The sequence below is a fragment of the Schistocerca americana genome, chromosome 6 (genome assembly GCF_021461395.2).
Source record: "Schistocerca americana isolate TAMUIC-IGC-003095 chromosome 6, iqSchAmer2.1, whole genome shotgun sequence".
In the NCBI taxonomy this organism is placed as follows: Eukaryota; Metazoa; Arthropoda; class Insecta; order Orthoptera; family Acrididae; genus Schistocerca; species Schistocerca americana.
Window position 1 is genome coordinate 258,453,335 of NC_060124.1, and position 72,089 is coordinate 258,525,423.

Sequence of the window (72,089 nt, forward strand, 5' to 3'; positions counted from 1 at the left end):
CGGAGGCGGTGGTGTTATGGTGTGGTCGTGCTTTTCATGGAGGGAACTTGCACCCCTCGTTGTTTTGTGTGACACTATCACAACACAGGCCTACAATGATGTTTTAGGAACCTTCTTGCCTCCCACTGTCAGAGAGCTATTCGGGGATGACGATTAAATCTTTCAACACGATCGAGCACCTGTTTCTAAAGCACGGCCTGTGGCGGAGTGGCTACACGGCAATAACATCCCTGTAATGGATTTGCCTGCAAATAGTCCTGACCTGAATCCTATAGAACAACTTTGTGATGTTTTGGAACGCCGACTTCGTGCCAGGCCTCACCGACCGACATCGATACCTCTCCTCAGCGCAGCACTTCGTGAATAATAGGCTGCCAAACCTCAAGACACCTTCCGCATCTGACTGAACGTTTGCCTGCAAGAGTGGAAGCTGCCATCAAGGCTAAGGGTGGGCCAACAACATACTGAATTCCAGCGTTACTGATGGAGGGCGCCACGAACTTGTAAGTAATTTTCAGCCAGGTGTCCGGATACTTTTGATCACAGAGTGTAGCATCAGGTCGCTGTTCTCCGTAGACCATGTTGTCTAAATTTGTGAGAAGAAGTGTCAATATTTTTGGTATTTTCAGAACGATGGAGTGCGTGAGGGCGAAGTTCAGGCTGAAGATAGTTCTGTGACGTTTTGGAGATGCATTTAGTACCATAACTTCAACCCTCACTTTCAGACTACTGTAAAACTGAACCAGGATTTTCATTTCAAAACTTTAGAAGTGTTGCTCTTTCTTCTATATCTTTATAATGACTGTGCTACGGACATTCTCATCTTCTAAGACAACAGCCGTATTCACGGGGCTTCAAACACACGTTCCTGGCCAGGGATCCTATCGCACTTCAAATGGCCTGATAAGTCATATTTTAATCCCACTGAAAGTTTGAATTGATAGTTAGAACTTGCAATAAATATCCACACGATGTAGCTGTCCAACGGGGTATAATAACTAATGAGTTGCTTCAGTTCGATATGGCATACTTAAAGAAACTTTGCACTTTCTTCTTCACCTAACTGCGGCTACCAGCCAGTATGGCAAGGTCGGTAACATTAAGAGTGCAATGGGAATTACATTGGTAAACGCAGAGGAGTGAGTCATAAGTCGAAAGAGTACACTGAAGGCCTCTATGAGTGGGAGAACTTGTCCGATGACGTGAAAGGAAAAGAAACAGGAGTCGATAGGGAAGACATAGGGCATCCAGTATTAGAATCACAATTTGAAAGAGCGTCAGAAGACTTGAGATCAAATGAGGATAATTAATTCCTATCGACTGACCCAGGCATAATGCGAAGTGCAAGAAGAATTCCCCAATATACGGCCCATGAAATCCAAGTTCAAACTTAGAAACTTTGCCGACATGATCCAACAAATGAACATGGCCTAATTCAAGCTGGAACGGGGGCAATATCACCGAATTCAGCGTGGTGGAGCGGCGTCGTTGTGAGGACGTCGGCCAGCCTCGTGGTGCTGCAAGGCAGTGCTCGTCTATTCACTCCTAGCTATCTTGCTCAGTACATAGCTGAACCAAAACTGTCTATCTCCAAGCTCAATCGTTCCATTTGCTAAGTCCTAAACTGCAGAGATGCTCACTCTTTCTCAGGCAACCTGAGTCAAGAACGCCATGTCCGCACTCTAGGCAAGCTGGGAATGAAAGACCACTACGGGGACTTTTCCCAGTCCACTCTTCGCCTCGGTTTCCCTTCCAGCAAAATCACTTACGCCAATTGCAGTGAAAGTCGCGTTAATTATGTGTCGCTTCCCAGTGCTGACCAATGCTTGCTCTCTGAAGTGAACAAATTCCCACAAAATTTCCCTTCCTCTCAACTTCCGCTATTTAGCTCCTCCCAGGCCACCCATCAAGTTTAGCGTCTGCACAAATCACCAATTTTTCCTGCATTCTGACTCCCAGGAGAGTACTTCAAATTCCTTGGTCCTATGTTCCCATTGGAGGTCGCATATTTCATTCTGTCGCTCTTCACCTCATTTACTTCAGACTCTGTGAATTGTGAATACATATTTTGGTCTCTGTTGACCATTCCACCGTAGCTTTGCGTGGCTTACTTGCATGTTTCACTGAAAACGGGACAACGGACATTAATCAACAGGCGTACAAGTTATCCGTGTGCTTCCTGGTACAGCAGCATGGGGTCAACCACCTACCCACTGTCACTCATCTTAAAGCAGCTGGAGGCCGCACCTTGTTACGGCTTTCTCAGAGCTTTGAGCCACCCTAAGCTGCCTATTGTCGCTTCCCTTCGCCGCTCCCCTGCCGGCCACAGTCAACTCTGTATACTTCCCTGGGATAAACTAGCCTCCAGTTAATCTCTGCCGATTCCTGAGACAATTAGTGGTCAGAGTAAACAAAAGAAAACTACAATTATATTACAAGGACACACGTCGAAAAGGGCAAATACACATGTTTAAGCACCTCTGTGCTTGTCATTTGAATGGCAAAACCCTAAATTATAACTTAAGGTCCATTCACTCTCAGTTATCCATCCCTACTCGACTTAAATTACTAAAAACATACATCAACAATATTCGTGTACCATTTTGTGAAGTTGATAGTGGTTGCTCTCACTCAATTATACATGAACCCTCGTTTGACATTTTATAAATAAAGGGTTTTTGTCTCACTGTCTTTGGACGTTTATGTTGTGCGTGGTGTGAGTGTCATCTTTACACAATTCAACAAGGTCTAGCCCAGTCCAGTGTCTGTGATTGTGTACACACATGTACGTTTTTTTTATATATACATATCTATAAAACAACCAAAATAACAAGAATCATTGCGTATTGAGCAACCACTGTTGTGTATTTGTAACAAGCTTTAAGTATGAAATCTTATTCTAACACAAAGAGACGTGGCATGATCGCTATACAGGGTGAGTCACCTAACGTTATCGCTGGATATATTTCGTAAACCACATCAAATACTGACAAACCGATTCCACAGACCGACCGTGAGGAGAGGGGCTAGTGTAATTGGTTAATACAAACCATACAAGTATGTTTTTAACACAAACCTACGTTTTTTTAAAAGGAACCACGTTAGTTTTGTCAGCACATCTCAACATATAAACAAATACGTAATCAGTGCCGTTTGTTGCATTGTAAAATGTTAATTACATCTGGAGATATTGTAACCTAAAGTTGACGCTTGAAAACTCCGACGTTCAGTTGCATGTTGTAACAAACACGGGCCACGCTCGGCGAGCAGCATCTGCAGGGAAATGTTTACGATGACGACCGTGTTTACGAGTGTGGCTGTAGTGCACTGTTGTGGTTTGGTCTAGCTACCGCAGTGTCCGCATGTAGCGCTAGCTGCTATTGTTATTCTGCATTCGTCTCCGCACGCAGACCAACTGTAGTACACCGTGTTATCAGACGTCTGTGATAGTGTAGTGTTGTAGGAACTGTGACCATGGTGTATTCAACTCTGAAAAGGCGGAGATGATACTCATCTATGGCGAGTGTCGACGAAATGCAGCTGAAGCCTGCAGGGTGTATGCAGAACGGTACCCGGACAGAGAGCATCCAACGTGCCGCACATTGCAAAACATCTACCGCGAACTGAATGCAACAGGTATGGTCATAGCACGCAAACGGGTCCGTAACAGGCCTGTCACAGGAGAAGCGGGTGCAGTTGGTGTGTTAGCTGCTGTTGCCATGAACCCACACATGAGTACACGGGACATTGCGAGAGCCGGTGGACTGAGTCAAAGTAGTGTCATGCGCATACTGCATCGTCACCGCTTTCACCCGTTTCTCGTGTCCTTACATCAGCAATTACATGGTGATGACTTTAATCATCGAGTGCAATTCTGTCAATGGGCATTAACAGAGAATGCGTTGCAGTTCTACCTGTTTAACGATGAAGCGGGTTTCATAAACCACGGTGCAGTGAATCTACGGAACATGCATTACTGGTCCGTGGACAATACTCGCTGACTCAGACAAGTAGAGCGACAGCGACTGTGGACTGTAAATGTGTGGTGCGGAATCATTGGCGACCACCTCATTGGTCCTCACTTCGTTGCAGGGGCCCAAACAGCTGCAACATACATCGCTTTTCTACAGAATTATCTGCCAACGTTGCTCGAAAATGTCCCACTGGAAACGCGTCGACGTATGTGGTATCAGCATGATGGCGCACCTGCACATTCCGCAATTAACACTAGGCTGACCCTTGACAGGACGGGCGTTTCATAGGACGTGGAGGACGCATAAATTGGCCAGCCCGTTCTCCTGATCTTACACCTCTGGACTTCTTTCTGTGGGGTACGTTAAAGGAGAATGTGTACCGTGTTGTGCCTACAACCCCAGTGGATATGAAACAACGTATTGTGGCAGCCTGCGGCGACATTACACCAGATGTACTGCGGCGTGTACGACATTCATAGCGCCAGAGATTGCAATTGTGTGCAGCAAATGATGGCCACCATCTATTGGCCTGACATGTCGGGACACACTCTATTCCACTCCGTAATTGAAAACGGAAACCACGTGTGTACGTGTACCTCACCCCTCATGGTAATGTACATGTGCGTCAGTGAAAAAGACCAATAAAAATGTGTTAGCATGTGGACATAATGTGCTGTTCCAGTCTCTTCTGTACCTAAGGTCCATCACCATTCCCTTTGGATCCCTACGTAATTCGGTGCTCTCCGATACACACGATCGAACAGCGGAGGAGTGGTACTCACGCGTCAACTTTAGGATACAATATCTCCGGATGTAATTAACATTTTACAATGCAACAAACGGCACTGATTACGTATTCGTTTATATGTTCAGATGTACTAACAAAACTAACGGGGTTCCATTTAAACAAACGTAGGTTTGTGTTAAAAAACATACTTCCGTGCATTTTTTATGGTTTGTATTAACCAATTACACTAGCCCCTCTCCTCACGTTCGGTCTGTGGAATCGATTCGTCAGTATTTGATGTAGTTTACGAAATATATCCAGCGGTAATGTTAGGTGACTCACCCTGTATGACGTTCTAACAAATGGCACATTTATAAAATCATAACCTTCTTATAACATAATTCATAAACAGAACAAACGAGTACTTTACCTTCGTTGAGGTGCATGTTATTCATTTGAATCCACACTGACACACTCACACACACGGCACAAGTTTCTTGCAGGAACGGAAGTGACATTAGTTCTGACTAGCAAGTTGAGGGATGGCTAACAGCTGAGAAGAGAGCAACGTCGATTACGGAGATGGCGCCACAGGCACCCGCATCTTCTTGAGGCAGGATGGCTCTCACCTAAGAGCTCGTTGTTGACATCTTTTCTGACAGGCACAAGACCCCATCGGTGCATCTATGATCGGTTACCTCTCGCAGCTCAGCCACAGGTCATTGCTCCTTCTATAGACGTTTTAGCTCAGGTCCTCAAAGTTGGTGTCAATAGGCTCAAAACGTCAGCTGGGCTATCGCTCCACCTGACGTGGCGAGCAACAAATATAGCTTGGTTGCTGAGTTGACCACCGTCCCCGTCGATTCAGGGCGTGGTCTGCATGCCATCACCATCGTCAGCTGTGTGCTCCCCTCATTGCTGTCGTCCTCGTTCCTTGTCAGCTCGTGTGTGGTGTGCCAGGTGTCATAGCTTCAACTCCCTCTTGCTCAATTACGCCACCTTAACACACTAAGACAACTAATTTTAGTAGATGGAAAGTGCTCATGTTTAACCATCAGTACCATACTTTGTTTTTACATTTGATTGAAGACAATGAACTTATATCATTACAAAAGGAATAATTTTACTTGTTTGTAAATCAACTTCAGGATCAATTAAAATAGAAATGTAATAGAACTTTTTTTGTACATAAACATAAAAATCTACAAGACAATTTTCTTCACAGTCGTTCATACACACACACACAAAATCATGGGATAGGGAATCAAGATTATCTGGACAGGATCCCATCACCATGTCTAACTACCAGTTCCGACGACTAACACGGTGTTGGCCAACCCGACTACCTACCTACTATTTACTACATTTTATCTCTAATCTTGTTTTTTCTTCTGAATTCCCTATGTGCCACACGTCCCTCTTATTGTGCCTGCGAAGATGTATAAAAGACAACAAACTTAGACATGTGTCAGTCTTACCAAGATTTTTGTTGGAAGTTTGGATAGCGTCCTTCATCGTGTTCTGTTGCGACACCTCTTCTCTCCTCCGTTCTCTTCCCGTTTTCTCCTTTTGTCGCGAGTGGTTTTATAAGGCCTGTGAACATGTTTCGTATTAGCAATGTCACAATGGCACAACTCAAATATAGCTCACTGCTCACACTCGCAGTTGTTACACTATCTTGGTATCAACAAGTATTTCTGGCGTATTAATTACATCCGGTTCATTTTAACATGCACTGGGTGCGCTAATTCACGCAACTGCGCATAGTTGTCCACCTCTTACGTCTTCAGGGGCATACGAGATGCATCGGTGCGTCCTCGTAACGACCTACGGGACTGGCCACCTTAAATATGTTCTCCAATGATGGAGATACAATTACGGTGAATCTTCCTGTAATTTACAGAGTTCCTAATCTATCTTTTTCTAGGGGTACGCCCAGAAATACTTGTTTTAGATTTTTTAATCATGTGTTTTTACAAAATAATCTAGTGCACTTTACTTTCTCAACATCGAGACGCGAGATATCATTATATCATCATCATATCATTTACCTCCTCTTTTATTAATAATAAAAACACAAAATATAGGCACATATAAACGAGACATTCTACAAATAAGATCAGTACATACACAAACAAACAAGACTTTAGAAAAAATCCTTATTCTAAGCCTATATTTACTACGTCCGCGCTCTGGTCTAGTCATTCGTAATCCTGCCCGTTAAGGTGGGATGGACCAGGCTTCGGAGGGCGGACTTCGACCTCCTCCTGGTTGTTATTTTGGTAACCATTATTCCTGTTCCTTCCCGATTGCTGATTACCGCCCCAAGTCCTTTGTGATTTACTATGTTCCACCGGAGAGTGTCGCTGTTTTCCGTGTACCTTCTTTTCGAATTACAATTACTATTATCTTGATTGTGGCCATTGTAGTTCGGTACTGGCCTACCATCCCACTGGGGTCCGTTATTGCGACGGTTGTTATTTTGTTCACGCTGTCGGCGTTTCTCCCGCGCCTGTTCCTCTTGAAATGCGAATTCTAGTTCGCGCAGAATGCCCTTAAATACCTCAGTATCGCTACCACAACGACTGGCGAGTGATTGTTGATACGAGATGGGAAGTTTCATGTAGCATAATCTGATGATTTCCGCACCGCTACATGGGTTGTATAGGTACTGGTTCCTTTTTGTCATATTTTCGAAAAATTTGTCCGGACTCCGGTACCCTGCCCCTTCCATATCACTGGACATCATAATTTTTTGTTTGATCCTTTCTTAAGTTTCTTTAGACCAATACTTGCCCAAGAAGGCATTTTTGAATTCTTCGAACGAGACGCTCGTTTTCGCTACATTTCTCATGTACTCAGTGGTCGCGCCCTCCATATGGGAGCACACAAAATCCAGCTGGTACATCAATGGCCAGTGTGGGGGCAAAGATAACTCCAATTGTCCCATAAAAGTTTTTGGATGCAACCTATTACCTTCGTATTTGTAGTGATGCAACTTACTGAGTGATACAAAATGCTTGTAGTCAAACCGGTCATCATTCCAGTTATCATTTCGCCCGTTCTTACGATTCGTTTGAACTTCGGGACGTGGATTAATTCGTTCCGACACGCTAACGTCATCTCTCCCCATCTGTATGTTCGACGGTTGTTCGGTATATCTAATGAGCCGACAGCAATTGTGCTCACTGGACTGCTGCGCGCCTTCCGTGTTTACCTCGGTCGTTGACTCAGAGCTGTGAATCAAGGCCTGGCTCCCGTTGCTTGTAGTGTCAGCTTTGTCACACTGTGAAGCGGCTATCTGTGTTCCGACAAGTGACGGTTCAGTCGACGCAGTAATTACACCCTTCTCCTTTCCTGATGTCTCTGAAATGAGACGTTTTACCTCGTCCTCTAAATTTCTTTTTAATATCGCCACCTTCTCTTTCAACATCTCGCTAGGCCCTATGTCTGGTTGCTCTTGTTGCTTTTATTCGATACGTTTTATCCGGCTTTGTAGCCTTGATAATATAACCCTTCCTACTTTTGCCGTGCTTTGCGTGGAGTCCCGAGTTTCTCTCGCTATTTTCCTTGCACCTTTCGCAATTACTTTGGCTTCAATTGCCGTTCGTTTGATGATGGCAATCTCTTTCTCTATTTTGACGACGAGATTCTTTACCTCCTCTTTTTACTTGCCGTTTCAACTCCAAATTCACATTTTTAATTTCGGCATTAAGGTTGGCGCTCTGCTCTAAGTTCACCGTTTGCATCTGTTGTAACAGGTAGGTAATATTTTTGAGAGTGGCCGCATTTTGATCCTCGTTCTTTTGTGGTTAAAAATGCGACTCTTCTCCTCTGTTCTGAGGAACCCTTCCATATCTAGACAAGTACCGTCTCCGCACCCCCGTCGATTCACTTGTGAATGAATACTTTGATTATGGTCGGACACCGTTTTGTTCCAACACACTCTGGCTTCTTAGGCTGGATCTTCCATACTTATGAATTAATCCTGTACTCCCGCGTCCCCCGAGCCCTCAGTATCACTGCCTGAATCAACGTCCTTGCTATTCAGCGGACTAAACCATCGTGAGACCCAGTTTCACGAAGTTGCAGCTCGCGTTCGTCACGCTCATCGGTAGAGCTTTCTCTACGAGGTGCATACAAGTTCTAAGGCCTCCGATTTCTTTTCTAATCAACGACTCACCCGAAATCGATGAAACTGGCGTTACTTCTCGACGTAATCGCCCTGCAGACGTACACATTTTTCACAACGCTGACGCCATGATTCCATGGCAGCGGCGAAGGCTTTTTTAGGAGTCTATTTTGACCACTGGAAAATCGCTGAGGCAATAGCAGCACGGCTGGTGAATGTGCGGCCACAGAGAGTGTCTTTCATTGTTGTAAAAAGCCAAAAGTCACTAGGAGCCAGGTCAGGTGAGTAGGGAGCATGAGGAATCACTTCAAAGCTGTTATCACGAAGAAGCTGTTGCGTAACGTTAGCTCGATGTGCGGGTGCGTTGTCTTGGTGAAACAGCACACGCGCAGCCCTTCCCGGACGGTTTTGTTGCAGTGCAGGAAGGAATTTGTTCTTCAAAACATTTTCTTAGGATGCACCTGTTACCGTAGTGCCCTTTGGAACGCAATGGCTAAGGATTACGCCCTCTCTGTCCCAGAACATGGACACCATCATTTTTTCAGCACTGGCGGTTACCCGAAATTTTTTTGGTGGCGGTGAATCTGTGTGCTTCCATTGAGCTGACTGGCGCTTTGTGTCTGGATTGAAAAATGGCATCCACGTCTCATCCATTGCCACAACCGACGAAAAGAAAGTCCCATTCATGCTGTCGTTGCGCGTCAACATTGCTTGGCAACATGCTACACGGGCAGCCACGTGGTCATACGTCAGCATTCGTGGCACCCACCTGGATGACACTTTTCGCATTTTCAGGTCGTCATGCAGGATTGTGTGCACAGAACCCACAGAAACGCCAAGTCTGGGGGCTATCTGTTCAACAGTCATTCGGTGATCCCCCAAAACAATTCTCTCCACTTTCTCGATCATGTCGTCAGACCGGCTTGTGCGAGCCCGAGGTTGTTTCGGTTTGTTGTCACACTATGTTCTGCCTTCATTAAACAGTCGCACCCACGAACGCACTTTCGACACATCCATAACTCCATCACCACATGTCTCCTTCAACTGTCGATGGATTTCAATTGGTTTCACACCACGCAAATTCAGAAAACGAATGATTGCACGCTGTTCAAGTAAGGAAAACGTCGTCATTTAAAGTATTTAAAACAGTTCTCATTCTCGCCACTGGCGGTAAAATTCCATCTGCCCTACGGTGCTGCCATCTATGGGACGTATTGACAATGAACGTGGCCTCATTTTAAAACAATGCATATGTTTCTATCTCTTTCCAGTCCGGAGAAAAAAAATCGGAGATCTTAGAACTTGAATGCACCTCGTACTATTACCCATGTTCTCCCGAGTAACAATCCGATTATATTCTGCCGTTGTCTTGGCTTTTCCCCTCGTTATCATTTGCACTTTTATGTTACACGAAAACTCAAAACCCAGGTACCCCTTACTGTCAATAATTAGATAACGCAAAACATATATCAGGACATAAATTGATACACTGGGTATGAGCAGTGACCCGACAAACAGTTCGTAAAACATTCCCCCAAAAAGGCTAGTACCAATGATTGTGTTCTGTGTGCTCAGCATCAGCTGATTACGGCACTGCACATCATAAGTACTCCAACAAATCACCAATACAATGCACAGGCACCTATAAATGTCAATTTGAAAGGACAGCACATGAAGAAAATGTAACTTATTGTAACTAATACTACCCGGTTTTTTTTCAATTAAAAATGGCTAAGCAATGGATCACGTGGAAAAATTTACTTTTTCAAGACTACTTCCTAGCAAATCCCGAATTATCGTATCCTGGCATGGGTCAGCCATATGTAACACCCCACCCGTCACTTATCTGGTTTTGGCGTGTGTTCACCCCAGCTAATTGACTAATAGATCAACATTGAGTGCGAAACTGCCGCAATATCGGATAACGCAAAGAAAGTATTAAGGTCCTGTGACTCCTGATTGAACTGCGGTGGCAGTGTTGACATTAATTGATTCAGAATTGATCACTTTTAATTAAAAAGGGGTGCACATTGATGTTAAATTCAGCTATTGAACACTAGATACAAATGTTGAACATAAAATTAAGAAAATGACTTGGGATTTCAACTACTTCATTGAAAACAGATGCAGTCGATTAGCACAAATTTATTTTAACTGCCGACCTTCCATCATCACACTACATGACTATCCTATCAGGCAGTGGTAATAAATTGCATTTACGTGGAGTAAAGTGCTATAAATCAAAATTAATTCCTATCGACACACCCAGGTGTAATGCGAGGTGCAAGAAGAATTCCCCAATATACGGCCCATGAAATCCAAGATCAAACTTGGAAACTTTACCAACGTGATCCAACAAATTAATTTGGCCTAATTCAAGCTGGAGCGGGGGCAATATCACCGAATTCAGCGTGGCGGAGCGGCGTTGTTGTGAGGACGTCGGCCGGCCTCGTGGTGCTGCAAGGCTGCACTCGTCTATTCAATCCTAGTTATCTTGCTCAGTACATAGCTGAACCAAAACTGTCTATCTCCAAGCTCAATCGTTCCATTTGCTAAGTCCTAAACTGCAGAGATGCTCACTCTTTCTCAGGCAATCTAAGTCAAGAACGCCATGTCCGCACTCTAGGCAAGCTGGGAATGAAAGACCACTACGGAGACTTCTCCCAGTCCGGTCTTCGCCTCGGTTTCCCTTCCAGCAAAATCACTTACGCCAATTACAGCTCAAGTCGCGTTAATTATGTGTCGCTTCCCAGCGCCGACCAATGCCTGCTCTCTGAAGTGAACAAATTCCCACAAAATTTCCCTTCCTCTCAACTTCCGCTATTTAGCTCCTCCCAGGCCACCCATCAAGTTTAGCGACTACACAAAACGCCAATTTTTCCTGCATTCTGACTCCCAGGAGAGTACTTCAAATTCCTTGGTCCTAGGTTCCCATCGGAGGCCGCCGTATTTCATTCTGTTGCTCTTCACCCCATTTACTTTAGACTCCGCGGACTGTGAATTCAGCGTGAAGTTGCTATAGTCACGAACACGCATATTTTCGCCTCTGTTGACCACTCCACTGTAGCTTTGCGCGGCTTACTCGCATGTTTCACTGAAAACGGGACAACGGACGTTAATCAACAGGCATACAAGTTATCCGTGTACTTCCTGGTACAGCAGCATGGGGTCAACCACCCACTCACTGTCACTCATCTTAAGGCAACTGGAGGCCGCGCCCTGTTACCGTTTTCTCAGAGCTTTGAGCCACTCTAAGCTGCCTATTCTCGCTTCCCTTCGCTGCTCCCCAGCCAGCCAGGGTCAACTCTGTATACTTCCCTGGGATAAACTAGCCTCCAGTAAATCGACGCGTTTCCACAAAGTTTTCATGTCAGTCATTTTTGTTCAGCCCTTCTGTTCGCTCAACGTGAGTTAGGTGATCTTTAATGACTTCATGTAAGGGGCATAGTTCTTGCCATCTTACAAAACAAATCCACCACAGTCGTAAACGCTTTTATTGATGGAAGTCTTACGCTGCAAAAATTGATATATGCTACCACGGTCTCGGAGTAGATGGCCTATCATCAGGTGCATCTGAAATCTAAAGCAAAACAATAGTTTTAAACAATTAAAACATTTAAAAAATTAAATTTTAGAAAGTAAAAAGATGCAATGATTAAAAAATAGCTTACAGAGTAGCATATGGGCGTCATGTACACGCCCAAACAACAAGTATACAAACATTTCCGTAGGTGGTCCGTCACAGTAGCATCCCATCGGAATTTCTAGAATCATTGGGGGAAGTGGCAACAAAATGACTACTCACGTTAGTGTGTAGACTGTATGAGACTGGAGATATACCATCAGATTCTTCGTAAAACCATCATCCGCAAAATACTGAAGACCGAAGAAACCAATATGTGCTCATGCATTCAAGTTGCTGACAAGAAGAGTAAAGAGAAGAACTGAAGAGAAAACTGAGGATGTGTTAGACGACAATCAGTTTGGCTATAGGAAAGGTACAGGCACCAGAGAAGCAATTCTGACTTCGTGGTTGGTAATGAATGCAATACTAAACTAAAATCAAGACCCATTCATGAGATTTTTTGACCTGGAAAAGGCGTTTGACAATTTTAAATAGTGCAAGATGTTGGAAATTCAGAAAAAATAGGGGTAAAGTATAGGGACACAAGGGTAATGCAAAATACGTACAAGAACCAACAAGGAAAAATAAGAGTAGAAGACCAAAAACGAAGTGCTCTGATTAAAAAGGGTATAAGACAGGCATGTAGTTCACATAGTTCAATCTATGTGTCGAAGAAGAGACGACGGAAATAAAAGTTCAAGAGTGGGATTAAAATTCCAGGTGAACGGATGTCACTGATACGATTTGCTGATGACACTGCTATCCTTAGTGAAAGTCAAGAAGAATTACATGATCTGGTGAAGGGATTGAAGAATCTAAATGGTTCAAATGGCTCTGAGCACTATGGGACTTAACATCTATGGTCGTCAGCTCCCTAGAACTTAGAACTGCTTAAACCTAACTAACCTAAGGACAGCACACAACACCCAGTCATCACGAGGCAGAGAAAATCCCTGACCCCTCCGGGAATCGAACCCGGGAACCCTGGCGCGGGAAGCGAGAGCGCTACCGCACGACCAGGAGCTGCGGACGAAGAATCTAAAGAGTATAGAATATGGATTGAGAGTAAACCGAATAAAAACGAAAGTAATGGGAAGTAGTAGAAATGAGGACACCAAAAAACTTAAGATCAGAATTGGTGACCACGAAGTAGATGAAGTTAAGGAATTCTGCTACCTAGACAGCAAAATAATCCGTGACGAACGGAGCAAGGAGGATATAAAAGCAGACTATCATTAGCAGGAAGTGCATTCATGGGTAAGAGAAGTCTACTGATATCAGACATAGGCCTTAATTTGAGGAAGAAATTTATGAGAATATACATTTCGGGTCGAGTGTTTTATAGTAGTGAAACATGGACTGTGGGAAAACGGAACACAAGAGAATCGAAGCATCTGAGATGATTCTACAGAAGAATGTCGAAAATTTGGTGGATTGATACGGTAAGGAACGAGGATGTTCTGATCAGAATTGGAGAGCAAAGGAATATGTGGATAACACTGACAAGGAGAAGGTACAGGATGATACGACATCTGTTAAGACATCAGGGAATGACTTCCTTGGTACTAGAGGGAGCTGCAGAGGATTAAAACAGTAGAGGAAAACAGAGATTGGAACATATCCAGCAAATAATTGAGGGTGTAGAGTGGAAGTGCTATTCTGAGTTGAAGAGGTTGGCACAGGAGAGGAATTCGTGGCGGGCCGCATCGAACCAGTCAGAAGACTGATGACTCAGTAACAGTCCAGAAGAGGTTTCACACAGCGTTAACTGATGCTTCCTGGTGTGATTGGTATTCGCTCCTGTGTGCTTATGTATGAGGTTGAGACGTAGCAATATCAGATTGTCCACTGCCGATGCTTTCGTCCACAGTAAAATGGAAAGTAATTGTAAGACTCAACTGTATGGGAAAGGTACAGGGGACATAGGTCCATCTGTTATGGAACGCGCATACAAGATTTGAGTAAGGAATTATGCGGTTCCAGTGCTCAACGTGGCGTCTAACGAAATAGGTTGGATGTTAACTGGCGCACGGTTTAGCGCAGCTTACAAACACCTACAAACATTTGGATTTATACGAGGGCTATCCACAAAGTACATTACGTTTTCGTTTGTGTCCGTTAGGGGCGGGGCTAGCGCGTCCATCTTGGTGTCATGGCATTCCGCCGCTCAGTCGGCATCCTGCCGTGCTAGTGAGAGGTTCGTGCTGTACTCCGTTGAGTTACTGTGACAGTTTGAAATGTCAGCATTAATTGAAAATTCCGCGAAGTGTGAAGTGCGTGCTGTAATAAGGTTTCTGACTGCAAAAAACTGTACACCGATAGAAATCTATCGGCAGCTATGTAAAGTGTATGGGGACAACATAATCACCGAAGGTGGAGTGCGTCAATGGGTCATAAAATTTAAAAATGGCCGAACTAACGTTCACGACGAAGAGCGAAGTGTAAGACCCAGCATAGTGACTGCCGAACTTGTCGAAAAAGTCGATGCCGCGGTCCGTGAAAACCGTAATTTCACAATAACGGAACTCTCTATGAGTTTTCCACAAATTTCACGAAGTCTGTTGCACGAAATCATTACCGAAAAGCTTGGTTACCACAAGTTTTGTGCAAGGTGGATACCAAAAATCTTGACAGAGATTCACAAAAATCGGCGAATGGCTGCAGCGTTAACATTTTTGGACACTTACGAGAAAGATGGCGACGCATTACTCGATCGCATCGTTACTGGTGACGAAACATGGGTTAAACATGTGAACTGCGAGACAAAATTGCAGTCAATGCAGTGGGAGCACACAAATTCCCTCCAAAAACCCAAGAAATGCATGCAGAGAATGTCGGCAAGGAAGGTGATGGCGACTGTCTTTTGGAACAGAAAAGGTGTGATTTTTGTGGATTTCCTGGAAAGAGGCACTACAATAAACTCTCAAAGGTATTGCCAAACTCTGCACAACCTCAGAAGAGCAATACAAAACAAGCGCAGGGGAAAGTTGGGCTCAAAGATCTTGCTGATTCACGACAACGCCCGGGCCCACACGGCAAATGCCACTCGTGAAGTTCTCGAATCTTTTAAGTGGGAGTTGTTTCCTCATCCGCCGTACAGTCCCGATCTGGCACCGAGCGACTTCCACTTATTCCCATCAATGAAGAAGTGGTTGGCTATGCAGCGTTTTGATGACGACGCACAGCTTCAAGAAGAGATAACCACGTGGTTGAAGGCGCAGGCGGCCGAATTTTACGACGAAAGAATTTCCAATCTCGTCCATCGCTACGATAAGTGCCTTAATTTAAATGGCAACTATGTAGAAAAGTAGTATTTAAGTGTGGCTTTCATCTGTATATAATAAAAAATATTTCCAATACTTTATTTAATTTTAATTCCAAAACGTAGTGTACTTTGTGGATAGCCCTCGTATATTACAAAGTAGGCCTTCTGCTGCAAACAATAAAGCCATTTAGAAACGGAAACTAAGATACACATTCCTACATTACATGCTGACTTATGAGTCAAAATAAACATGTTCATCTTACTCGCACTGAACAATTTTAATAAAAATATTTAATACAAAATGCTTCACAGTACAGAGTAATGCGACAAATCATTTGAATGCGGGCATCAAAAATGCTCAAATAAGCGTCAGCTTTCAACGTGGTCATACGTGATCTCCAGCAGTGCTTTTTCTGCTTAGAGAGCACAATCAAATCTAGTATACAACTATTACTTACATGCATAAGATCATAGTACTCATATTTTTGATGTGTCATAGCTTAATGCCTGCTTCTTGCAGGTAATAATAACAATAATAATAATAATAATGTCGTGTGACGAGGGCCTTCCGTCGAGTAGACAGCCCGCCTGGTGCAAGTCTTTCGATTTGACGCCACTTCGGTGACTTGCGCGTCGATGGGGATGAAGTGATGATGATTAGGACAACACAACACCCAGTCCCAGAGCGGAGAAAATCTCCGACCCAGCGGGGAATCGAAACTGGGCCCTTAGGATTGACAGTCTGACGCGCTGACCACTCAGCTACCGGGGGCGGACTTCTTGCAAGTAAGGTGCTATTACATTTCGATGTTTTTCTCACTCATAGGATGTAAGTCTTTGTTGACAGGGAGCTCCGCATTGTCGTGAGGTTTCTCGCAGTGTATTTTCTCATGGAGAATATGTAGTACATGATAATGTGACACACCTCCAAACTGAATTGCAGTGACGCAGTCACTGCCCTGTGGAAATTTACTGCCTCACCAACACAGTTAGACCGCAATAGACCGGTGATGCTGTATTGTAACATATCACCCCGGACTACAAGTCCTTTAAAAAAAAAAAAAAAAAAAAAAAAAAAAAAAAAAAAAAAAAAAAAAAAAAAAAAAACACTGTTGAGACATCCGACTTTCGGGTGTTCACTGCTTGTGAGAAAGTCTTATTACTCCGCTCCTCTACGTATGTGCAGGGAACACGCTAGCTCCTAAATTATCCGGATAGTTCATGTAATAGAGTGTCAGGTTTCGGGACACCATGCTAGCTAACATCCGAAAGATGTTCAGGCTCACATGCGTTTCCTCTTCGTCGAAATGTCTTGGCTAAAACTCGTCTAGGGGTTGAACCGCACGTGTCGCATTACACGCCCAAAATTAGACACTTGTGACCCTTTGGTTAAATTGTCTGGCTGATGGCAAGTTCGCGAATTACGAAGTTTATACAACATATAATAACAGTAATAATAATATCGGGAACTAAATTAACGACACACAATTGATGTAAGCCACACAGTTGCGATTTGGTTAGCATAATTTTTATTCAGAAAGCAAAAACTAGCAAAAGTGGTCGTATTTAGAGTTACTGTTACATTCGAGCGCATATCCATTTGACACAGTTCGATCATTCACAGTCAGAGTTCACACCAGGCGCGCAGCTGCTCACTGCTCAGAGACTAAGTCCCACGATACCACACAACATGAAATTTTCAAAGTCGTTTCACTTCCTAGCTACCTAAAGACCGACTGTCCGCTTTCCCGTCTCAATCCGAACTGTACCCTTTGGTGTCTAGACCACTGCCTTCCCTTTTCTGAAGCCGTCCATCTGATTGGCCACAACTTATTCTACATTACTTTAAATTTTAACATATTTAAATTTAATAACGAATCCATGACGGATATTTGTACCACTCTAAAGCTGCCCAAGTCGACTGTTGATGATATATATGCTTTATGATGTTACTGTAAAGCGGAAATCACAGCTAAACCACTGACGGACGAGGCCGCCGAGCATCGAGGAGGGTGGTTTTAAGGGATCGCATGAAGCCAACGGAGGAACCACCTGTGTTCCAAATTCTCACCAGCAGTCCAGCCACCACAACGTGCGTGCATATGGAGTGAAAATGAGTGGGGTGCAGTGTCGACCAGTGCCTCATGAGCCTCACTTTTCTGCACTCAGTGCTAAGCGACGCTTGAGTGCTGTAGAGAGCAGCGACACTGCACAGTGGTTGCACGGAAACCAGTGATTTGTAGTGATGAAGCACGCTGTACGATGGAAGGGCTGGGGTTTAGAGCACTCCTAGAAAGCGTTATCTTCCATAATGTATGATACCAATTATGAAGTACACAGGAAGTGATGCTACAGTACAGGGGTGTTTCTCGTCGGTAGTGTGCGGTCTCCTTGTAAGTTAACGGGGGATAATATGGAGCTCTTCCAAGTAGTTCGTAATTTAAATTTAAAGCACAGCAGCAGAAATATTTTGGGCTGGTGTACTTCAATCAAAACGTTCCATAGTAGAATTAAGTTATAGAGATGTTTAGAACAACTGCAAAGTAACTCATTATTTTATTATGAAGACATCATTCAGTTTCCATCTTTGTAGTGCCAGACAAGTATTTGTATGTCTCTTATTTCGTGCAAAGACGGCATTAAATGAAGAGAGATTGGTGAAGCTGTGCCAAAACATGGATTTATTCCTAATTATGTAATCTGATAGCATGTCATAAATTAGTACTGACTTTAATTTTCCGTGTTTAAGAATAAAATTGTGTATTGAATGCAGAGTGAAAATAGTGTAATGCAAAATGGACATGAAAATACTTGTTTTGTGCTTTATGAGCGTTCGTAGTTCCGTTGCATAGTGTTTATATTTTTAATTGCAAAGAATTATAAAATTATGTGGTGATAAATGTGTGTAAAATTATTTAATGTATTTAGGTTTAAGCATTTAAATCTTATAAAATTGTAAACGAATTGTGGCCATGTTTAGAACTTATTTTGATTAATGTAGTGTCACGTGACCCGACTCAGGACTGGGGATATGAACGGGAAAATCGGGTCTTTTGTCCGTTGTCCGTTGTGGTGGTAAGTTCGAAGCGGCAAAGTACCGCGAGTGTAAGCACGGACGCCATTGTATGTGAATAAACTGTGAAGAACAACGTGAAAGTGTGTAGGTGTAAGACAATAAACCATGTGTACGAACTGCACTGACTATTATTTATCCAGATCGGATTTATTTGTGAACCTTATTATGCATGGCCACAAAGTTACAAGTGATTTTTTAAATAAATAAGTTTCAATCTGAACTTGTACAGTGTACCTCATTTCGCGCAAGGTTATGATGTACACAATGTGTATTCAATTCACTGCTGTTCCAAAGCTAGCCATTATATGACTCAGTATCAGGGGCGAAAATGAAACCGTTCACTACCAACCCCCTTTCCAGATGAGCCATGTGAGAAATAGGTAGCCAGCGAACACAGTACAGCACAACGAGTACAGTTGCATCCTCATTGCGCTTAAGTAAATGCTAAATGCGGAATGATTCGAACACATTTAACAGCATTGTGCACTGTATATAGTAGAGAAACAATTCGGAGACGTTGATTGTGTCAGCATGGCACTGCACCATTAAGCATCGTAAAGAAGTATCTCTGAGCAGATTGTTCGTGGAGAATAACATTCCTGAAATGATTGCCCAGGGGCCCGACCTAAGCGCAATGGAACTGCTTTGAGATGCATTAGAACGTCAGCTAAGTTCTAGACCACAGCGTCCAACTTCACTACATGATCTGGTTTGGGCTTTTGAGGAAAAAAGGGCTGTCACTCTTTCACAAGCATCCAGACACCTCACTAGAGATGTCTGCAGCAGAGAAGTGGACACTACCAACATTAATGTCCACTAACAGATTTCTAGATATTTTTGATCATGGAGTGTATGTCTCTGTGGAAGATTTTTCCAGCTATACCCTTTTTAGTTAGTGTGGTGCACTGATCTGAATCAGTTTTCCTGGAACAATGTTTTCCGCTACTGTTACCACTGCTGACAAGCCTCCTTTCTTGAAATGCGGAGGAAATCAGCGCACGGAAGCTGCACACGTATCGGTTTCCTTTTTATGATAGCGAGCCGCGCGCGGTAGCTGCGCAAACTTGGTCGCCTTGCCACGGTTCACGCAGCTCCCCCCGTCGAAGATTCGAGTCCTCCCTCTGGTATGGGTGTGTTTGTTGTCCTTAGAGTAACTTAGTTTAAGTTAGATTAAGTATGGTGTAAGTCTAGGGACTGATAATCTCAGCAGTTTGGTCCCATACGAACTTACCACAAACTGTACTAGACGTGAAAGCCCTTAAACCATATTTAATGAAGGGTTTTATCTTTATTCTTGTGATTCTTAATTAAAATCGTTACATAGTATGAGATTTATATTGCCCTTACTCCAATTGCTCCAAGGTACATTACAAGTTGCTAAAAGCTAACGGTTTACTCCATTTTTATGTACCAAACAAATTTGCTCCTCTACTTGCGATTACGTCTCACAGTATTTTGTATTTGTAATCCAGTCTTTGAGGTCAATGATGTCAGTATGACAGCAGACATTTGAGGTATACCATAGTGTGGACACGAACACCAACAGGCTTTCGTACTTAACAATAATGGTATAACCGTAGGGAGAAAAGGGGGAAGGGGGGACAAGCGGAATTCTGGGCGTGTTGCCACATACGAGACGCTTATGGAACGCTGAACACTGGAACGCTGGAACGCTCTAGCTCTCTCTTTCTCCGGACAACGCCCACCACCACTGACCCCGTGGCCCGCTAACGCGAACCGGCTGCCGTAACGACACACCGTGTGACGTAGAGTGGTGTGGCAAGGGGCGTGCCTCAGTGGGTGGGGGACGGAGGTGGACAGCTGACAGTCGCGTGCACGCGACGTAACAGCTGACTACCAAGGACGCCGGCCTGGCTGGGCGTGGCTGACTGCTGAGCGGCGTGCGCGCCAGAAGGCGAATCTGGTTTTCGCGAGCGCTGCCCTCCGTTCGACAGCTGCGCGCTTCGTATAGAAAATCAATTCACGCGTCACGTGCAGGAGTGACACAATATGAGTACGTTTCAGTAACCTAGTCACTGGAAAATACCGAGAATTCACACTGTCTGCAGTGAACCCCCGACACATAAATTGAGTTAGTGCATATGTTCGTAGCCTTTTTTTGAACGGAACTGATAGTTCGTTCAACCAATACATCAACGCTTTTTCCTTGGCTAATAAGGTGACTTCACTTCCTGGTGTTGCTTTTGGTGATAATTGATGGTTATACGTGGCACTATCACTCGAAGTGTCTTCATATGTGCAGCTTTCTTCAGTTTCTTCGCTGTCTGTGGATTCGCAATCGGCAATATCAAGGGTTTCAGTCTTTTCTAGCTGCATGATTCCGCTATTTATACCCCCTTCTAGAAATTTAACTACCATTTCGCACATCTCAGAGTCTGTTGATTACCTTATATAATATCTGCTGTACATCTCCGTAGCAAGCAGCAAAACATTTATAGCGATCGCCATCATCGCAGAGGGGAAGCTGAATGTTCGGCGTAAAGTGGCTTGCAGAGTACAGGTGTAGGTACGCAGAATACCTTTCGCAGCTCGAACTAGCATCAGAGCGATATGTTTCAAAACACGTACCAGAAACGAATAGAAAGTGCGCCCTAAAGAAACGAATATTGATTTCCCTTTGCACCAAAACCCTGCAGCGTTATTCCTCTTTAGCGAACACTGCGATAAGACGACCGCACTTCCCGACCATGTGCTCAACACTCACCGTACGAACAGTTTGCGACTCGCGATTTCCAGAGGTGGCCTGCAGGCGCTAAGCAAGAAAAACAGCTGTTTTCGTGATTTTGTTGAGGCGACTTCCAGTTCATGTCAGCGGCTACAATTCTGCGTGCGCACCATTTTCCCAGTTGACTAACAGTGGTAAAAAAATCAATACATGCTTCGGCATATCAAGTCCAACCACGTATTGATGTTCGTGGGCTATATGTTCCAGATCGATAACCAACTACTTCTTGCAGTCTAAAATGTTTTTGGTTCATTACCCATAAAAAGCAGTTCAGATCGCAAAAACTTTTTTTTTTTAAATTTTGGGTAGCGGTTTCGATCTGTAAGAACATTCTCAGTCCACGGTTGCGAAATTAATATACGAGGACTGTGAGAAACGTAATGAGATTGATTTTTTTATCAACCAAAGTTTTCATTTTTTTTCAGACAACAACGTTGTCCCTTCCAAAGTAGTTTCCTTCGGCAGCTATACACCGGCGGACCTGTTGTTCCCGTCATTGTAGCAGCGATGAAAGACTTTAGCTGATAGGGCCTCTAATATGTCAGTAACATTCATTTAAATGTTCTCCATAGTCCCAAAATGACTCCTTTTACTACAGTTTTAAATTTCGAGAAAATAAAAAAGTCACAGGGACTCGGATCAGGTGAATAGGGGAGGGGGGAATGGAACAATAGGAACACTTTTTAGGGTCAAAATATCCTTGATGGAAGTGACCGTGTGACATGGAGCGTTGTCATCATGCAGCATCCGCTTGTCTGCAGTGCCCGATCTCACTCAATTCACCTTTTTGCTGAGCCTTTCAAGAACATGTTTGTAAAACACTTGGTCAACACTTTGTCAATGAGGAACAAATTCTTTATGCACGTTACTCCTACTGTTAACAAAGCGAATCAGCTTTGTTTGGATCAGTTTAATATACACTAGATACACATAACAGAGACTTTACTTATCAGTAATACATTCTTCTTCACTGTTTACAACAGTCTGCCGATGCTGCGATAGCTTTTAGACTCCGCAACGAATGAAATCACGTTTTTTGTGGCGAACAACTCGACCAGCCGTGTTCAAAATGGCTCTGAGCACTATGGGACCTCTGAGGTCATCAGTGCCCTAGAACTTGGAACTACTTAAACCTAACTAACCGAAGGACATCACACACATCCAAGCCCGAGGTAGGATTCTAACCTGCGACCGTAGCGGTCGCGTGGTTCCAAACTGAAGCGCCTAGAACGGCTCGGCCACACCGGCTGGCGACCAGCCGTGTTCCAAGCTTATTTTCATCCGGAAAGGAAGTTCGTTGAAGATTGTTCGTTAGAGAGCGGGAAAGGTGAAAATCTAAAGGCCACAAATCAGGTGAATGAAGCAGGTTCGGAACGACTTCCCAACCCATCTCTGGCACAGTGTTTCTTGACAGTCTAACAGAATGCCGGCAGTCATTGTCCTGAAGTAGCATTACTTCACGCAGGCATCCTAGTCCTTATTCTTGTCCTGCGCCTACAAGACCTTTCAGTTGTCGGCAATAAATGTCAGCTGTGATGGTTGCAACTCGTGTAAGTAATTACTAATATACACACAGTCGCTGTTCCACCAGATGCATAACATTATCTGTTATGAATGCGTGCAGGTCTTGGTCCTCGAGAATTGCTGGTTTGTTTGGGCTCAGCCATTCCTTTCTTTTCCTTACGTTAGCATAAAGACACCATTTCTCCTCACAGGATAGCAACCGTCGGTGTTGTTTACGAACCAATTGATGCAAGCAGAGATGCGCATATGGCCACTCGCAAATTTTTATGGTTTTGCCTTAGAGCATGCAGTATCCATACACACTATTTTTGAACCTTCTCCACTGCATGAAAATGTTGCACGATGGTCAAAATGATCACAGTTCATCACAGTTGCCAGTTCTCGAGTACAGTGATGTGGGTCATTGGGGACCAATGAGTTTGAACGATCATCATCAAATCCGGCGGTCTTCCTGAACCTGGAGGATAACTAATGTTAAAACCATCCTCCTCAAAAGTAAATAACCATTTTCTTGCCGTTCCCCAAAAATGGTTCAAATGGCTCTGAGCACTATGGGACTTAAGTGCTGAGGTCATCAGTCCCCTAGAACTTAGAACTACTTAAACCTAACTAACCTAAAGACAACACACACATCCATACCCGAGGCAGGATTCGAACCTGCGACCGTAGCGGTCGCGCGGTTCCAGACTGTAGCGCCTATAACCGCTAGGCCACAACGGCCGGCTACCGTTCCCCGTTCAATAACATTACCCCCATAACTGGCGCAAATGTTTCCTGTTGCCTTCTCTGCTGTCACTCCTGTACTGAACTCAAACATAAGAATATGTCGGAAATGTTGCTATTTCTCCACTTGGAAATTCATTTTCTAGCGTCCACAGCTCCTCTTTCTATCTCCAAATGACGAAACGACAATATGTAAACTCAAGCAGCAACAGTAAACTACGAATAAAGAATGACAATCGATAAAGTAACTAATAGCAACCGGAATACCGACACGCAAAACAAAAACGCTACGAACTTACGCACCTACCTAATATATTAATACTCCGCAAGCCATTATGTGCGTTGGGTACATCTGGTAACACTATCATTTCCCCTTTCCCTGCTCCATTAACGAAAGATTCGTGGGATGAACGACTGTCTATAAACCACCGCATTACCTCTTAATTTACCATATTTTCTCGTCGCGTTCATTTTGCGATATCAGTGTGGGAAGAAGTAATTTTCACGCCTCTTCTTGGAACATGGACTCCCGATATTTCAATAACAAACATGTGTGAGGAGCACAAAAGTTACCTTGCTGCGTCAACACTGAAGTTTGTTGATCATCTCTACAGCGTTGTCATGCCGAACAATGGACCCTTTGACGAAATCCGTCGTCCTCCGGTTGGTCTTGTCTCCTCTCTTGAATTCAACTCGGCGAGGGTCTAAGGCAAAAGAGCCATGCTCAAGAATCATTCGAAAGAGGATTATAATGCTATCTTCTGGCGTAGACAAACTACATTTCATTAGGATTATGCCAATGAATCACCCTGGCGTCTGAGTTTCTTGTAGTTAATTTTATACACTGATGTGGTAAGAGTCATGGGACAATGATACGCACATATACAGATGGCCATACCATCGCGCATACAAAGTATAAAAGGGCAGTGCATTAGTGGAGCTGTCATTTGAACTCATGAAATTCACGTTCAATTGTACGACAGGAAGAAACAGAGTTTGAACGCAGAATGGTAGTTGGAGCTAAATGCACGGGACATTTCATTTCGGAGTTCGTTAGGGAATTCAATAATCAGAGAGCCACAGAGTGAAGAGTGTGCCGAGAACTCTAAATTTCAAGCATCACCTCTCACCCCAGACAACGCAGTGGATGACGGCCTTCACTTAACGCCAGAGAGTAGGGGCGTTTTCGTAGCTTTGTCAGTACTAACGGACAAGCAACATTGCGTGAAGTAACCGCATAAATCAGTGTGGGACGTACGACGAACGTATGCGTTAGGACATTTTAGCGATATTTTGGCGTTAATGGGCTATGGCAGCAGACGACCGACGCGAGTGCCTTTGCTAACTGCAGGACATCGCCTGCAGCGTCTCTCCTGGGCTCGTCACCCTATTGGTTGAACGCTGGACGACTGAAAACCGCGGCCTGGTCACGTGAGACCCGATTTCAGTTAGTAAGAGCTGATGGTGCGGTTCGAGTGTGGCGCAGACCCCGGGAAACTATGGACCCAGGTTGTAACAAGGCAGTGCGCAAGCCGGTGGGGAATCCAAAATAGTGTGGGCTGTGTTTACATGGAATGGACTGGAACCTCTGGTCCATTTGAACCGATCATTGATTGTAAATTGCTATGTTCGGCTACTTGGGGACGATTTGCAGCCATTCGTGGACTTCGACGTCCCAAAAATAATGGAATTTTTATGGATGACAGTGTGCCATGTCACCGGGCCACAATTGTTCGAGATTTGTTTGAAGAACATTCTGAACAATGTAAATAATACATGTCAGCTATCAGTCGTCCTTTTTAAATTTTATTAGCAGATCTAGATTTCATATAGAAACTAGCCATTCTCAATGCACTATCATTTTTGACCAATGCACGTAATGCCTGCTGATCGGGCTTCATCCCCAGTTCCTTGAATACTCGTAGTATTCAATGAAGTATGGATGAAGCCCGACCAACAGGCATTACATGCATTGATCAAAAATGATAGTGCAAATAGATTGGCTAGTTTCTAGCTGAAATCTAGACCTGTCAATAAAATTTAAAAAGGACTACTGATAGCTGAAATGTATTATTTACAAGTCAATATAACAGTCGCTGAGAGCAACAGCCTTCTGAATGGAAGGTAACATGATTCTGGACAATTCTAGCAATGATTTGGCCACCCACATCGCGCGACATGAATCTCATCGAACATTTTAGTACATAATCGAGAAGTCAGTGCGTGCACAGTATCCTACACCGGCAACACTTTCGTAATTATGGACGGGTATAGTGGCAGCATGGCTCAGTATTCCTGCAGAGGACTTCCAAAGATTTATTGAGTCCATGCCAGGTCCAGTTGTTGCACTATTCCGGGTGTAAGGATGTCCGACACGCTATTTGGAGGTATCCCCTGACTTCCATCACCTCAGTGTGTGGTCATCCCATTACTGGCCGCTGATGGCGTTTGAACGTTGCGCTGGGAGCCGTTTCTAGTGATTTATCAGAGATAGCGGAATCGAATAATAACGGATCTCTTCGTTTAATTACACGCAATACGCTTCGTTAGCCTGCGTTCAAGTTACGCAGCAACTCCTTGCACTAGACGTTGATAGTCAGGAGCAGGTCCTCTTGCACTCCGCTGCAGTCTTCTGGCTTTGCAACCTTATTGGAGTGGGTGCTTATTTTCTAAAAATTTCCAGTGCTGGAACCCTCCTCATCACCATACAACACCATCCCCTTCTCCCCCTCCCTCCTCCCTCCGCCATAAAAGTCAAAATTTCCATGTTTAAAAATGTGTGATAAAACGTACAATGCGAAATAAATTTTTATAAAATACTGATCTGAAATTCAAGTTTTTATAACATAATCTCTATAGATAAAAGGAAATGTCCCGACTGAGTGACTCACTGATTCATTATCGCCCAACTAATTTGAAGCTGTAGATCTTATACTGTAGGTCTAATGCGAGAAGTGATTTTTCGGTATTCCATACCTATATGGGTGAAATAGTGGATCAAAGGCTATGTGAAAATATGTCACTGTTAAGCCAGTTTTGAAGCTAGAGCTACGAAAATTGGTACTTGGTTTCCCGGTCAGAAATATAATGCGTGTTTCAGCACTTCTGGAAATTTACACGTGTGGACTGAAATAGTGGGTGAAATTTTTTAAATAAATCGTTATTACAAAACTACTAATTATCGGAGCTAAATCTATGAAAATTTATATTTGACATCATTTCACTGTTTTTGTATAGTCGACCCCTAAGTGAAGGGGTCAAATGTTTTATGAAAATACTTCATTGCGAAAGGATTTTTAAAGCTACATCTTCGAAAACAGATATTTGGCTTCTCGGGCAGAAATGAAAACATCCGTGTTAATTCTTTCCGCGCGCTATACGATATTGGAATAATAGAGAATTGTGAAGGCGGTTCGATGAACCCTCTGCCAGGCACTTAAATGTGATTTGCAGACTATCCATGTACATGTAGATGTACTGTTTTTGGAAATTCAATCCCAGGAGAGTGAAATAAGGCCACACTGATTCAGTGACTCATCATCGCCCAGCCCAAACTCCCACGGATAGAAACTTGAAATTTGCAAAGCGTGTGGGTCTTACACTGTAGGTACTGCTGAAGAAGAGATTATCCGGAATTCCACTCTTAAGGGGGCGAATCAGAGTATGAAAGGCGTTTTGAAACTATATGGCTCTTAAGGCAATTTTGAAGCTAGGACAATGGAGGCTAGTATTTCGTTTCTCAGGCAGAAATAAAAAAATATGAGTTTCAGCATTTTTTTTAATATTCGACTGCTAAGGGCGTAAAATAGTAGATGAAATTTTTTTTAAATAAATTATTATTAAAATACTAATAGAGCATTTTCAAAGCTACATCTAAGAAAACTGGTATTTAACTTCTCAGAGACAAAAAATTCGTATTTTAGTGTCTTTTTGGACGGTGAAATAGGGATGGAAATTTTTATATTAGGAGAGGAAATTTTCCATGGAAATATCAAGAGAAAAACTCAAAAGGCAGGATTAACAAAGACCTCCGACTCCAGCTACCAGATTCGCTGTTTTAACAGAAGTACATTCTAAACATATCATACTTCTATCGTCTCAACTAGTGTGAAAAATTTAGATGATATTGCAGTTCGTGAAGAACATAAAAACACGACTAAATAAAAACAATAATATTTTGCTGACAGTGCAGTCTATGTGAGCGAAGAAGCGGGAGCTAACCTAGTTTTCTATAACCAAAGCAGTAAAAGCCGCAAGGTTTAATACAAACAACAGGTGCTACCGTCTTTCCCGATAGCAAAGTCACTTTGCTCCTTATTTCTGCTGGATACATGTCACACTCCTGCTACAAAACTAACACAGCGCAAAACTCAGGCTTTCCATATGGCAAGAAAAACGTTCTTGGCAACAATGAAACATTATTAAGACAAAAAAACTCGTCAGCACTAACAAGAATGGATACAGCACCACAATCGAATGGTGTTTTAGTCATTTCTAGCATTAATAGCGTTAACCCCAAAGAACTGCCCTTGGTTTCACTTGTGTCACTTTAAGTCTCTTGATCAGATATTTAGCTTTTGATTGTTTAGTTCTGACACTTTTCTTCAATAAAACATGTAAGTGTGTCATTTATTATCTTCAAAACATAGTTATTAATAATGTTTAATTTCTAATGAAATCGCATATTGCCTAGGATAGAGTCTGACTAACAGATTTCTGGCATCCATTGCGGGTAACTCATTACGTTTCTGGAAATTAGCCTTATTTGACAAAATCTTTCACAAACTCAGCAGTAGAAGTCGGATGACAGTACGATTCAGTATTGCAAAAGTCTCACAGTTATTAGACACTAAAATGATTAAACCATAAACAAAAGTTCAAATACTCAACAAATACTGAGAATATCTTCATCAAAAGAATTATAATAATTCTTCGGAATGATGTTCTTACCGATAAGATATTAATATCTTTGTTCTTGATTTCAGGCAGAGAAAAACAACCTGAAATTAACTTCAACCAATCTACTTTCTGATCTACATGCAACATCATAAATATCACCTCTCTCGTCCAGAACTGGTATCAGTGAAAATCGAGCCTATTTCATTGTTGGACTTCAGTACTGATGATGCACTTCTATTACAACTAGCTCATGAAGTATTTTATTATGGTCTTCCTTCCCTACCTCACCACATGCATTTATTTCATGGCCTTATTTCCTCGAAGTCATTCCAAATTAGCACAATGCCCATCTTCGGCATTATAGTGTAACATGACAGACGAACGCCCTGATGGCACCATCATTATTCTGCATGAAAAGGGAACAGAAAAGGAAATAAGTGAGTATACTCTTAAAAAGTGACACAATTCCAAACGTTGTAATCTACATCTTCAAAACCGACACAACTTAGGGAGTAAGAAAATAACTGTTGTAAAGTAGAGCAACTCAAAATAGCACCAACACATCATCGTAAATAATACAATTCACACTATGATCAACAGTATCGTGTTTACTTTCGGCACACAACAATCATTACATTAGAAAATAACTAACTTTTTAGAACGAAAGATCAGACATAGAACATTTCAGTTATTCATCCAAATTGATGTAATACCACGTCTTTCAAAACTGTCATAATCCAAGTTATTTAACCATTCTGCGCTTATCTTGGTCAACTGAAGCGGCAAAAATAGAGATATCATGCCGCTTCAAGCCAAAAGAAAGACACAACTCAAACTACCACAGTTTTGAACTCTCTTGCTGTTAAGAGCATAATTCCACTCGAAGCAGTTAACTTGACACAACTGCCCTCTGATAGCCAAATTATGAAATTGTAAAAAACACACGTTTGATGACTGGTTAAGCACCTTTTCTTCAACTTAGACATAATAAACAACTCAAAAATTAAGATTTTTCAGTCGTATCACTTTTGTAGCGGGCATGCGATATAGGCAGAAGTCGGTAGTTTTCGTGACTATGACGTCATATTTTCAACCGTTGTCAGCCGAAACATTGAAACAGTTGCATTTTAGCTACTCGGTAATGATGTCTCCAGTAATAATTCATAAAAAAGTTTAGCGATGATGTTCCTGGACCGTCGGGGTCACGTACAGTCCAAACTTCCCCAAGACATAGAAAAAAAAATATTATTTGTTTTCTCTCATGACCTGTATTACAATAGGACTGATTTAAGTTGGTATTCATTACTACAAATAGGCAACACATTTGGACACGTACGTCCCCATAACACGTATGCACGAAAAGTTGTCTCCGCGTGCCATTTGTACCATAGCAGGTGATCAGTGCTTGGCGCCTCAATTGGTAGCAATGCAAGCTAAAGAGAAAAATATTTCACCCCCTCTCTCTCCTTCTCACCCAGCGACTGCCATGCCGTTGGTAATCCATTGTCACTTTCACTGGTGCCGGCGCAGCGGCAAGTTATTGTTACGTTGCGATTTAATACACTTGTACTATTTTAAATCTCCGGTGCCGATCTGTTCCAGTGAGTTCAAAAAAATTCCGTGTAGGGAATTGATTGTAGGCAACAGCATTGTTTGAGGAAAGCTTCACGAAACTTCGGACTTCTTTCATTACATGTATAACAGCAATGGCCGTGCAACACCCCCTTGGGGTACTCTCGAAGTTGCCTTTGAACCCGTCCATTTCGTTCCGAGAAGGTAGTTGGTTAGTTAGAGGTTAAAGGACTACACAGCGAGTTCATTAGCTTCTTGTCCCCGTGAAGACAGTGTTCTATCCACAAGACTTGAGCGTCTTTGTCTACGGTACGGATTTCATGAACGAACAGAACGAGCTATGACTCGCGAGGCATCTGTTCACGACATCCGTGCTGCTGATTCTTGCAGAGGAGATATTCGTTCTCCAAAAGGTCATGCTGAGTGATCATAAGACACGTTACATAATTCTACGTCAGATTAACGTCAGCGATATAGGCTTATAATTATGTCTGTCTGTCCGATCTATATCTACATATACATGACCACTCCGCAGTTCACAATCAAGTGCCTGGGAGAGGGTTCATGGATCCACCTTTAAGCTACCTCCCTCCCGCTCCACTCTCGAACAGTGCAGGGGAAAAGCGAACACTCCAGTCTTTCCGTGCGAGCTCTGATTTCTCTTATTTTGTTATTATTATCATTTTTCCCTATGTAGGCGAGCGCCAACAAAATATTTTGAAGCTCTGAGGAGAAATTTGCTGACTGAAATTTCATGTGAAGTGCCTGCCGTAGCGAAAAAACGCCTCATTTTAATAACACCACCACAATTCATGTGTCTTGTTAAATCGGAGTCTGCGGTTTGCTTCCCCACAAAATTATCTATCTGATCGTTCCAACTTATTATTAATTGTAATCCCAAAGTATTTAGTTCAGTTTACAGCCTTTAAATTTGTGATTTATTGTGTAACTGAAATTGAATGGGTTCCCTTTGTACTTGTGTAGATGACTTCACGCTTTCCGTTATTTGGGTTTGTCACTTTTTTCTCCATAGAGATATCTTGTCTAAATCATTTCCCAATTCGCTTTGATCACCTGATTACTTTACAAGACGGTAAATGAAAGCATTATCCGCAAACAAACTAAGAGGGCTGCTTAGATTACCTCCTAAATCGTTTACGTAGATCAGGAACAGCAAAGGGCATATCAAACACATGCCATATATTACTTCCGTTTTACACGAACACTTTCTGTCAGTTAATACGAACTGTGACCTTTCTGATGGGAAATCACGGATCCAATAACACAATTGAGACGGCGTTCACCACAGACACGCAATTTAATTGTAAGTCGCTTGTGAGCAACGGTGTCAAAATCCTTGTGGAAATCTAAAAGTATGGAATGAATTTCACGTCCCCAGCCAATAATGCTCATAACTTCGTGAGAATAAAGAGCTGGTTGCGTTTCACAAGAACGATATTCTTTGAGTCCATGTTGGCTATTAGTCAACAAATCATTTTCTTGTGGTGGCTCATAACGTTCGAGCTCAATTTACGTTTCAAAATCCTGCTGCAAGTAGACACAACTGATATAGGTTTTTAATTCAGAGGATTTCTTGTTTCCTTTCTAGGGTACTGGTATGACTCGTGCAACTTTCAATGGGCGAGCGGTTCTATATGATTGCTAAGTATTGACCTATTGTATCACCATAGTCTGAAAGAAATCTCACTGGCATTCAGTCTAGACCAGTTTTGGGCTGAGTTGCTACATCTACCTCTATATTACTCATATATGCAGTTATTCTTGTTTCGAATACTGGAATATTTACTTCGCCTTCTTTTGTGAAGTAATTTCGGAAACTGTCTTTAGTAACTCTGTTTTAGTGGCACTATCATCATTAACATCACCGTTGTTATCACGCAGTGAAGGTATGGACTGTATCTCGTCACTGGTGTATTTCACATAAGATACCAGAATCTCTTTTGGTTTCCTGCCACACTTCCAGACTGAGGTTCGTTGTGGAATTAATTAAAAACATCTCGCATTGACGTTCGCTCTAAATTTCGAGCTTCTATAAAAATCCGCCAGCCTTGGGAATTTTGTGTTCTTTTAAATTTGGCATGCTTTTTGCTTTGTTTCTACAACATTGTTCTGACATATTTTGTGTACCAAGTGGGATCAATACCATCTCTTACTAATATATTTCGTACATATATCTCGATTGCCGTCGATACTATTTTTCTCAATCCAAACCACATCTGGCCTACGCCTACACAGTCACAATGGAAGGAGTGGAGACTGTCTCTTAGGAAAGTGTCAAGCGAATTTTTATCTGATTTATTAAATACATGTATTTTGAGTTTATTTTTGGTAGGTTTGCAAATCACGTAATTCAGTTATCTACAACGACCTCGTGCTCACTAATTCCAGTATCTGTCATGATGCTCCCTATTTGGTAAGTATTATTCCTTGCTGAGGAAGTCTAGAATGTCAAGAATGTTTTCGCAACCATTTACGCTTCGAGTGGGCTCCTGAACTAGGTGTTTACAATATTCTGAGAAGGCATTCAGTAAGATTTCTGACGACATTTTATGCCTACCACCGACTTTAAAAATGTATTTTAGCCGACATGACGAGAACAAATTGAAAAATGGTTCAAATGGCTCTGGGCACTCTGGGACTTAACATCTGAGGTCATCAGTCCTCTAGAACTTATAACTACTTAAACCTAACTAACCTAAGGACATCACACACATCCATGCCCGAGGCAGGATTCGAACCTGCGACCGTAGCAGTCGCGCGGTTTGAGACTGAAGCGCCTAGAACCGCTCGGCCACACCGGCCGGCCAGCAGATTGAAGTCACCAACAACTATAATCGTATAAGTGGGGTACCTATTTGAAATGTTCAAATGAGATTCATGGTTTCTTTGAACTGTTTAGCAAATGTATAATCGTATTCGGCGGGGGGGGGGGGGGGGAGGAGGAGGAAAGGGGAGCAGGGGGTAGGTTAAAGGGAACTAACTATTAGTTTATTCCTGTTGACAAGTATAACCTCTACCCACGCCAATTCACAGGAACTGTCTACTTCCATTTCAGTACAAGGTAAATTACTTCTGACAGCAACAAGCACTCTACCACCAACTGCATTTAATCTATCCTTCCTGACCACCGTTATGTTTTTTTACTTTTGTAAAAGTTTCCCAGCTTACCATACCTACAATGATTAGAGCTTCAATGCTTTCTATTAGCGTTTGGAGTTCTGATTGCTTTCTTCGAAACGAAAATGTCCAGCGCGTTCTTTCGAACGCTTTAAATGTTTACTATCTGTTGTATCAAGCTTATATAGTATAAGTCTTATTTAGGCTATCAATACTCGACAGTTAATGGAACAGGTGTTTTGTAGGCAGTTGTTTCATAGATGATTCCTTTTTTTGTTGTTCTACCAGTAACTCTCAGCCTGACATCTGTTTTTCCTAAAACTCGTTGACAAAGAACTCACGGAAAGCGATGGAGGTGGTATCTAACTAAAGTCTCGTATCGTGAGTTATATAACCGTCTTCTAGCAGCAACTTGTCGTAGGTCGCTGAAGCAACGAAATGTCCCAAGCGATTCGCGGAAGGTGCAGGTCATTCCCATTTCCAAGAAGGGTCTCCGGACAGGTGGACGTAATTATCGACCCACATCGCTGCAATCAATCTGTTAGAGAATTATGAAACACGTTTTACCTTTTTAGAAATCGAAAACCTGCTCCGTCGGGAAACATATGGATTTCGCAAACAGATATATTGCGACACAACTCCCCCTGTTCGCCCGTAAGAGTCAACGGAAGACATAACTTTGCCGAGGTTGATACCGTGTTCCTTGACTTCCAGGAGGTGTTAGGTACAGGTCTGCACAGAATATTAGTGAATAAAACACGAGCTTGTCGAATAACATATCACCTGTGTAAATTGATTCAAGACTTTCCAACAAGTATTACTTTACACGTCCTATGTAAACATAGTTGAAAGCTTACGACAGCGTAGTGTTCAGTTCCGTTACAGTTAATGATTACCTAAATGATCTGGTGGATAACTGTGGAAGCTACGTGAAACACAGAAGATGCTAGTATAAGCGACAAAGAAATGGAAACGGGACAGATGAATTAAAAGTAAATAAACTGTTTATTGTTTCATAAGTAATCGCTACAGCTGTCAGTTGTTGTTGTTGTGGTCTTCAGTCCTGAGACTGGTTTGATGCAGCTCTCCATGCTACTCTATCCTGTGCAAGCTTTTTCATCTCCCAATACCTACTGCAACCTACATCCTTCTGAATCTGCTTAGTGTATTCACCTCGTGGTCTCCCTCTACGATTTTTACCCTCCACGCTGCCCTCCAATACTAAATTGGTGATCCCTTGATGCCTCAGAACATGCCCTACCAACCGATCCCTTCTTCTGGTCAAGTTGTGCCACAAACTTCTCTTCTCCCCAATCCTATTCAATACTTCCTCATTAGTTACATGATCTACCCATCTAATCTTCAGCATTCTTCTGTAGCACCACATTTCGAAAGCTTCTATTCTCTTCTTGTCTAAACTATTTATCGTCCATGTTTCACTTCCATACATGGCTACACTCCATACGAATACTTTCAGAAATGACTTCCTGACACTTAAATCAATACTGGATGTTAACAAATTTCTCTTCTTCAGAAACGCTTTCCTTGCCATTGCCAGTCTACATTTTATATCCTCTCTACTTCGACCATCATCAGTTATTTTGCTCCCCAAATAGCAAAACTCCTTTACTACTTTAAGTGCCTCATTTCCTAATCTAATTCCCTCAGCATCACCCGACTTAATTAGACTACATTCCATTATCCTTGTTTTGCTTTTGTTGATGTTCATCTTATATCCTCCTTTCAAGACACTGTCCATTCCATTCAACTGCTCTTCCAAGTCCTTTGCTGTCTCTGACAGAATTACAATGTCATCGGCGAACCTCAAAGTTTCTATTTCTTCTCCATGAATTTTAATACCTACTCCGAATTTTTCTTTTGTTTCCTTTACTGCTTGCTCAATATACAGATTGAACAACATCGGGGAGAGGCCACAACCCTGTCTTACTCCCTTCCCAACCACTGCTTCCCTTTCATGTCCCTCGACTCTTATAACTGCCATCTGGTTTCTGTACAAATTGTAAATAGCCTTTCGCTCCCTGTATTTTACCCCTGCCACCTTTAGAATTTGAAAGAGAGTATTCCAGTCAACATTGTCAAAAGCTTTCTCTAAGTCTACAAATGCTAGAAACGTAGGTTTGCCTTTCCTTAATCTTTCTTCTAAGATAAGTCGTAAGGTCAGTATTGCCTCACGTGTTCCAGTGTTTCTACGGAATCCAAACTGATCTTCCCCGAGGTTGGCTTCTACTAGTTTTTCCATTCGTCTGTAAAGAATTCGTGTTAGTATTTTGCAGCTGTGACTTATTAAGCTGATAGTTCGGTAATTTTCACATCTGTCAACACCTGCTTTCTTTGGGATTGGAATTATTATATTCTTCTTGAAGTCTGAGGGTATTTCGCCTGTTTCATACATCTTGCTCACCAGATGGTAGAGTTTTGTCAGGACTGGCTCTCCCACGGCCGTCAGTAGTTCCACTGGAATATTGTCTACTCCGGGGGCCTTGTTTCGACTCAGGTCTTTCAGTGCTCTGTCAAACTCTTCACGCAGTATCGTATCTCCCATTTCATCTTCATCTACATCCTCTTCCATTTCCATAATATTGTCCTCAAGTACATCGCCCTTGTATAGACCCTCTATATACTCCTTCCACCTTTCTGCTTTCCCTTCTTTGCTTAGCACTGGGTTTCCATCTGAGCTCTTGATATTCATACAAGTCGTTCTCTTATCTCCAAAGGTCTCTTTAATTTTCCTGTAGGCGGTATCTATCTTACCCCTAGCGAGATAGGCCTCTACATCCTTACATTTGTCCTCTAGCCATCCCTGCTTAGCCATTTTGCACTTCCTGTCGATCTCATTTTTGAGACGTTTGTATTCCTTTTTGCCTGTTTCACTTACTGCGTTTTTATATTTTCTCCTTTCATCAATTAAATTCAATATTTCTTCTGTTACCCAAGGATTTCTACTAGCCCTCGTCTTTTTACCTACTTGATCCTCTGCTGCCTTCACTACTTCATCCCTCAAAGCTACCCATTCTTCTTCTACTGTATTTATTTCCCCCATTCCTGTCAATTGCTCCCTTATGCTCTCCCTGAATCTCTGTACAACCTCTGGTTCTTTTAGTTTATCCAGGTCCCATCTCCTTAAATTCCCACCTTTTTGCAGTTTCTTCAGTTTTAATCTACAGGTCATAACCAATAGATTGTGGTCAGAGTCCACATCTGCCCCTGGAAATGTCTTACAATTTAAAACCTGGTTCCTAAATCTCTGTCTTACCATTATATAATCTATCTGATACCTTTTAGTATCTCCAGGGTTCTTCCATGTATACAACCTTCTTTCATGATTCTTAAACCAAGTGTTAGTTATGATTATGTTGTGCTCTGTGCAAAATTCTACCAGGCGGCTTCCTCTTTCATTTCTGTTCCCCAATCCATATTCACCTACTATGTTTCCTTCTCTCCCTTTTCCTACACTCGAATTCCAGTCACCCATGACTATTAAATTTTCGTCTCCCTTCACAATCTGAATAATTTCTTTTATTTCATCATACATTTCTTCAATTTCTTCGTCATCTGCAGAGCTAGTTGGCATATAAACTTGTACTACTGTAGTAGGTGTGGGCTTCGTATCTACCTTGGCCACAATAATGCGTTCACTATGCTGTTTGTAGTAGCTTACCCGCATTCCTATTTTCCTATTCATTATTAAACCTACTCCTGCATTCCCCCTATTTGATTTTGTGTTTATAACCCTGTAGTCACCTGACCAGAAGTCTTGTTCCTCCTGCCACCGAACTTCACTAATTCCCACTATATCTAACTTCAACCTATCCATTTCCTTTTTTAAATTTTCTAACCTACCTGCCCGATTAAGGGATCTGACATTCCACGCTCCGATCCGTAGAACACCAGTTTTCTTTCTCTTGATAACGACATCCTCTTGAGTAGTCCCCGCCCGGAGATCCGAATGGGGGACTATTTTACCTCCGGAATATTTTACCCAAGAGGACGCCATCATCATGTAATCATACAGTAAAGCTGCATGCCCTCGGGAAAAATTACGGCTGTAGTTTCCCCTTGCTTTCAGCCGTTCGCAGTACCAGCACAGCAAGGCCGTTTTGGTTATTGTTACAAGGCCAGATCAGTCAATCATCCAGACTGTTGCCCTTGCAACTACTGAAAAGGCTGCTGCCCCTCTTCAGGAACCACACGTTTGTCTGGCCTCTCAACAGATACCCCTCCGTTGTGGTTGCACCTACGGTACGGCTATCTGTATCGCTGAGGCACGCAAGCCTCCCCACCAACGGCAAGGTCCATGGTTCATTGGGGGGACAGCTGTCAGTACAAAAATCATAATGTGAAACAAGACGGTCAATGCCTTCACGAAAAAATGTTTGCTGTTGCCTACTGAACAAAGATTGTACTGTATCCATACAGATGTGATCCCTCCCCATGCGATTTCCATATTTTTCTAGCCGTGAAGAAAGACATTCGTGGCCATTGAATTGCTTCGGAGGAAGAGATGCGCCCCTGGGTACAATAACGGTTCCGTAGGCGCCAGTAAACATTTTTCCACGAAGGCGCTGACTGTCGTGTCTCAGAGTTGGATAAATTTATTACCAATTATGGCCATTATTTTTGAAATCATAAGCTCTTCATTTAGATGCTTTCCGGTTCTTGGCGCATCAGACCACAACCGCGCTGATGCTACAGTCGCAGGTTCGAATCCTGCTTTGGGCATGGATGTGTGTGTGATGTCCTTAGGTTGGTTAGGTTTAAGTAGTTCTATGTCTAGGGGACTGATGATCTCAGATGTTAAGTTCCATAGTCCTTAGAGCCATTTGAACCATTTTTACATGTTTTCCATATGTCTCGTTTTTATTTCACTGCCCCTTATATGTATAGGGAATTCACAGTTTCAGAAAGCCGGTGGAAAATTGCGAAATACTTGCATATGTTCGACAGAGCTGGCAGTTGATCATCAACATAAGTAAATATGACGTATGTTGCGCGTAGGTGTAGAAGACTCAGTTTTGCTGAATAACACTATTGCAGATGAATCAGTAGAAAGGTCAACACCAGTAAAATAGTTAGGACCGATCTAAAGTGGAGCTACCACATTTAAACAGGTATTGATAGAAGTTTCAGATCGATACGCACTGGATGAATCTGAAGGAAAAGTAATTTATTCACGAAAGAAGAGAATATCGAAATCCTCGTCTGCTTGATTCTTGAGCATACTTCATTAGTCGTGCATATTTAATACAGAAATCAACAAAAGAGCGGCTATACTTGTGACTGGTTAGTCTAGCATGCACGTGAACGTCAATGATATGAAACTTCCTGGCAGATCAAAATTGTGTGCCGGACCGAGACTCGAACTCGGGACCTTTGTCTTTCGCGGGCAAGTGCTCTACCATCTGAACTACCCAAGCACGACTCACGCCCAGTCCTCACAGCTTCACTTCTGCCACTATCTCGTCTCCTACCTTCCAAGCTTTACAGAAGCTCTCCTGCGAACCTTGCAGAACTAGCCCTCCTAAGAGTTTCATATCAGCGCACACTCCGCTGCAAAGTGAAAATCTCATTCTGGAAACTTCCCCCAGGCTGTGGCTAAGCCTTTCTTTCAGGAGTGTTAGTTTTGCAAGATTCGCAAGGGAGCTTCTGTACTGTTTGGAAGGTAGGAGATACTGGCAGAAGTGAAGCTGTGAGGACGGGGCGTGAGTCGTGCTTGAGTAGCTCAGATGGTAGAGCACTTGCCCGCGAGAGGCAAAGTTCCTGAGTTGGAGTATCGGTCCGGCACACAGTTTTAATCTGCCAGGAAGTTTCATATGAGCACACACTCCGCTGCAGAGTGAAAATCTCATTCAAGTCAGTGATATGTTTATCAAATTCCAGTCGTAGACTGAGATTCATAGAAAGACTCTTAAGAAAATGTAACTCATTCACTAAAAAAGTGCTTCACGTGGCACTTGCGTGATCCATTCTTTAGTATTGTTCATCAACCTTGCAGCCTTGCCAGGTAGGACTGATAGAAGAGACAGAGGAGATCAAACAAGGAGGGGCGCATTTCGTCACGGGATTGTTTGATGGCGTAAAAGAGTTATAGAGATGATCAGCAACAAACTACAGTGGCAGACACCATAGGGGAGGCATTCTGCATCACGAAGAGGTTAACTTCTGGAGTTTGCCGGCCGGGGTGGCCGAGAGGTTCTAGGCGCTACAGTCTGGAACAGCGCGACCGCTAGGGTAGCAGGTTCGAATCCTGCCTCGGGCATGGATGTGTGTGATGTCTTTTGGCTAGTTAGGTTTAAGTAGTTCGAAGTTCTAGGGGACTGATGACCTCAGAAGTCCCATAGTGCTCAGAACCATTTGAACCTTTTTTTAATGGAGTTTCCAGAGACTAATTTCCGGGAGGAGTCGGATAACAAATTACTTCGTTCCAAATACACTTCGTGAAAAACCGCGATGAGAAAATACAAGAAATTAGTGCCAATACAGAAACTTGCAGAGAATCATTCTTCTCACGCGACATTCGCGAGTGGAACAGCGAAGGGGATATCAGTGATACAAGGAGTACCCTACGTCACACATCGTCAGAGTATTCATGTGAAGTAGACGTAGACGCTGCAAGTAGAACGTTGCACATCACGAAGTGCTTGTGCTAAGGTTCCATGGGAACAGATTCAAGGAACGCATGTTCTTAGTGAAATTAACAATAAGAACGATTATAATAAAAGGCACCTACCCTACAGAACCACCAGCAGGACGCAGCTTGGAACATTCATCCATTTAAGTCCGATAGACACAGATCTTTCAAAATTACTCAACCAATTTTCACTAATCAAAACAATGTTCATAAAACCACCATTAATAAAATTTAAGTGACATAATTGGATCACACAAACCTTTTAAACACGCTTCATGATTTACATAGAAATTGCCTTTCACATAACTCATATCAAATTCTAAAACTGCTTCTAACAACTTAGACAACTTCCATGGACTGATCTTCAGATTAATACACCCACCTAGGCTTCTCTTTACTATTACTTACAGGTACGAGATTCACATACATTTCATCCCCAGAATATAATAATAGCACATTAAATAGTCTTAAAATGGGGCCGTTTCAATTTTACGTTGAAAATTAGTGATGGACGCGAGCAGACCCAAAGGTTCTTAGAGATACAGTATATTCACGGACCAGAAGGTGAAATAGAACTATACTCAACTTTGAGCTACAATTAAGCTTCCGGAAAACCACAACGATCCACCGGGAAGATAGAATTGCAGGACACTAACAACGTAACCATAGACACCTATCCAGGTCCTTAAATTTCCCTCTTCCACCGTGATACCCCGATCGGAGTTTACTCGCATCGACCACTGCCAATTATCTGGAACGTAAACACATCAGCGGCAGACAACATTCTGGCGCATCAGATACACAAAACACATCTGCCCAACTTGTTATAAATAAACCTTTAATTATACACGGCACAAAATGAACCCAAGCAGAACTAACCTACGGGACCACTTTCCCAGTAACGGCTCTTAAAATTTGATTAGCCAATGCTCTCAAACGCCAGGCACAGACTTACGCACTACTTGGTATGGCCTCTAGCTACGCATTAGCGCGGCGGTCTATTTGTTGTGCGTAGCTAGCACTCCCTTAAATGCCGTCAACATATCAGGCTGCCAGACCAAATACAGTGACAAGTTACTGAACAGTCAAGATAGTTTTCAGTGCACTCGGGTATTCAATTAACATGAACAGAATCCACCAAGGAACAAATCGACGGCTCCAGCTCATTCACTTTGAGTAACATGTAACAAACGCGAAGGAAATCTGTTCTTCAAATCTCGAGCAAATCCCCATCACCGTCGCCAGCGGATCTGCATTCCAATTGCTAAACACGCCGCAGCAGCTGCCCACGCTCCTGCGTCGTACCGACGCGGCCACTCGCCACGCTGCATGCGTCCACAGCGCCACACCTCACTGTCGCTCACACAGCTGGTACCTGAACTCAAGCCCCAGCTGAGCGCGCGCGCCGCACTCAAATAGCCATCCGCCAAAGATGGGAAGAAGACAAGCATGCATCGAAAATCGACTCACAACAATTCGGATGACAATTGATGGAGACGCGCCAGCAGCGCACCAGCTCACAGTCAACCAACATAAGGTTCTTGGACAAAGTAGCAATCAACCCATTCAAAGAGCGCGCTGCTCGCTTTGGAGTCCTGCAGCTGGTGTAGAACTGGTAATGCGATCCTGTCAGTGAAATGAAATGGTGGTATGACACTGATGGCCGGGAGGTTCCGCCGCTGAGTTGCAAGTCTTTTCTGTTGACGCCGTATTAGGCGAGTTGGGTGTCGATGGTGATGAAATGATGATGATGACAACGCTACAGCAGATCCTTGGCCCACTGCATGTCAGTGAGACGCGCTGACCACCCAACCAAGAGGACAGGCTCTGGTAGTGAAGCTTCTGCCGTTCTGTCACGTCTCCACATCTAGGAATCCTACTGCGCTGATTGCATATAATCGGTTGGTACATTCACCCCCCCCCCCCCCCCCCCCCCCGTCAGCGAAATGGGGCGAATGTACCAGTCGACCAGTGGAGATGTTACAGTATGGCGGAAAAGCGCTGCCATGTTTGGACGTGCCCATAACCACGTGGGAATCAAACTGCCCGATTTGATGGCGTATAAAGGAGGACTGTCCAACATGTCTACAGAGAATGGAGTACTAGTCACAGGCATGTAACACAGTGTAATAACAAAGCTCGTATAAAGAGCGTAACCGATAGCCATCCTTGTCAGCGGCGACTGGTTTCAAATGCGACACTAATTGCTACTGCCTTTGAATCCAGGTCACCTTAGCCAGTTTCCGAACGAATGTAGCAACAGGAACGCCATGAAATGCTCATTTGGAGTCGCGGTATCTCATCTCGCAAACGGGCATGCCTCACAGTCGCATATGGAGCAGCAGGCCTTCAATGGGCCAAACGACAAAAAAAGGTGACAGTGGCTGGTTGAGGGCGTGTAGAGTGGCATCACAGGGTGCTGTTTCGCCTCTTTTCGAGCAGTGCGAAGCGTCTGGTGCACCGAATGCCCAGTGAGGCGTTCAGTCCACAACGTGCGGAGGGTGCAGTTCCGGCTGGCGCTGATTCTGTGAGGTTTGGGGGTTCCTCGTGCCGTTATTTGGGTCCATATATTTTACTAACTGTGAATGAGAACCTCAGTGTTTGTTTCAACATCGCGACGACCAAGCGTCACCATTTCTTCCCTGTCTTCGTGATGAGTATTTGATGGACATTTCCGAGTTCAAAGATGACCTTGTTCACGGCCTCAGCGCGTACGTTCTTTGTCAGCCGAACACTAAGGCACCCTATCACAAATCGATTGATCCCTTAAAAAATTCCATTTCAATCCCAAAGAAATTTTTTTTCTTTTTCTGGGTAGCGGGTGAAACGTAGCAACCGATGCCACCGCAGTTTGGCAGCACTACCGCACACACTCACCAATTAGGAACTTCATCTGCCTGTGACGTACGTGAAGAAACTTGTAGGCTCCTCAAAATGGTTCAAATGGCTCTGAGCACTATGGGACTTAACAGTCCCCTAGAACTTAGAACTACTTAAACCTAACTAACCTAAGGACATCACACACATCCATTCCCGAGGCTGGATTCGAACCTGCGACCGTATCGGTCGCGCTGTTCCAGACTGAAGCGCCGAGAACCGCTCGACCACCACGGCCGGCTTGTGGACTCCTTTCACGGCCAAAAGGAATCCCTTATCAAGCATTGCGTCTCGTAGTCGTGACTAATCATTAGTCCTTGGTCCTGGTAATTTTCTCCAATCAACGTCCCTGGAAACGACCACTGCGGGAAAATCAAAGAAATTCGAGCTCATACGTAGACGTACTGAAAAATACTCGTCCCACACACCATACGCCGTTGGAGACTGGGCAAATAATAATTTTACTAGATGTCACTTACTCCATTGTATAAAATGTTTTTTTGCTGAGTATGGATGTAGATGTAGAGAAGTCCAAGGAATCGGACTACCCACCTTCTAGTAGGAGGGGTGTCATGAAAGTAAGTTGCGATCGGTCACGAAATGAAAACCACAGCGCAAATCCGGTGAAGCTTTGAACAGATGTGTTGGGCAGTGTCTCTAGTACGCTCGTCGTTCGCGTCACGTCGCTTTCTGCACTGCTGAGTGCACTGTGAGAACGTAAAGATGACTAGAAAGCAGTGACACCCGCCAGGTGTCTACCATGCGTTTCATCGTCCACCATACAGCCCGGAAGTGGCTCTCTCATATTTTCATCTCTGCTCACATGGACCGCAGGCATTGAAGACAACATTTTGCCTCAGACATCGAACTGCAGACCAGCGAAGAGAAGTGCCGGAAAGCACAGGCGACTGCCATCTATGACGAGGGCATTGGAAAGCTGGTACATCGCTGCGAAATTCGTCTAAGTCGGTGCGGAAACTGTGTAGAGAAGTAGCTGGAACTTGTAGCAAACTGTTGCAAATAAAACATTTTTGATTTTCACTGTGGTTTCCGTTACGCATGCCGATCGGAAGTCACTTGCTGGACAACCCTCGTATTACCAGCTGTGGCATGTAAAGAAGATTGATTGGTCAATACCACAACGTACAAGATGTTAACCACTGAATAGTTAGAAAACTATTAGTACAGCACTATCTCCCAGTTAATCACGATCTGTGCGTAGTGTTTCAACACATCGTAATTCTCAGTTTATAATAGCTACTGAATGCGACAGTCTGTCAACAGAACGATCGGATTTGTGTGAAAGGTTTCTGCCTCAGGGGCGTTGCTGCCCACATGCTACGTACAGGGACTCCGATGCGGGTATATAAGCACCGAGATGTAGGCAAGCTACTAGTGTATCATTCGTGTCATTCCGACGTGCCTCTGGTAAATGCGGAAGCTTGAACTATGACGACGTCATAACCAAATGCGTCCAAACAGGATCAACGTGCTGTTACTCTTTTCTTTCCCACCAAAGGACAAAACACCGGTAGACAACCACCAGAGAACGGTGACTGTGTATGGGGTAGCACGCGTGGAACGGTGTGCGACAAGGAGTGCTGCTGCTTCGAGATAACGCATCTCCCCATATCGCGAATGTTGTAACGCAAAAGTTACCCCAACTCAAGTGGGAAGCCCTAGAGCACGCACGCTACAGCCCTGATCTCTCCCCGTGTGATTATCACACCTTCGTTCTCTTAAAAAAGGCTGTCCTGTCGGACGATGACGTGCAAAAAGAGATCACAGACTTTTTCACGCACCAGGACACCATGTTTCACCAAATGGGATGTTCAACCTGGTGCATCAGTGGGAAGTCTGCGTCAAAGCTCACGGCGATTTTGCCTGATTGGCATACCGATTCTGGACTGTATGGTCTTCGAACGAAATCTCCTGATGGCCTCTTATACGACAAGATTACTTATGGAATATCATAGTCAAACAATGAAACGTGCGTAATTTCTTTCAAAGAAATCAATATGATCGAGCCTCTGGTATTATACAGTTCTGTCGGCTGTAGTTTAAATGTCGTTAAAGACACGTGAATTCAGATTGCAGCAGTGAAAAGAAATGGTCATTTCCTGCAAGATAAACTTCCCATGCATGCGTGTGCTATAATTATTCGAGGTACGCTTGAAATGTCCCCTTAGAACAATTATACATGACTGTGCTTAAACTGACACACGATATTTTTAGCGCAACGCAATCTGACTTTCAAAAATCCCTACAAAAGAATGGCCCTGACTAACATTAACCTATACGTTTCACAAATCACTTACCTCACAAAAATCTTGAATACTCGAACTACTGCAATATAGCGAGCGCCACTACTGCCAGCTAAATAAAAGATTCAAATTACGGAAGGCACTAACTACTGATAGGCATAGTTAGCAAATGAAAGATTTTAATAGAGAACAAACAATGTATTTACCTTAATAGTGTTGAAAAATCGTAATATACATAGCAGTTCATAACATCCAGTCTTAAAAATTTCAAAACTCCGCCATTTCTCTCCCCACATCCACCACTGCTGGCGGCTCACTTCCAACTGCGCAACGCTACGCGCTGTTAACAGCCGACAGCCCAACACTACTATGGCAGACAACAATGAAAACTAACCACAGACTGCACACAGCACAGCCAGTGATTTTCATACAGAGCGCTACGTAACGTTGCCAATAAGAAAACATAAACAGCCTACTTACACGCTGAACAAAGCAAGTGAAATACCTATGTCGCCATTTAACTTAGATTTGGAGACGCACTACTGAACGTATTCCTGCGTTCAATAAGTCGTTTTAATTAGATTTCAAGGCCGTCGAATTCACTTGTCTAGTTTTAAGTTTCGATTTTTGTATAAAATGATGAAAATAAGACTGGTGGTTTCCCTTATACATTAAGTGATGTAGAGTCTTGGGATTTCCAGGCGTAAGGAGCTGAACTTACTGTCGTTTTGCCTGTTTCGAATACCGTTGGAATCAGTTGAACAGACATGTCTACGCTGTTCTAGGCGGCAATCCAGCCTTACGCTTTGTGAATTGCAAGTTTTTTACGACAGCGGTCGCCACACTTCGAAATATTTCGTGCAGTGGTGTAGAGGGGAACTCTGATTATTTTTATCAGCGGTCGACACACAAAATTATTTCTCGAGAGTGTCTGGCAGGCTTGCATTTACTGTGTTTAGTGTTGATCTGAACATAGAATAATTTTGATCTGGGAACACAGGCAGTGTTATTTTAAATATGTATCAAGTCTACAAACCGTTTTAAGGGGCTCGAGCTATTTTAGATTTGCTTTGCAACAGTGAAGACATTAAATACTGCTACTTAGTTTGTGAAGAAGTAAATTACACCGTTAATTTTGAATTATATAAACTGTGCCGCGCCGGGTAGCCGCGCCGTCTCGGGCGCCTTGTCACGGTCCGCGCGGCTCCCTCCGTCGGGGGTTTGAGTCCTCCCTTAGGCATGGGCGTGTGTGTTGTCCGTAGCGTAAGTTAGTTAGACTAAGTAGTGCGTAAGCTTAGGGACCGATGACCTCAGCAGTTTGGTCACATAAGACCTTACCACAAATTACCAATTTTTTTTATATAAGCTGTTGTTGCAAACATTACTGAGCATACTGCACGTATTTAACAACCTAAAGATTACGTATTCTGATTTATACATCAGGAAGAATTAATTATTTTTATGTAATGAAGGGTCAGGTACGGTTACAGCATTCCCTTTGACAGATGTGAAAAAAATTTTTTTGTTAATACACCGTACGCTCATATTAATGTGAGCACCGCCTATGTTCGACATCAGCGTGAAATAGCGACTCATAGGCGGCAGATAGCAGCACCAACAGTGGATGGTACATAAAGTGTGTCGGGGGACGCGGAAAACAGTGCAGTCGTTGCCGTAATGCAAAAACGGAGCGATTTATCTGACGTCCAAAAGGGCAAGATTACTGGCTTTCGGGCCAAGGCTGGAAGCATTTCCGAAATGACTAAGTTCGAATACAGTTCTCATGACGGAGTGGTTAAAGTATACATTGCATCGCACAATGACGCTGTACAACTATGGAGCACCATGGGCCGTAGATAACAGGGGTGAACGACTGCTTCAGAGATGTGTGCGTACAAATAGATGTGCAACTGTTGAGCAGCTGATGGCCTAGATGAACCAAGAGACTACAAACAGTGTCTCCTCAACGACCGTTCAACGAACGTTGCAGTGTTCAAATGGCTCTGAGCACTATGGGACTTAACATCTGTGGTCATCAGCCCCTAGAACTTCGAACCACTTAAACCTAACTAACCTAAGGACATCACACACATCCATGCCCGAGGCAGGATTCGAACCCGCGACCGTAGTAGTCGCGCGGTTCCGGACTGCGCGCCTAGAACCGCTAGACCACTGCGGCCGGCCGTTGCAGTGTATGGGCCTCTGCAGCAGGAGCCTGGTCGCTGTACCCAAGCTGACTGCTCTTCATCGACGACGAAGGCGCTAGTACCGCAGCAGAACATCCACTGACTGGCGACAGATGTCCAGATCGCCTTAAGCGGTTACGGTGTGAAATGTCTGAAAGCAAACAACCTGCGACAATCGTCGGAAGGGTTCGAGCGTGAGGAGAAAGCGTTATCGTCTGGGTAATGTTTTGGTGGCATTCCCTGTGTCACCCCGTCATTCTGGAAGCCACAATGGATCAACACAAGAAGTCATCTATCATTGGGTACCATGTCTACCGCTAGATGCAGTTTGTTTTTTCTCGGCACGATGGCATCTACCAGCAGGACAATGGAACTTATAACAGCTCGCCATGTTCATGCGTCCTTCGAAGAGCACCAGGCTCCCCAGAAATAAACCCAGTCGACAATCCTTGGAACCATTTCAATAGATGAACATAACGCAGCTGGCCACGGCACTAGAATCGACGTGGCTATACATGCCCGTCGGTACACTCCAGGACCGCATTGACTCTATTCTTACACGTCTCGCAGCCGTCCTCACTGAAAAGATATCTATTTAGGTTTTTGACGTGTGGCCAAAAAAAAAATAGGCTCTAACCACTATGGGACTTAACATCTGAGGTCATCAGTGCCCTAGAACTTAGAACTACTTCACCCTAACTAACCTAAAGACATCACACACATCCATGCCCGAGGCAGGGCCGGCCGCTGTGACCGAGCGGTTCTAGGCATGGATATGTGTGATGTCTTTAGGTTAGTTAGGTTTAAGTAGTTCTAAGTCTACGGGACTGATGACCTCAGATGTCCCATAGTCCTTAGAGCCATTCGAACCATTTGAGCCTGAGGCAGGATTCGAACCTGCGACCGTAGCAGCCACGTGGCTCCAGATTGAAGGGCCTACAACCGATCGACCACAGCGGCCGGCGATATGTGGTAATTTTAACGTGAATGGACAGTGTGTTTACAAGGATGTACAAGGAAAAAAGAATTTCTATATGCAGAAAGTGGTGTTGACATTCCAAAATATAAGCTCTTTATATCTGGAAGTTACCCATAGAAAGCTATTTTTCAAGTTTAACTGTGTACAGGCGTGAAAACTGTACAATGGGGAGACAGATATGAAACGGAATGGTGAATTTCTGTCTTTTTTAAAGGAACCACCCCAAAATTTACCTTAAGTGATTTCATCGTGTGGTGCAGTTCCTCTTGTTGTCTCCGTGCTTGCTAAGAAAATGGGATGAAAAGTTCCGCCTTGTACAAGACACCTTTTTTCTTTTGTTTCACCGATACATGTTTCAGCACTTTTGTGCTGTCATCAGTGGGTTCTATTTTTATTTTTAACTGCAAATTTGTTGTTAACATATTAACATTTTCGTCGTTTACAACATTATGTAAAACTTGCATTCTTACATTATATTATTGTCCTCTTGTTTTGGTAGCTGTTATGCTACACAATATACAACATGTCATCTGCAAACAGCAAAACGTAATTTATTTTCTATTTCTTATGCATTTACGAACGGAAATAAGACTGTATCACGTTTTCTTTCTGTAACTTACAGTTTTGAAGTTGTGGTACGTTTTCCTGTTTTGTTGGCGAAGTAAATGGGCTTACCTCTTTGCCTGTGTTCGTGTGGCAATGCAGTTTTTCGATTACTCAAAACATAGGTGGTGTTTTCGCTGCCATTACGTGTTGTTGTGGCTGTGTGGCGTTCATTTGTTTCGTAGCGTGTTCTGCTGGCTGAGGCGCGCGAGTATGAATTGTATTTGGTGTTAGTTGTGTGTGGTTTATGTGTGTTTGCCTGTGTGTGATAAGTACTGGGGTAGAGAGAGAGTTTCTTTAGTATATTACCCACCCTGTGTGTGACTTTGTTGTTGTAAGTTATTATGTGCCATTTGTTGCTTACTGTCTGCCGATTTGTTGTGTGATGAGTTGTGTTTGTACGTGTGTGTTTTTCATTGGTACACACATCCTAACAGAAGAAACAATCAACATAATAGAAAGAAACCTCCAACAGCAAGGAAACATACCCACAACAAACATACAAGAAATATTAGCCATACTCAGACTCATCACAGAACAGAACTACTTCACATTCAACAACAGATTTTACTCTCAACAAGATGGACTACCCATGGGATCCCCAATCAGTGGCCTCCTAGCTGACATTTTTCTCAACCAGATAGAAAAACAAATCTTTGACAGAGTAGTAATACCAAAACAGAAAAAAATAATATATTGGTACACATACGTAGATGATATAATTTGCTTAATAGATGAACCACTGTCCCGTATAACAGAACTTCATGATAACATAAACTCCATCCACCCACAAATACAATTCATCATAGAAACACAAACAGACGAAAAACTTAATTTTTTAGATCTCACTATACACAAGAGAAACAACAAACCTGAATTCACAATCTACAGAAAACCCACACTCACCAGCACCATTATTCATAACCAATCCAATCACCCACAAAGAAGCCAGCTTCAGATATTTGCTTCACAGGCTGAACAAAATACCCATGAATAAGCATGACTACACACAAGAACTGAACACAATAAAACAAATTGCACAGGAGAATGGATATGATGCAAAGAGAGTAGACAAAATTAACCACAAAATACAAAAACAAACAGCACATAACCACGAAAAACACACACATACAAACACAACTCATCACACAACAAATCGGCAGACAGTAAGCAACAAATGGCACATAATGACTTACAACAATAAAGTCACACACAGGGTGGGGAATATACAGGGTTTGTTGCAACATGCTTGGGACAACAGTACATTTTCAGGCGGACAAACTTTCGAAATTACAGTAGTTACAATTTTCAACAACAGATGGCGCTGCGATCTGGGAAACTCTATAGTACGATATTTTCCACATATCCACCATGCGTAGCGATAATATGGCGTAGTCTCTGAATGAAATTACCCGAAACCTTTGACAACGTGTCTGGCGGAATGGCTTCACATGCAGATGAGATGTACTGCTTCAGCTGTTCAATTGTTTCTGGATTCTGGCGGTACACCTGGTCTTTCAAGTATCCCCACAGATAGAAGTCACAGGGTTTCATGTCTGGCGAATAGGGAGGCCAATCCACGCCGCCTCCTGTATGTTTCGGATAGCCCAAAGCAATCACACGATCATCGAAATATTCATTCAGGAAATTAAAGACGTCGGCCGTGCGATGTGGCCAGGCACCATCTTGCATCAACCACGAGGTGTTCGCAGTGTCGTCTAAGGCAGTTTGTACCGCCACAAATTCACGAAGAATGTCCAGATAGCGTGATGCAGTAATCGTTTCGGATCTGAAAAATGGGCCAATGATTCCTTTGGAAGAAATGGCGGCCCAGACCAGTACTTTTTGAGGATGCAGGGACGATGGGACTGCAACATGGGGCTTTTCGGTTCCCCATTTGCGCCAGTTCTGTTTATTGACGAAGCCGTCCAGGTAAAAATAAGCTTCGCCAGTAAACCAAATGCTGCCGGCCGAAGTGGCCGTGCGGTTAAAGGCGCTGCAGTCTGGAACCGCATGACCGCTACGGTCGCAGGTTCGAATCCTGCCTCGGGCATGGATGTTTGTGATGTCCTTAGGTTAGTTAGGTTTAACTAGTTCTAAGTTCTAGGGGACTAATTACCTCAGCAGTTGAGTCCCATAGTGCTCAGAGCCAATTGAACCATTTTTAAACCAAATGCTGCCCACATGCATATCGCCGTCATCAATCCTGTGCACTATATCGTTAGCCAATGTCTCTCGTGCAGCAATGGTAGTGGCGCTGAGGGGTTGCCGCGTTTGAATTTTGTATGGATAGAGGTGTAAACTCTGGCGCATGAGACGATACGTGGACGTTGGCGTCATTTGGACTGCAGCTGCAACACGGCGAATGGAAACCCGAGGCCGCTGTTGGATCACCTGCTGCACTAGCTGCGCGTTGCCCTCTGTGGTTGCCGCATGCGGTCGCCCTACCTTTCCAGCACGTTCATCCGTCACTTGCCCAGTCCATTGAAATTTTTCAAACAGATCCTTTATTGTACGCTTTTCGGTCCTTTGGTTGCATTAAACCTCCGCTGAAAACTTCGTCTTGTTGCAACAACACTGTGTTCTAGGCGGTGGGATTCCAACACCAGAAAAATCCTCTGTTCTAAGGAATAAACCATGTTGTCTACAGCACACTTGCACGTTGTGAACAGCACACGCTTACAGCAGAAAGACGACGTACAGAATGGCGCACCCACAGACTGCGTTGTCTTCTATATCTTTCACATCACTTGCAGCGCCATCTGTTGTTGAAAATTGTAACTACTGTAATTTCGAAAGTTTGTCCGCCTGAAAATGTACTGTTGTCCCAAGCATGTTGCAACAAACGGTGTATTTTTATCGCTGCTCGTTTAGTTTTTATTGCCGTTTCAAATATACCGGCTATTTTTGAAACACCCTGTACTAAAGAAACAAGGACTAACATAGCATACAGAACCAACAACACAATACAGAGCAGACTTGGAAGAATTATCACCAACACTGACAAATACAGCCAGTCTGGCATCTACCAACTTACTTGCAACTGCTGTCAATCTGTATATGTGGGCCAAACATGCAGGACCTTCAGAACCAGATATAATGAACACCTCAGAGCACTGAAAAGCAATAGCACACACTCAACATTTGCAGACCACCTGGTAGCACACAACCACCACTCAACAAACATTGAAACTGACCTTCACATCCTAAAAACTAGCAGCAGCCTATACCAAAAATTAACTATAGAAGAAAACCACCACATTCAAAAATCAATAGCCCAAGGAAAGAAAGTACTCAATGAATACACATCACTGTGCAACAAAACTCTCTTCGCCACAATAGAAGAACTATACAAGTAAAACACACACACACACACAAATCCTCTCTCTTTTCTTTCTTTCTTTCTTTCCTTCTTTCAGTCTCTCTCTCTCTCTTTCTCTCTCTCTCTCTCTCTCTCTCTCTCTCTCTCTCTCTCTCTCTCTCTCTCTCTCTCTCGCACACACACTCTCTCTCTGCCCCAGTACTCATCACACACAGGCAAACCTACATAAACCACACACAACTAACACCAAATACAATTCATACTCGCGCGCCTCAGCCAGCAGAACACGCTACGAAACAAATGAACGCCACACAGCCACAACAACTCGTAATGGCAGCGAAAACTCCGCCTATGTTTTGAGTAATCGAAAAACTGCATTGCCACACGAACGCAGGCAAAGAAGTAAGCCCATTTACTTCGCCAACAAAACAGGAAAACGTGCCACAACTTCAAAACTGTAAGGTACAGAACGAAAACGTGATACAGTCTTATTTCCTTTCGTAAATACATAACAAATAGAAAATAAATTACGTTTTCCTGTTTGCAGATGACATGTTGTATATTGTGTAGCATAACAGCTACCAAAACAAGAGGACAATAATATAATGTAAGGTACGTTACTTTTCGCCAATTAAGTTATAAATGCAACTTTTACATAATGTTGTAAACGACGAAAATGTTAATATGTTAACAACAAATTTGCAGTTAAAAATAAAAAAATAAAAATAGAACCCACTGATGATAGCACAGAAGTGCTGAAACATGTATGGGTGAAACAAAAGAAAAAAGATGTCTTGCATAAGGCGGAACTTTTCATCCCATTTTAAGTGATTTCGTGAAATAACGGAAAACTGAAGTATTGAGCATGGGATTGTGATTTGAACAGCAGTCCTAGTTAATGCAGGTCTAGTGTCTTAAGCACTGAGACACCTCACTTGATGGAAAACTATAGCTGTTATTTTATTTTATTTTATTTACACGTCAAGTTCTGTAGGACCAAATTGAGGAACAAATCTCCAAGGTAAATACACGAAATTACAACATAAAAGTAATAACAGAAAAAAATAAAATCTTTATGAACCGGAAAAAAAGTAAGTCCATAAGTCTACGTAAACACAATCAACAATACAACAAGAATCAGCTTAATTTTTCAAGGAACTCCTCGACAGAACAGAAGGAGTGACCCATAAGGAAACTCTTCAGTTTCGATTTGAAAGCGCGTGGATTACTGCGAAGATTATTGAGTTAGAGCGGTAGTTTATTGAAAATGGATGCAGCAGTATACTGCACACCTTTCGCACAAGAGTTAAGGAAATCCGATCCAAATACAAAAAAATGGTTCAAATGGCTCTGAGCACTATGGGACTTAACATCGATGGTCATCAGTCCCCTTGAACTTAGAACTACTTAAACCGAACTAACCTAAGGACATCACACAACACCCAGTCATCACGAGGCAGAGAAAATCCCTGACCCCGCCTGGAATCGAACACGGGAACCCAGGCACGACCACGAGCTGCAGACGATCCAAATACAGTTTTGATTTCTGCCGAGTATTAACTGAGTGAAAGCTACTTATTCTTGAGGACAAGCGAGAAATGACAATAAGATGTATATACAGGAGTATATATATGGATAGGCCAATGTCAAAAATGTCAAAATACCTAGACTCGTGAACAGGGGTCGACAAGAGGTTCCTGAACTTAACAGCACTTATTGCCCGAACCGCCACTTTGTGAGCCAAAAATATCCTTTTAGAATCCGAAGAGTTACCTCAAAATATAATACGATACGACATGAACGAATCAAAATAAGCAAATTAGACTAATTTTCGTGTCGAACGATCACTCACTTCAGATACCGTTCGAATACCAAAAATGGCAGCATTAAGTCTTTGAACAAGATCCTGAACGTGGGCTTCCGACGACAGTATACTATCTATCTGAACACCTAGAAATATGAACTTCTCAGTTTCACTAATCATATGCCCATTCTGTGAAAATAAAACATCAGCTTTTGTTGAATTGTGTGTTAGAAACTTTAAAAAGTGAGTCTTATTGTGACTTATTGTCAGTTTATATTCTACAAGCCATGAACTCTGCTCATGAACTACACTATTTGCAAATGGGCCAATGTCGCACACAACATCCTTTACTACCAAGAGAGTGCCGTCAAGAAACATAAATATTTCAGAGTTACCCGTAATACTAGAGGGCATATCATTTATGTAAATAAGGAACAGGAATCGCCCCACCACTGATCCCTGGGGCACCCCCCACTTGATAGTACCCCACTCAGACCCCACATCACAGCCGTTATCAACATTGTGAATAATCGACGTTTTGCTGCCTGTTGCTAAAGTAAGAGGTGAACCAATTGTGAGCTACTCCCCGTATTCTGTGATGGTCCAACTTCTGGAGCAATATTTTGTGATCAACACAATCAAACGCCTTAGTTAAATCAAAAAATATGACTAGCGTTCGAACCCTTTTGTTTAACCCATCCAGTACCTCACAGAGAACAGATAATATAATATTTTCGGTTGTAAAACTACTTCTAAGGCCGAACTGTACATTTGATAACAAATCGTGTGATATAAAATGATCGATTATCCTTGCATACACAGCCATTTCAATAACTTTAACAAAGAAAGATGGCACAGAAATAGGTCTAAAATTATGTACACAATCCTTTTCTCCCTTTTTATAAAGGAGCTGTACTACTGAGTATTTTAATTGTTCGGGAAACTGATTATCCCTAATGGAAAAATTACAAACATGGCTAAATACAGGGGAAACATGTGCAACACGGAACCTTAATATTCTGCTAGGCCCTCCATCATATCCATTAGAGTCCTTAGTCTTAAGTGATTTAATTATTGACTCAATCTTCCCCTTGTCTGTATCACAGAGGAGTATTTCAGACATCAGTCTCGGAAAGATATTTGCCAAGAAAGTTATATGATTCCCTGTAGAAAGTAAATTTTTATTTAATTCACCAGCAATGCTCAGAAAAGATTCTTAAATACTGTACATACATCTGATTTATCAACTGAAATATTTTTACTACCAACTAAATTTATATCGTAAACCTTGTGCTGCTGACTAGACAGTTCCCTTACAACTGACCATAGGGTTTTAATTTTACCCTGTGAAATAGTTATTCTATTTGCATATCATTTTCTCTTTGCCTTCCTAATAAAATTTTAAGCACCTTGCAATACTATTTGTAGTGGGCTGCTGTTTCTTGATTGTGACTACTTCTAACATTTTGACGTAACTCCTGCTTTGTTGTACATGATATCCTTATCCCACCAGTCAGCCACCTGGGCTGCCTATTACTGCTAGTACCCCCGTTTAGAACGTTTTAATGGAAAGCAACTCTCAAAGAGCATGAGAAATGTGTTAAGAGAAGCATTATATTTATCATCTATGTTATCGGCACTATAAACATCCTGCCATTCTTGTTCCTTGACAAGGTTTAAAATACTCTCTATTGCTGTGTGATTAACTTTCCTTCATACTTTGTAACTGTATGTGATATTTGTTTGAGTACAAAAGCCTTTTAGTGTTAAAATTTGTGCATCATGGTCTGAAGGGCCATTCACCCTTTTAGTAACATTATGCCCATCTAGTAATGAAGAATGAATAAAAATAAGGTCTATGGTTGTACTACTGTACCCCTACACCATAGTTGAAAAAATCACAGTCTGCATCAGATCTTATGAATTTAGGAGATCTACAAACATCCTTTCTCTTGCACCATCATATACAAAATTTATATTGAAGTCACCACGTATAACTAATTTCTGGCACTTCCTACAAGTGAATCAAGAACCCACTCTAGCTTGAGTAGAAATGCTCTGAAGTCAGAGTTACGGGACCTAGAAACAACAGCAATTAGTTTAGTTTCGCTAAACTCAACTGCCCCTGCACAACATTTTATCTGTTCAGTGCAGTGCCGTGATACGAGTATGGATTCAGATGGAATACTGTTTTTTTACGTACAGAGCCATTCCCTCACCCCGCAAGGAACTCCTTAAAAACAACCACCTAATCTGTATCCTGGTAAAGATAGCCTCTGAATTGTCAACCCGGCCGGGGTGGCCGAGCGGTACTAGGCGCTACAGTCTGGAACCGCGAGATCGCTTCGGTCGCAGGTTCGAATCCTGCCTCGGGCATGGATGTGTTTGATGTCCTTAGGTTAGTTAGGTTTAAGTAGTTCTAAGTTCTAGGGGACTGATGACCTCAGATGTTAAATCCCATAGTGCTCAGAGCCATTTGATCATTTTTTTTAATTGTCAAATTATATAAGTGGTGCTGTTTGAATGGTGGATGGTCGGAATCCCAGAGATGTGTTTAGGTATGAGTATCTAAGACAAATCGTTGATGATGTGAGCAGCAGAAGTTTTGTTGAAATGGAGAGGTACGACAACCGAGAGATTGTCAACCTGTCGGTCAATTTTAACAAGACCATGGATTATTGGGGCCTTTCGGTCGCCGTACTGTGCACATCCGTTTTACGACAGTATTCGAGAAAGAGCTTTAAATTAATTCGTGGTCACTCTAATTATAAAATATGAAGAACATACGTTTGTGGAGAGACGCACATTCACGCCATCGACCTCTTGTCTCCACAGAGTGGAAGCTTACAACAGAAACTGCTGCCAGTGTGGACAATCGAACAACGGCGAGTGAACGGAGGCTATTGTTGGCCTGCGACGCTGTGTGGTGGTCGACAGCCCCGCCGCGCTCACTTCGGCCTACTTTCTGCGCGCGCCTTGTGTTTTACTGCCGCCGTATCTCAGAGCCACATCTACGTCGGCAATCTGAAGATCGCTGCAGCTTGATATTGCGTTTGAGAATCTCGCACTCTCGCGTCGCCTCTATCCACTGAGTACGTAATCCTTTATTCAACACAGTTATAAAATTCCAATCTTCGTGTTGGACTACACTGTTGCGCTGTCTGAGATTTTCCCGGTGTAATAACTGCTTGGAAGGTTGTCGATCATTGCGTCGGATGGTGGCATGTACCGGGTGATCAAAAAGTCAGTATAAATTTGAAAACTGGATAAATCACGGAATAATGTAGATAGAGAGGTACAAATTGACACACATGCTTGGAATGACATGGGGTTTTATTAGAACAAAAAAATACAAACGTTCAAAATATGTCCGACAGATTGCGCTTCGTCTTATCAGAATAGCAATAATTAGCATAACAAAGTAAGACAAAGCAAAGATGATGTTCTTTACAGGAAATGCTCAATATGTCCACCATCATTCCTCAACAATAGCTGTAGTCGAGGAATAATGTTGTGAACAGCACTGTAAAGCATGTCCGGAGTTATGGTGAGCCATTGGCGTCGGATGTTGTCTTTCAGCATCCCTACAGATGTCGGTTGATCACGATACACTTACAACTTCAGGTAACCCCAAAGCCAATTTTTGTGTTAGCAGAAGAGCCAACACCGTGTTACGAGTGGAGGCCGAAATGCAGGCGTTTTAGCTCACGCAGGCTGGCGTGAGGAGGGAAGAACTATACTGACGTGAGGTCTGGAACATGACAAGGAATGAGAATTCAGAAAGCGGAAGTAGTTAGTTTCATACATAACTTTAATCCGTTAATGATGAACGTCGCTCTTGACGGTACATGATTCACAATATTATCTGTTCAGAATATATTCTTGAAGCAATTATAGAAACTGAATATGGCGCCTTGCTAGGTCGTAGCAAATGACGTAGCTGAAGGCTATGCTAAACTGTCGTATCTGCAAATGAGAGCGTATGTAGTCATTGAACCATCGCTAGAAAAGTCGGCTGTACAACTGGGGCGAGTGCTAGGGAGTCTTTCTAGATTAGACCTGCCGTGTGGCGGCGCTCGGTCTGCAATCACTGATAGTGGCGACACGCGGATCCGACGTATACTAACGGACCGCGGCCGATTTAAAGGCTACCACCTAGCAAGTGTGGTGTCTGGCGGTGACACTACACCAATAATTGCACGGACTGAGGTCTGGGGACCCGGGAGGCCAAGCATGACGAAAGTGGCGGCTGGGCACACGATTATCACTAAACGACGCGTGCAAGAGATCTTTCACACGTCTAGCAATACTTTGTTTTTTTCGGTTCTAATAAAACCCCATGTCATTCCAAGCATGTGTGTCAATTTTTACCTGTCTATCTACATTATTCCGTGGTTTGTTAAGTTTTCAAATTTATACTGACTTTTTGATCACCCGTTACTGCATCTTTATATTTCATGTCTACATAATTACTTCTCGACATTGTCAACCCGGCGACGGAAATGTTTCTCCCAGCGAGAGACCGGTTCATTGACACCGTCACTGCAGACAGACTGACTTTGTTGACTATCCACAACCTCGCCTCTGCTCATACCTCTTCTTCACTATCAGAGTGAAGTTCTTCGAAGGTTTTCTTTGTTTTGGAAACAGGTGAATATCGGATGAGACCTAATCGGATCTGTATGGAGAAAGATGATGGCAGTGAACTCAAGGCGCCGGACTGTTGCAAATGCAGCGACGCTTGTGTATGATCTGCCACTTTCAGGCTGAAGGAGAGGCTGTCCCACATACAGACTCTATCGGCGGTTAAAAACTAGATTACATCACACTGTTTCTCAAGGACCAACATAGTCACATTGCACACCGCCACAGCTCGGTGCCTTGTAGACGCAGAGAGTTCCAGTTTGCGTCAGAGCAGACTGGAAATCGACAGAGTAATATGCGTAGCATGTAATACCTCAACCGATATTGAAACAGAATAAAAATTTCGGAGGCATCACATTTCAGCACGCCCTTGTACAAATAATTTTATTTTCTTCCCTACATGTCACCATTGCGATAATAGGCATTTCTCTGTGGTGACTAGTTCCGGAGAATCACTTTCATTTTCAGACCATGGCCTACAAAAGATTTTATGGTGTTCACGAAGGAAAAACTACAATGTGCCTCCAAGATCGTATACAAAAGCTGAACGCTAAATAAAGTTTTACAAAATTTTCTATCTATGGAGTACATGTTTTTTATATACCTTAGATGTAGGTGTAAAGTTTACACCAATGTACTTGTGATTGACCGGATATGCAGTGTTCCTCACCATTAACCAGTATATAGACACAACATAATAAACATCGTGTGAGCATAGAATGTGAGTTCCTTCCCATCGAACACAGCAAACCGAAGTGCTACGCTGCCCTACTCGTCTCGTAATCTCCATAGAGCTCGGTTGCAGTGATATGTGACAGACTCACATGCAATCGAAACATCACATGCACTTTTGTCAAAGGTAACAAACCACCTTTAATAGCACAAAATTTCATTACAAATGTTGCAATTAATTACAACCATTTACATTTGTTTTACATAAATAATTGTGACATGTCACACATTATAATAAAACTGAAGCAACACCACAATATGTCGTGCCAAAAAGTAAATACCCGTGAAACATGACAGACATATCGGCATGGGGCAGCCGCGTGGCCTAGCCGCCTTGCCACGGGTTGCGCGGCTCCCCCCGTCGGAGGTTCGACTCCTCCCTCGGGCATGGGTGTGGTGTGTTTTGTACTGAGCGTAAGTTAGTGTAAGTTAAACTAAGGAGTGTGCAAGCGTAGGGACCGATGACCTCAGCAGTTTGGTCCCATAGGAACTTACCACCTACCATGACCGACATAACAGGTGTAATATATAAAAATTTCTTTTGTAAAATTAATTCAAATAATTACTAAGCACAAGTTGTTAAATTCGATAAACTTCTATTATATCTTGCCTATGGTACATATTTCCACATATTAATAGCTTTGAAGACCAGTATCTTATGTTTATATTTATACCAAGTGGCCGCGCGGGATTAGCCGATCGGTCTCAGGTGCTGCAGTCATGGACTGTGTGGCTGGTCCCGGCGGAGGTTCGAATCCTCCCTCGGGCATGGGTGTGTTTGTTTGTCCTTAGGATAATTTAGGCTAAGTAATGTGTAAGCTTAGGGACTGATGACCTTACCAGTTAAGTCCCATAAGATCACACACACATTTGAACATATACCAAGTGGCTGTAATTAAGCTATGATGCCACGAAATTTTGCCTACATCAAAAAAGTATTTACGATAACATTGCGTGCTCAAACGAGATTCATCATATTGTATTTATGTTACGGTTAATGGTGAGGAATAATGCATATTTAGTTACTCACATGACTATCATGCTCAAAAATATCCGACCTACCTGAATTGGGTTTCATCTGATTTCTATGCAACCCACACAACACAACTGTCTTTCACGTCCTCTGCTCTCTTAACAGTACTGCCATTTGAGTGAGGGCACAAGACAGAACTGCCCTGCGGGGCTGCCAGTCCAGATGCAGAATAATAGCACGATAATGCAAATATCAGAAAACAGTTTACTGAAGGTAACACAACCATTGCGCTGGTAAACTCAAATTTATAACAATAAATGACATTTCAGAACACAAGTTTTAATTTGAAATTATATAACGAAAAATTTTGTATCGGGCTGGGATCGGAGACTCTAACTCAGCCACTATTGGTCCTGTTAACTAACCACAGAATATGGTTTCAATCATAAGTAAAGAGGCGTGCGCACATTTAAACTTCAAATGACAAGGGATAAAGTTTTCTGTTGGACAGAGATTCGAACCCAGCAACTAATTGTATTGTTAATTAAGCACAATCAAATGTTATAAATCGTAATTTTTCACCAGTAGCGAGATGATTGAAACTGAAACGATGAGATGAAAAAGTTTTGTCTTACCTGGATTCGAACTCAGTACATATCGACGTTGATCTCTAGTCAAGAATATACTTTAAAAATAAGTTTATTTCACCAGTAGCGAGTTGTGCACATGTCTGAACTGGAAATAACATGGTGAAAATTTCTGTGCTGACTGGCACTCGAAACCTCCACATATCATCACTACTGACCACAAAGAGATAATGAATATCGGATTCATTTTCGCCCGTAACTAGCAGTAAAATGTTTGAACCTGAAAATACGTGACGAAAGGTTGTGTGTCTGACAGGGAGTCGAAACGGTTACCAATCAATTATGTTGAAAACGCAAGAGAGGCGTTAAAAACCTCAATTATTTGTGACCTGTAGTTTTGCGTGCGCGCGTTACAGCTTGAAATGACACCACGGAACCTTTTGTGCGACACCATGTTTCGAACCCAGGAGACCTCGAGGACATTGAAATCATGGAGAAGCAGTGAAACGGTGGAAGCATATCATCGCATAGAGGGCCAAACCTGGTGAAAGAGGAGATCTGAGTCTGAATCCCAGTTTAGCACGAATATTTTGTACGTCTCATGCTCATACAGTAAGACTTAAGCGCTCTGTCACCTTACATGACGGCTGGATCAGTGAAAAAAAAGTTCGTTTAAGAAAGCTTACAGGAGATCGACTATCAACTTGACGCTACTTCCGCCTCTGTCGTAGCTCAGTTTACACCGACTCACCTCCAATAGGTTTCGAAGAGACATCGTGTTTAACGTGGATTGGAAGTCGCAGTGCAATTCTATACTGTTCATCTGGTGCTACTAGAGGCGGAGAGGGACTTTTTGTACTTGTGAAAAATGGTTCGCTGATGTGCAAATAGAACCCGGACGTTAAGTATAGGTAGCTACAATCATTCCCACAGATCACCAGCCTGCACAGAGCATCGGTCCATGTTCGTGCCATAAAGAAAAATGCTCCACACGGAAACAGAATTCTGATTCAGTGTAGGCTGATTACAACCTGTTCTACACATTCATTTTTTTCTTCATTCACATCGATACTCACTAGCAGACTCGTCTATTCAGTGCGTGCTTTTGACTTGATTTTATAATCACTGAAACAAAATCAGATAACATCCAGCTGCACAATCTGGTAGGATGCAGAAATTTCTTCAGTGTGTGTTGTTTTCCATCTGCGATTTTTTGTTGATTTATGTAACAATGGTCTATTCACGAGCATGACGCAGTGTAAACGCAAAAACCAGACATCGAGCACACTCATATTGACGTTTTTAAACAGCATTTAATCTTGGGTTATTACGTAGGTAAGGGCCTAGTGACCTTTTCTCATGCAGCATATTATGTCGAGAGTGTTGATGTACGTAATCTACCAGGGTAAAGTACACCCAAAAAAACCGGACAAGTAGGATTCGCGGTCTTAGTATTCCGTCAAAACAAAATTTATGTTAATAGAAAATAACAATAATTTTAGTTGTAATAATAATAACAATTTCGTGTGCCTTAATGCCCTGTTGCAAATCTTTATCTTGAGCGCCACTTTGGTTACTTTCGTGTCCCTAGCTGACCCCAGGTATGCAACTGGAAAAAGAGGACCTACAGTTTAACGTGAAACCCGAACCACCTGATATTTCTGACGACTCTTCGTAACGTCGAGAGTTCAAGACAAAGTTAAAAGGAAGACGGAAAATCCGTAATCCGTCCGATACATGTAGTGGTGCATGCACGCTTTACCAGAAGTTCACCAAGACTGATATGTATTTAAATGTTCATCTATAGTATTTCATGACTGAGTTTGCTAGTGTCAGTACATGTGAAACAAACAGTTGTATCTTTTGATTGCACTGACGTAGAATCTTAAATTCTTGACACCACCAAAGATTGTAGACATTACCGTTTGACATAAATTTCAAATTGATATCTCTAGCCGTTTCGGAAAAAAAAGAGCTCTAAGCAGGTGGACCTACTTAAGGTTCAAAATGGTTCAAATGGCTCTAAGCACTATGGAAATTAACATCTGAGTTCAGCAGTCCCCTAGACTTAGAACTAATTAAACCTAACTAACCTAAGGACGTCACAAACATCCATGCCCGAGGCAGGATTCGAACCTGCGACCGGAGCAGCAGCGCAGTTCCGGACTGCAGCGCCTAGAACCGCTCGGCCACAGTGGCTGGCTCCGACTTATGGAAGTAACGGAAAACCACTGTGTAGTAAGGTCATAAACAGAAAATAATAGTTGGCCCTGACAAAAACAAAACAAAAGCATAGGCCAATGTGACTCCTCAAAATGTAGCGTTATGCATGTAATGGCACAAGGAAGATATTTGACGTTAAGAACTTCATCCCAGGAGTGTCTCCATGCCAGCGGTGATCTGTTGTCTACAACGGAGACGCCATGCGGTCGCTCAACTTATGAGAACCGGCCAAGGAAACAGCAACTTATGTTGATATTGTATGAGAACGCCCGTTATACGCTGCTGATTCACAATGAAACTGTCCAGACGCGGGGCTGGAAAGCGCACATCGTCTTGAGATTTAGCTCCCTCAAACAGTTCTCGCTCCTTGTCGAATAACCATCGAGAACGTTTCTTTGTGGCCGAAAATGCACATTTAACTTGGATAATCGACATCGTTATCCACTGACAGTAAACAGGAGTGATATCCAAAATCAACCTGATCATCGTCAGACTATTTTAGTTAATGAGGGGAGGGGAAGGGGGGGGGAAGGATATATTGTAGGTGATCAATTTCCCTCTAACGATTTTCTGTTATACTCCATAAACTAAGGAGAAACGCCGCTAAAATGTGATCTATTCTATTACACCCGACTGAAGTCTAATTTAATAAAACGAATAGTTTCTGTAACACGACAAACACGCATTATCAACATATTACGCAATTTTGACCACCTTGTTGTCTGTGTCTATGTGAAGTCCTGTGTCCTACTCAAGAAGCATCTAGGGATTACGACAGTAAAGCTAGCAGTGAGAGCAGACCCAAAAAGAACAAAGTTATCAAATTTTCAGTGGACACATAACCAATTGAAGAGTGTGATAAAAAAAAACTAAGGTGTGTATCGGTATAAGGAAAAAAATATAAGTGTTAAGAAGGGTACAAGGTTACAATTTCTTAAATTTTTCTCCTTTAGATCTACAGGGTACTAAAACGAAATTGGTATGAGAATTAGAATAACGAGTTTAAGATTTCCTTCAGGATTTTTTATCTGGAAGATTATAGCTCGGTAAGGGAAGAAGTAAGAAGCCGACAAAATGTTCAGACCTCCAACGATATTGGAACCTAGAACAATAGCATCGTTGTCTATAAAAAAAGGAAAAAAAGCAGGCTGATTACCGCTTAGCTAGCGAGCCAGCGCTCCGAGCAGTGCACTCTCAATGTGATACTCTTTGTTAATAAAGAGAATTAGTAATGTTCAGTATCAGATCAGTTATACTTAGGTTGAATTTCAGAATGAGTCATTCCAGTAGTAGGAATGCATTAGACATTTCTCTAGTTCGATGAAACATTGAGGAACAACCAGTACGTCGGCTTTCGGCAGTTGTTTTGAACTTTTGTGGAAAGGCACTAACTTGTGAAGTCGACGTAGTGCATCAAATGGGAGGTGTAGACAGGAATGAGTCTAGCAAAATGGATTAAACTTTTGGGAACTTTCATGCAGGACGTGCTAACTTCCAGTTAAATTATGGACAGTGAAAAACAGATGACAATGAACCTATTGTTTAGCGAATTTTATCACAAAGAACGTTTGCAGTGACCATCATTTCGCTGGTGTGCCAGACGATAAGATTTGTTATGCAAATTATCTATAGAATTAACAGGGCCGGTTTTAGGCCCAAGCGACACAAATTGCCGTTTCGGGCGCCAAGCTGGGAGGGATGCCTGGGGCTCCACGACTGTAAGGTTTCTGCACAGGATGTGTCGCAATCCATAGATACCGGGTGTAATGTCCCTGGCAAACAAATCCAAGATTTGTGTACTGTGCTTGTCACCTTGAACCATATCTGTTAGATTCGTTTCATACTATTTTACTTGTATTTCGTGCAGTCACACTCAATTATTGTAGTTTAATTTTGTACTTCGTGTTTGTCCCCTTTCAGTGGTACACAGTTACATTAACGTACCAATTTTTCTAGTAAGCATCTAATCCTATGTATACATCAGCCTGCTCAGCTACGTGGTAGCGCGCTCGCCTCCTATGCAAGCGGGCCCGGGTTCGATTCCCGGTCGGGTTGGAGATTTTCTCCGCACGGGGACTGGGTGTTGTGTTGTTTTCTGATCATCATTTCGCCCTAATCACCGGCGCCCAAGTCGCCCAATGTGGCGTCGACTGAAATATGACTTGCACTTATCGGCCGAACTTCCCCTGATGGGGCCTCCAGGCCAACGATACCATTCGCTCATTTCATTTTTTCCTATGTATATTACCTACATTTTGTGCTCCCAAATTTCCTTTCTCTCTTTATCATCTGTATGAATGACTGAGTGAGTATATATGTTGAACATGTCTTAAGTATGGTAGCAGTCCAGTATCTGGCTGTCTATTGTGGTAGCAACAATGTAGGCGACGTACACTATGTCATGAAAAGTATCGGGACACCTGGCTGAAAATGACTTACAAGTTCGTGGCGCCCTGCATCGGTAATACTGGAATTCAATATGGTGTTGGCCCACCCTTAGCTTTGCTGACAGCATCCGCTCTCGCAGGCACACGTTCAATCAGGTGCTGGAAGGTTTCTTGGGGACTGGCAGCCAATTCTTCACGGAGTGATACGCTGAGGAGAGGTATCGATGTCGGTCGGTGAGGCCTGGCACGAAGTCGACGTTCCAAAACATCCCTAAGGGGTTCTGCAAGATTCAGGTTAGGACTCTGTGCAGGCCAGTCCATTATAGGGATGTTACTGGTGTGTAACCACTCCACCACCAGCCGTGCATTATAAACAGGTGCTTGATCGTGTTGAAAGATGCAGTTGCAATCCCCGAATTGCTCTTCAACAGTGGAAAACAAGAAGCTGCTTAAAACATCGATGTAGGCCTGTGCTGTGATAGTGCCACGCTAAACATCAAGGGGTGCAAGCCCCCTCCTTGAAAAACACGACCACACCATAACACCACGTTTTTCCACTGTTCAACCGTCCAATGTTTACGATCTTTACACCAAGCGACGCGTCGTTTGGCATTTACTGGCGTGATGTGTGGCTTATGTGCAGCCGATCGACCATGAAAGTCAAGTTTTCTCACCTCCCGCCTAACTGTCATATTACTTGCAGTGGATCCTGATGCAGTTTGGAATTACTGTGTGATGGTTTGGATACATGTCCGCCTATTACACATTACGACCCTCTTCAACTATCGGCGGTCTCTGTCAGTCAACAGACGAGGTCGGCCTGTACGCTTTTGTGACGAACATGTTCTTTCACGTTTCCACTTCACTATCACATCGGGTACAGTGGAACTAGGGATGTTTAGGAGTGTGTAAATCTCACGTACATACGTATGACAAAAGTGAGGCCCAATCACCTGACCACGTTCGAAGTCCGTGAGTTCCGCGGAGCGCTCCATTCTCCTCACTCACGGTTTCTAATGACTACTGAGGTCGACGATACAGAGTATCCGGCAGTACGTGGCAGAAAAATGCATCTAATATGAAAAACGTATGTTTTTGTGGGTTTCCGGATACTTTTGACCACATAGTGTAAAAAAAAATGGTTCAAATGGGTCTGAGCACTATGGGACTTAACATCAATTGTCATCAGTCCCCTAGAACTTAGAAGTACTTAAATCTAACTAACCTAAGGACATCACACAACACACAGTCATTACGAGGCAGAGAAAATCCCTGACCCCGCCGGGAATCGAACCCGGGAAACCGGGCGGGGGAAGCGAGAACGCTACCGCACGACCACGAGCTGCGGCCCCACATAGTGTAGCTTTCTCAGTCAATCCAAAGAGATTTGTACCCTTTCGGTAGTCATTCGACGGTAGTTAAGTTGGTGTCGGAGAGAATCCCTCTGGTCTCTGCTCGTAAGAGTGATTTGGCACTGGCGTGTGTGTTTAATGTATGATGGTGTGTAGCTATTGAACTAATGTACACGTTTCATCTGCTAGTTCATTTTCAAGTTCGCTAGTCAAATACTTATATTTTTCAGAGTTTGGACACGAGTATATTTTCCCGTATGTAGTAAGTTGTTCCGATCCTTGCTTTGTGTAAGTGGTCCACGTGGTATAGTAAGTCCGTTACTCCAGCACAGGGTTCGTTACTCCAGCACAGATTTAAATTTCAGTTGTTTGACTTCTTCCTTAACTGGAATGTATGTGCAAACTTCTAGTTTTAATTTTGTTTCAGTATTTAATAGTGTGTATCTTTTTCATACCACATGGTGGTGATTTCACAGTGTGATATTTCAGTACCATCTTGAATATCCTTTTTTTTTTCTTAATTCTGCATGATATTTTATTTCTATATGTGTATATATGGTTTACAGAATATTCAACTACATTTGCGAGACTTTCACGCCAGCGTAGCTTAGGTTCAAGTGCAAGGTGATGCAGATAAATTGCTTTTCCGTGTAGTGTTCTATGGTATTCGTATTCTCAATAATTCAGTCACAGCGATAGGGATGAACCTCTCAGACTTACTGCGACGGGCCAAAATCTTTTTATCTCTATTCTTGTCTGTGTGAATGTAATATGTTTGTGTCAACTTTACGCATGAGCGCCTGAGATTTCGTTTTAATTTATCACCGCTATGTACTTCAGCAGTCAATATAATAATAATGGAAGTAAATTAATTCATTAAATAAAAGGCAACGACAAATCATAGTTCGGAATTATTTTGTGAATTTTGCTTCTCAGACAAACCCATCCTGCTTTGTAAGATTATTTTTAATACATCGCACCTTGCGTATCTGAAGCACAAGAGACTTTTTTTGTGGCTTAAGCTCCTGCTTGCTGTGAATTATTTCGTTTACCGTTTTTGCTTAAATTGTTCCCATATGCTCATTCCATATATTCACTTGGATCTTTTTATCAGTAGTAACACATTCGTTATGCTTAGCAATTCAGTGATTATTTCAGTTCTTATATTAAATTTTCCCAATTTTGATTAAATTGAGTGGAGACCCAGAAGAATTTTATGGCACACGAAACTTACAGTAGACTGCAGAGTTCCACACTGACTAACTTCTCCCAATTTCTGTTTGAAAATCACTTTCCAGATAACCATTTCTCGCATTAATCACCCTTTACCCTTTAGTAGCAAAAATGTAGGGGGTAAATGGGCGGAGGGGGTGGGCGACAAATTACAAGTGGCTTGTGCCGAAACATATTCTTGAATCGTCCCTGGAAATTAACATAATACATGTAGCAAGCAACGAATTACCTCAGTGAGCAACAAGTTTCTAGGAAGAGATAGTGCCGTACAACACCGAAGAGTTTTCGCACGTGTGCCTTATCAGTTGTGATTGTCACCTGATACAACACAGTCTTTGAGCTTTCACAAGGTAGGCTACATTATTTTCAGAAAAGTTCTGACTCATACTGCACGTCATCAGCAGATGAAATGAAATTAAAATTAGGATCACGCACTGAGTCATACTCAGCTACAAGTAGAGTGCTGTTTAAGGTAGTAGTCTGTTTTTATCAATTATACTATGTTAATTCTCATTTGTAGTTTCGTGTAGCCTTGAGGCTTCCCTAGTATGAAACAATCGGGAACAAATTGTAGAGCAAATGTCGCCAATTCGAAGCGCCCCATAGGAACTTCACTCCACACTCATCTTGTGGCCCTCTTATTGATATTTTGTTTTCTCTGAAGTGTTCTGCATGTTGCCTCGGCCATTCAGCAGAAACATTTCGCTTTCATCGACTAAGTGATATCAGCGATTACACTGTATTCACTACAAGTAAATAATACTATTTGTCATTTTGATTAATGCAGACTGATTGGCAGTTTCATTTAATGAAGATGTATTACAGACAATACTGTAAGGGTTTTCTGTTCTTATTTACATCTGCTACTGACGGCTGCTTCTCCCTTCGTGCCAGCAAAGGCACGAATCAAATTTACTTTGCACACACACACACACACACACACACACACACACACACACACACACACACACACGCTTAGTCGATGACTCTGGATATTATTCATAACTATGTTTTAGATCAAAATCATAGTTGCAACAAAGAAAATCTCTGAGCTATCCATATATTTCTTATTTCGGATGCCAGTCAACGCAACAGTAGCAGCTGCACCGCGTCTTCGAAAGGATCGATTCCCAGCTCAGCACATCATCTGAGCCAACTTATTCTTCCTGTCGTTAGTCTAATGGAGAACTGGAATTTTTGCAGAGCACGTTTGACAGCTTTGTGATCGTCGATATACTTCCTCCGGTGATTCAGCATTATCCGAATAACTCCATTTTATATTTCCTTCCCATTTCCTATGCATAATCTTATCGATTCTCACTAAAGGTGTAACATTGGGATGTGAAATTTATTATTTGATTCCATAAAGGTCATTCCACGCACAACCAATGACTAATCTCATTTTAACATTACTAATTCTGTCTATTAATGAAGAGCACAACACTGATAGGGGACTGCAAGGAGTTCTGTCTCGCTAGCTAAGCGCTAAGTGACTGCTTTGTGCGGGAAATGCTGCCATGTTTCTAGATTCCTATCTTGCTGGAGACCTCAACATTTTGTAGGTTTCTTACTTCTTCTCTTACCGAGCTCTGTCTTCCAGATCGAAAAGCTCTTAACTTCGCCATTTTAAGTCTCACAGCAATTTCGATTTAGTCCCTGTAAATCTAAAGGTGACAAATTTAAGAACATGTGTCCTTGCACCCTTCTTTAAACTTATATTTTCTTGTTTCTGTCGCTATAGGTCTTAATTGTTTTTAACACACTTCATTATGTATGGCTCTGAATAATTTGGTGACTGGGTTCTTTTTGAGTCTACTCTCACTGCAAGGTTTACGTGTTTCTGTGGTAATTCCTAAATACTTGTTGAGTGGCGCACAGGAATTCACGTAGACACACACCATATGGGAGTCAAAACTGCGTATCATCTTGCTACTACGTGATGTTTTGTGCAGTCTCGTATTACAGATGCTGTTCGTTTAATTAAATTGAACTTAAGCCATAAGGTACCGGGTATGTTGTATTTCTTTAGTATTAGAATAGGGCATACTTTTATTGTTATGATGGCGACGAACGAATCGTCACCAATGTGAATGACTGGCGGCCAATGCTAAATATAAATGCAGAAATGTCTTCCTTGCACATACAGCAGGTTTGTCAGTGAAGTCTATAAGGAGCTGGCTGCCTGGTCTGGGTGTACAACGGCAAAAATAATTAGAAGTCGTTGTTAAAAAATAATATATTGTACTTAACTGGTGGTACAGGAGTCTTCATAGTCAGGAGGATTATAATTACAAACAGAGAGCTACAGAGGCATCACATAGGCCATACTTGAACTTAGGGCCTTGTTAGAGATTGCTTCCCATCAGCTGAAGGCTATACTACTTTCCTACTTGACGTCCCGAGCAAGAGTGGCCGAGCGCATGCTAAAGACTTGTCGCAAGCCGCGGAGCGGCGCTAGTCTCGACTCGCGGGTCCAGCGATACTAGTACGGACCGCGGTCGATAACTGCAACCCCTAGCAAGTGTGGTATCGATCGTTGACACCACATTTATGGCGTTTCTCGTTGGTTTAGGGAATGTACCAGAAAATCGTGACAGAGAAATTGATCACGAACAATATATCCCCCCACAACCTCCTCCTCCCATTAACTACAATAGTTTGACGATTGTCATGCAGTTTTTGGATTCCACGCCTCTTTACTGTTAGGAGAAAAGATGACGATAATCCATGTTTGATGTTCATGTGCCTGTGACAGCAACCACGGAGTTGCACAAGCAGAATGTTGACAGATTGATTCAGGACGATCGTCGTATCACTCAGAGAGAAATTGCAAGTAGAATCGGCATTTCACAAGAGCGTGTGCGTCACATTTTTGCTTTGCTTGGCTATCAGAAGATCTGTGCACGATGAGTACCCCGGACACTGACTCCTGAAATGAAAGCGCACAGACTTGAAGTTTGCCAGGAATTCCTCTCGCGTTACGAGAATGAAGGTGACGCCTTTCTTCATTCAATTGTGACAGGAGACGAAACGTGGGTACACCATTACGACCCGGAGACGAAACGTCGGTCTGTGGAATATCGACACAAAGGCTCGCCCCAGAAAAAGAAATTGTAGCCCTCAGATCGAAAAGTCATGGCCACAGTGTTCTACGAAGCAGATGGTGTTATCCATGTTGATTTCCTTGATCGTGGAACAACAATAAATTCGGAGTGTTACATTACAACGCTTCGAACTCTGAAACGACGGCTAACAGGGGTCCAAAAGAAAAATGGAAATGTTTTCCTGCAGGATGACAATGCCAAACCACACACTTCACGTGCCACCACAGTAGAGACAGAATGTCACCACGGTACGGCATCCTCCATACAGTCCACATTTAGCACCGTCTGACTTCCATCTTTTCCCGATAGTGAAAGACGATCTGCGGGGACATCATTATGCTTCTGATGAGGAAGTTGAGAGAACTGTGAGACTGCGGTTGCGGAAACAGAGAGTCGACTTCTTCCGTCACGGCTTCATAAAACTTGTTCATCGTTGTCATAAATCTATCCAATTGGCTGGTGATTATGTGGAAAAGGGAATATTGGTAATTAAAGATCACATTCTAAGGATTATTTCTGTGTTTGGTTTAGTAAAATATTCCCATCCAAAACCAATTACTTTCCATTCAACCCTCGTAAGAAGAATTTATTGAAAAATTATAGCTAAATAATATATTAACAGCGTGGCAAACAAAATATTCATGGAGTTCTGCACCAACCTAAATTTTTCAGGTAAATTTCGCCTTCGTAGACTATAAACATTAATATTCTATTAATATAATGCTGTATGAGAAAAGTTCGCTACATCCTTGTCGCCGGCCGCGGTGAT